The sequence below is a fragment of the Gracilinanus agilis genome, chromosome 1 (genome assembly GCF_016433145.1).
Source record: "Gracilinanus agilis isolate LMUSP501 chromosome 1, AgileGrace, whole genome shotgun sequence".
In the NCBI taxonomy this organism is placed as follows: domain Eukaryota; kingdom Metazoa; phylum Chordata; class Mammalia; order Didelphimorphia; family Didelphidae; genus Gracilinanus; species Gracilinanus agilis.
The window spans coordinates 63,511,269-63,583,122 of record NC_058130.1 but is presented as its reverse complement, the minus strand read 5'-3'; the positions used below and the strand labels follow the sequence as shown (position 1 = coordinate 63,583,122).

General features: G+C 43.4%; 1 protein-coding gene across 1 annotated transcript; it reads left to right on the top strand.

The window, feature by feature from the left end:
- Positions 1-14,736: 14,736 nt before the first annotated feature.
- Positions 14,737-47,068, top strand: RUVBL1 (RuvB like AAA ATPase 1). The gene is made up of 11 exons (XM_044656879.1): positions 14,737-14,975; positions 18,025-18,111; positions 20,148-20,280; positions 28,248-28,399; positions 32,070-32,159; positions 33,214-33,363; positions 34,843-34,906; positions 36,275-36,473; positions 40,890-40,992; positions 44,923-45,014; positions 46,654-47,068. The coding sequence occupies exons 1-11, from the start codon at positions 14,835-14,837 to the stop codon at positions 46,811-46,813; spliced, it is 1,371 nt and encodes a 456-aa protein (XP_044512814.1). The 5' UTR covers positions 14,737-14,834; the 3' UTR covers positions 46,814-47,068.
- The last annotated feature ends 24,786 nt before the right edge of the window (positions 47,069-71,854 follow it).

The window sequence follows — 71,854 nt, the reverse complement described above, 5'->3', positions numbered from 1 at the left end:
AGCAGCATTTTGCTGTATTGAATCAAAAGCTTACCAAAAAAAAAAAAAATGGATATACTTTGTTTTTCTACATCAGTCACTTTCATCCATACAAATCCCATATATTTCTTATAAAAAACACTTAAGCAAAACCAACTAACTGCAAATTTAACTGACAAGGTGTGTAACTTGCTATTTTTGTAGTTTCCTAGTTATTCACAGAAAGGAAGAATGTGTTTTAACTTTAATTGGAACCAACCCTGTGTATTGTAGGTGAGCTGAGTTTTGTTGTCTTTTAGCTTCATTTATAGCACCTAATCATCACATATATTATTCTTTTGTTTTTGCTTTCCTCTCTTTGCATCAGTTCATAACAAGTCTTCCAATATGTAGTGTCCCCTCTAGACTCACTCTTCAAACTCTGGCAGGTTGGATATCTAGAGAGCTAACTGCTACTCCTTTGTTCTTAGGGGTAACCCTATGGATGATTTCTGCTAAAACTGTTATAGGGGTGCAAATTGGTGAACCCCTGGGTTCAGTAAGGAAACCATTCTCAAGAATGAGAGGATTCCAAGCTTAGCTTAATGGCCAGCAAGACAGCATGAGTGGAGCAGCCATGGGAGGCTCCCCCTGAATCCCTCAATCCTGGGGATTATATACTTTTACAATTGTGGGGACCTGATGCTGTGTCATGATGAGGATGTGATTCTAAAGTGGTAAACATTCAGGTATTCGGGGGGGGGGGGGGGGGAAGGGTTGGTCATCTGATCGGGGTCTGCCTGGAGACATAGCGGGTGACCCTCATAGTTTAGGGGACAGATGGATGTATGAGATATACAACTAGATGTTATCGAGGAGGTGTATCTCTTCTTCTATCTCAATTTAAAGGAATTCCAAGGACAATGGTCTTTGCCTCAGGAGTCACAAGGGCAGGAAGGGGGAAGGGAATTCCCCTGTTCACAGCCTGTCTGAGTTAAGGGGTACAGGGTCCCTGCCATTCTGCACAATGCCCATGTCAATACCAGCTCTTGAGCTCCCATTAGTGTGCTTACCATGAACAATCAGCCATTAGACTCAATTCTTAGCCAAGGCATTTTCTCAAGTAGAATATTATTTAATTTTCTGTTGTGTCCTACTCTTCAAGACTCCTTTTGGGGACTCTTTGTGACCTTGTTTGGGGTTTTCTTGGCAAATATACTGGAGTGGTTTACCATTTCCTTCTCCAATTCATTTTTACAGATGAGGAAACTGAAGTAAATAGGGTTGAGTGATTTACTTGTAAGAGTCTGAGGTCAAATTTGAATTCAGATCTTCCTGACTCCAGGATAATCCTCTAACCATTCATTGTACCACCTAGCAGCCTTAGCATAATAGTGAGAACAATGGTTACAAAACATTTCTCCCCAAAAAAGCTAGAGCCCACTTTCTGAGCCCACAAATATACTCAGAGATACATGAGTGAGGAGAGTATTTACAAACCTTAATTCCAGCAGACACCCATTGGAGGGGCACTTGTAGTCAGGGCAATATACAATTCTGAAAATGCAAGCCCTCCTCAAAGACCTTCCTATCTCTAGAGTCCTCCCAATGAGTTACTCTGCCACTTTCACAGTCTTGGGCAATGTGCTAGTAGCCTCAGCTTCTACCACCTCCAGGTTTGGGCAGGCTAAATGTTATTATGGTTTTTCCCTGGAGTAGAGCAGTATTCTTTTCAGTTGGATTGCTATTGTGCTTTCTCAGAAAAGACAAGACCCTAATCCTCGAATTGGCAGGTGCTCCTCCTCTTTTCACTCCTCCAGGGCTTTGCTTCCAAGGTGGGTCACATCTCTGGAAAGAGATGGGAAAAGCCTGGTCTCTCCTCTTTGACAGTTCAGTCTGGTTCAGAGCTGGATTCCCTTAGTAAGAGACTCCACCCTAACATACGGTGCCAGCAAATTCTATTTCCTAGATTCCAGTAGGTCTTATGTAAATGGATGGCTAGAGACAAAGATATGGAGGGATTTTCTGCTCTGGAGCAAAATCTTTCTCTTTCCTAGGCTTTTCAAATGCAATTGAGCTGTGCCTTCCTAGGGAGTGAAGCTTCACTGATACCTTAAAGGACCCCTCTTTTACATTTTATTGTCTCTAATTTTGCTCCTAATGAGCTTCAACTTTACTGGCTTGAATAAACATACCTTCACAAATGTTTCTCTTATTTCTTCATCTTCATTACATTCATGTATGATAATTTGTTCAGCCATTCCTCATTGCACATCATTTGTTTCCTACTTTTTGCTACCATAAATTGGGTTGTTAACAGTATTGTAGGTATACACGGAACCTTCCTATCTTTAATTTCTTCCGACAGAGAGATCAGAAAGTATAAACAATTTAACAATTATCAAATCAAATGCTTTTTGGTCAACAAATAATAAAAAAAAGATTAAACATTTTTATTTTTATTTTCTACATCTTTCGATCAATGTCATTACAATAAAAATGCAGTCTATAGTAACATATAATGTGTAATGGCCTACCTCTTCCCTACTTGTGTTTGTTGATTGTCTCCTGATGATCTTTTTAGGGGTAATCATAACATCTGTGATTCTTTTCATTTGCTTGGTAGCTTCCCTTCTTTCGGTTATTTTGAGAACTGATTCTTCTACGTTTTCAAATGCTTCCAGCATCTCTATATACCCTTGATTTAGCCTGTCTTGTCTTCCTAGTCTTTAATTCTTAGTGAATGTGATGTCAGTGATGGTTCTGTCGACGTGGAATCTTGAAGCTCCAAACTTGTGGCTTAGTGAGATCTGATGAACCCCAAGTTTTAGAAATAGCTTGTAGGTGGGAGACCCCCAAAGCTTGTGCTTAGTGTTCCCCGGAGAATCCACTCTGAAGGGAATCTCAGGCTAGCAGAAGCAGACTGAATAATGGACCCCAGGGTAAATGCTAAATATCCTTTTGTCTTGGATAGTCTTCCTCATTATATCAAAGACTCTTTCCCTGGAAGGCACACCTGGGCAGGGACCATTCTTTAGTATCCACAGTAAGTAGCCCCTTCCCTTACACTCTAGCCTCTGGCTAGGATTCCTTTCCCAAGCCAGATTGTAAATCCCATCCTTACCAGTATAATGTCAGTCATCTTTCCCAGCCCCTGGATCTTCCCAAATGGTACAAAAATCCCCCAATTTCTTTTGTCCCTTGGAGTGGTCCATCTAGCGCGGTGGCACTCCCAGGGCCTCTGGGAGCAGAGAGGAAGCAGAGTTCACTCTGCATAAGGCCTAATCAACCCTGTTCCCCATTGTCCTTGATTAAAGAGTGGCTTTATGACTATTTAATAGTTCTGTGTTTTTCCTGAGTTAACAGTTCCACTGTCACTGAAGCAGAATATGATTTGTATAAAAATCTTAATAGATTTTTTCTAGTTTTCATGTTTGTTGCTCTCTTTGCCCTTAAATCCTTAAAAACTCTTCAGAAGATTTTACTTAACTGAATCTTACACTAAGTTTTCTATAAGCTAACTTTTCCCTTCACTGCTTTTTACTGTTTTATGAAGTGACTGTGACACGGGCATAGTGCAGAGATGCCAGGAACCCTGTACCCCTTAACTCAGGAAGGCAGTGAACAGGGAAATTCCCTTCCCCCTTCCTGTCCCGGAAGGCAAAGACCATTATCCTGGGCCTTCCTTTAAGTGGAGATGGACAAAAGAGATACCCCTCCGGCCATACCTGGATAGCCTAAGCCCTGAGGATCCCAGACAGATCCTCCCCACCCACCTAAGGCCCCAGTGCAAGAAGTCACGTCCACACTTGGGAAGGATACAAAAACCCCTGAACTGGGGCATCTGGGGAGCAACCCCAGACAGTTGCTCCACTCTTGCTGACTTGCCATGTCGTGGAGGGCAACCCCACAGAGTTGTTCCACTCTTGCTGTCTTGCTGGCCATTGATCCTATCTTACTAATGAATTTTTTTTTTTATTTTTAAGCTGAGAGTCCTCTCATTCTAGGGAAAGGTTTCCTTCCCGAACCCAGGGGTCCACCATTTGCACCCCTATAACAGTTGGCGCCCAACATTTTTGGCTCTCCTGGAAGCTGCTCCTGTACCCAGATCGCTCATAAGGAAGGTAGGAAGGACCTTTCTGGGACTCCTGAAACCCCATTTTTTCTGGTGATATCTTTGTGGGTCCTCTCTTCGCTCTCGCCTCCCATAGGGTACGGAATGTAAGGCCATTACCCAGGTTCTCCCCAGTGCATGCTGTGTGTGGCGCTGGGTTGCAGTTTTTTGTGGGTTTGGCCCTTTTCCCACATCAATATGGGACAGAGACAGAGCGTACCCCGGGATTCCCCTTTGGGGTTTATACTTGAAAATTGGGACAAATTGGCTTTAAAAAACTTGAGCAAAAGGAAACTGATTTTTCTTTGTAATGTTAAATGGCCGGGTTACAGCCTAGATAAGCAAGAGGTATGGCCTATCCATGGCACCCTAAATCCTAATACCATCATGCAATTGGATTTGTTTTGTACGAAGACGGGGAAGTGGACAGCATTTCCCTATATAAGAATTTTTGTAAAATTAAACCAAAATCCTGAACTTGGGAGGCTCTGCCTTGCCACGCCTTTGCTTGTCCTTACTGGGAAGAGCAGCCAGGAGGATAATTTGGAGGACTTAACATTCAATGGCACTTTGGCCGCCCTTAGAAACGGGGAGATAACTTCTCCAGCAGAGATACCTCCCCAGCCTCCCCTTCCCCCAACCTCCTCAGAACTTCCATCCACCCCAGATTCCTTTGTTCCCTGGGCTCCAAAACCTCCACCTTACTCTTCGGGCTCCCAAGCCACTCCGGACCATAATATCCTTTTGTACCCACCACTGCCGGGTACCTCCTCCATTCCTCAGTCCAGCCCACCCCACACGGGGAGCGGATTGAGCTATGGTGAGAGGACTCCTCTTCTCCCCGGGAGAGAGGTGCCCTCACCAGAGGGGTCGGCTCGGGTCCAGGTTCCTTTTTCTATGAGAGATTTAGCCCAGGTAAAGGCGAAGTTGGGGCGGTACTCTGAGAACCACACCGAGTTCATCGAAGGCTTTAAATCCCTCACCCTACAGTATGATCTGTCTTGGTCAGACGTGCACATCATTCTTGCTGCCTGCTGCACCCCAGATGAAAAGAAGCGAATCTGGGACGTGGCCATAGCAGTAGGAGATGAGAAAGCCCTCGGTGGCACGTGGGCGGGGGTCCCTGGCGCTACCGCTGTCCCCCTACAAGACCCTGGGTGGGATTATGGAAATGAGAGCCACCGTAGGCGAAGAGACCTCCTGTTAGACTGCATTTTCCAAGCCATGGAGAGAGGCGTTAGGAGGGTACATTACAGCAAACTTAGGGAAGTTACCCAAGGTAAAGAGGAGAATCCTGCTCTCTTCCTGTCCAGACTAGTAGAAGCTATGAAACAATGTACAAATGTCGACCCCGACACTGATGAGGGGGCAACTATCTTACGGGGCCATTTTATAGGACAGTCAGCCCCAGATATCAGGCGAAAACTGCAAAAGCTGGATCTGGGACCCCAGACTCCAACTAACCAATTACTAGATGCTGCTTTGAAGGTGTTTTACAACAGGGGCCAGGAAGGACAAACCCGTGGGCAGAAGCCCAGAGGCTCTTGCCATGCCTGTAGACAGTATGGGCATTGGTCACGGGATTGTCCCTTGAAGGAAAGACCACCCTCCACTCCGTGCCCAGCCTGTGGACAATGGGGACACTGGAAATGCCAGTGTCCCTCCTGGCAGAGACCCCGGCGACCCAAGAGGAATCCCCCTCCCTTCCAGTCTCCTGAAGACTCGGAAAAGGAGTGCCCTAGGGCTGGCTTGCTCCAGGTTTCCATCACACTGGCTTAACCCAGGGTTAATCTTGAGGTGTGGAAGGTAAGCTGACTGCTTCTCATAGATGTGGGTCCTACATTGCCTTTACAGCATCAGGAAAGTGGAGGAGGGGATAAGATACTTAGATGTAGGGAAACCTTATAGGCAGATGTAGGCACCCATAGCCTGTGCCCATGAGGACAAACTATTCCAACATACGTTTCTAGCCATCCCTTCTTCACCATGTCCTTTATTTATTAGGAAGAGACATAATGGAGAAGCTGAGTTCTAAATTTTCCCTTATCCCAACCCAAAGTTGCCTAGACACTCCTTTGCCAAGACCCCCCCCCCCCCATCTCATCAGAAATCTGGGCGAAAGTACCTTCTATTGTCTGGGATCCAGGCTTTGGGGAAGAGCTACTCAGTCATCCGTGAACTCTCCCTCCTGTCAGTGAAAAAACCCAATGGGACTTGGCCTATGGTCCAAGACCTTGGGCATATGAATGAAGCAATAATTTCTGTGCACCCCATTGTCCCTAACCCATATACAATCCTAACTCAGATTCCGAGAAACTCAGTGGTTTTCTGTGATTGACTGGAAAGATGCTTAACTCTGCATACCTCTACACCGGAAGTGTAGATTCCTTTTCTACATTTGAGTGGCTCTTCCCCTCAGACCCCCCACCCCACTCCAACAAGTCACGTGGCGGGTCCTTTCATGGGGCCTCAGAGACAGCCCCCACTATTTTGGGGCTGCCCTCAACAAAGACCTGTTAACTTAAAAAAACACAGAACTATTAAATAGTCATAAAACCACTCTTTAATCAGGGGAAAGGGGGATCAGGGCTACCTGGACTCTTTTGCAGAGCTGAGCCTTGTGCAGAGTCCAAGAATTGAACACTGCTTCACTCTGCTCCCTGATCCCCCTGGGAGGGACAGGCCTTGAAAAGCCTTTTCTTTTTGTTTGTAGATGAGAGAAAGCAATTTGCCCTAGGCGGTTTAGCTCTGTACCTGGGACCTGATCTGAGGCCAGTGGCTCAAACTAACAGTGCTGGAGTGCCCAGACCTCTTCCCCTCCTTAAGCCCATCCAAAGGATAGGGGAATCACCAGGTGAGGATTGGCAGATCGATTTCACCCACCTGCCACCTTGCCAAAGGTACAAGACCCTAAAAAGATCCCTCACCAAACTATGTGAGGAAGCAAAAGTTGATTGGATCCAAGCTCTCCAAATAGCCCTTACTAGAATCAAATTTGTTCCTCAGAGCAGATTTAGGACTAAGCCCATTTGAACTGCTTTATAGGAGACCCTTTCTAAACTCTGATGTTTTTAGATACAGAAATTATTCAGTTTTCTAAATAATTCGGGCAGATCCACCAGCTCCAGAGGGAATATGCTAACAATATCCTTCCCAAACCCTCCAGGGAGGAGAAAGAGGAATCCCTCTACCCAGCCACACCTGGAGATTTGGTATACCTGAAAACCTTGAGTAGATTGAACTAGCTAACACCCCGATGGGATGTGCCCCATCACATAATTTTGTCCACTTCTACAGCAGTAAAATTAGAGGAGCAGAACACATGGATTTATACCCCTCCTATTAAACCTTTAACCAACCACCCCCAGAAACAGGTGGTCAAGGGGGAGCAGATGTCACTCATTCCTGTGAGCCACTGGAGGACCTCAAATTCCTCTTCTAATGGGTAGCCCCCCCCTTTTCCTCCTGGTTCTCTTAAATCTCTTACTCCTTTTCTTACATCTTCTGTTTTTTGTTTTGTCTCCTTAATCTTGCCAGCTGGACAGAAAAACCCCTGATTTAAACCTTGTGATTTTTTGTAACATTGTCACTTCTCTAGTTGCTTTTAGGACGAAAGCTCTCACTGGAGTCACTGAAGATGCCACTTCTAGCCTGGATCTCTGGACATTTTCCTGAAGTCAGCATTTATCTCTCCAACATAGGCAGGGCCAGCTATACATCCATACCCAGCTTTGAAGAAGCTACAGAAGATTGAGACCTTCGTCCCTTTTCCCTTAGATGTTTGGAGAGAGGGGAGATGACATGGGCATTGTGCAGAGATGCCCTGCACCCCTTAACTCAGACAGGCTGTGAACAGGGAAATTCCCTTCCCCCTTCCTGCCCTTGTGACTCCCTAGATAAAGACCATTATCCTTGGCCTTTCTTTAAGTTGAGATAGACAAAGATCCAGGCCAAACCTTTATAGCCTAAGCTCTGAGGATCTCAGACAGACCCCACCCACCCACCCACCCAATGCCTGAGTGCAAGAAGTCACATTCACACTCTTGTAAAGGATACAAAAACCCCTAAACTGGGGCATCTGGGGAGCAACTCCCGATAGTTGATCCACTCATGCTGTCTTGCTGGCCTTTGATCCTATCTTACTAATAAATCTTTTTACTTTTAAGCTAAGTTTGGAGTTCTCATTCTTGAGAAAGGTTTCCTTCCCAACCCAGGGGTCCACCATTTGCACCCCTATAACAATAGATTTAGGACGGGGAAGGGACCTTAGAAGTCATCTAGTCCAGTCCCCTTTAGGCTGAAGGAGACTAAGGGCCTTACCCATGATCACACAGCCAGTAAGTTATCAGAGGTAGAGATGGAAGCTTGGTCTCCCTGACTTGCTAGGCCTACAGTCTTCAAGAATTTAGTCTATTTGCAGAGTCTTCAATAACTCGGTCATCTCCATGTCACAAAGAAAGGTGGCTAAAGGAAGACTTTTGAGGATGAGAGTTACATGTTTTCTGTACAACCATCCCAAACTGAGCAGAGGAATTCAGAAGAACCACTTCTGAATCAAATTTTAATCAACTAATTCATTAAATTAGTTTTTAATTTTATTTTTTTTTTTAAGTAGTGAATCATTAGCCCCGAGATCACTAACATTAACTGATAGCATGCACAGAGGCTCCTACTAAGAGAAGTAGGAGAAGGTCCAAAGGTAAAGGGATTCACACACATTCTCTTACTCTGATAATGATACGCCACTGGACAGCTATAAGTATCAGCAAGCATGTCTCCCTGAAATGTGAAGGCTCACATGAACCCGGGCAATGCCTTATAATAGTAAAAGATTCATCTAAGACAAGCTCCAATCCTCCACTTTAGATATCGAATGACGTCTGCAGGGAGCAGGCTGAGAAAGGCAGAGGAAGCCCTGGTGAAATGAACTGATTAAGCTGGAGGAGTGAACCATTTACAATGGGTGAATGGGACGGATTATTTTTCTGTTTATATCAGAGTTGCCAAATACTGGATTATGCTCCTAGCATCTTCCATTTGAAAACAGAAAATAAAGGCTCAAAGCCACCTTCAGTTCAGTCTAACAATGATGTAATGAGACCTATGTGAATTCTTATTACTTTCTCAAATTGGCTTGTCTTGCTCCTAATGCAAGGGTTCTTAACCTTTTTTGTGTCATGGAAACCAACAGATCTATAATAATAATTAGTAACAGTTATAGTTGGCATGTATATAGAGTTTTTAAATTTTTTTTTTGTATTTTTTTAAACCCTTAACTTTTGTGTATTGGCTCATAGGTGGAAGAGTGGTATGGGTGGGCAATGGGGGTCAAGTGACTTGCCCAGGGTCACACAGCTGGGAAGTATCTAAGGTCTGATTTGAACCGAGGACCTCCTGTCTCTAGGCCTGACTCTCAATCCACTGAGCTACCCAGCCGCCCCTATATAGAGTTTTAAAGCTTGGAGTTTACATATACATTATTTTTTTGGACAGAAAATGCTTTTAAATGCATAAAATATGTATATAAATATATGATATTAATAAAATATAAAATTATAAATTATATGAAAAATACAGGATTACATAGGAAACCAATTATACTGAATGATAGTTATCAAACAATTTTTAAACATAAAGTCCATGGAGGCCAGATAGGTAACACAGTGGATAGAGTGACAGGCTCTGCCAATCAGGAGGACCTGGGTTCAAATTTGACCTCAGTTACTACCTAGCTGTATGACCCCAAGCAAGTCACCTAATCTCCATCTACCTAGCCTTTGCCCTTCTGTTTTAGAGTTGTTCTTAGCTCAGAAGGTAAAGGTTTAAAAAATAATAATAAAGTTCTTGTGTTCCAGGTTTAGAACCTAGAGTTTTGTCAAGCCCAATAAATAGTTTAAAATTCAAATCCAACATGTCTCCAGTAGCCAGCAGGTTTAGGTCCCCATCAGAGCTCTGTTCCTTAAGTGGTATCTGTTACTGGAGGGGTTTCACTTAGTGTGATCGTTTGTGCTGCCCTTTTGGATTGGCAGACATGAGGTATGTGTAGTCTCCCCTGGGCTGGCTGTTTTACTGCATACAATTAAAATGGCAGTTTGGGGGAAATAAAGAATCTCAAGCAGGGGGAGATGGATTGGGAGGAAGAGTTCTGAAGGGCAGCAGTGGTGCTTTGAAAGCGACAGTATAATGGGAGCACATATACTAGTACTTGAAGCCCTAGAGTAGATGACAAGATACAGTTGAACTGGTAACAGCAGGGAATTGATGTTGCACTGTGAAATCTAAAAATAGTTGTAACTAGGGTAGAGCAACTAGAGCTCTTCCCTAGGGTACCAAAATTTAGAGCATGCTAATGGGAGTATTCTGGGGCACACTTCCTCCCTCTCAGTGGCCACACTCCACATGAACCCATCCTCTTTGTGCCCTCTCCTCAGTGATGGCAGTGCCATCCTGGGACATGCTTCTTCCCCCAGCATTCTCCTTTCTCCCCCTGCTCCAAGCCCTGGTTAGTCTGTCTCAGGGTATATTTCTTAAGAAGAGCACCCCTAGCTTTGCTTCCAAATTCTGGCTTCTCCTTACCCCAGAAATAAAAATTCCTAGTTAGTGCTCTTTCAAGAAGTGTATGGGGGCATTGATAGATGGGTCAATGGATTGAGAGCCAGGCCTGGAGATGGGAAGTCCTGGCCTCAGAAGCTTCCTAGGCAAGTCACTTAACCTCAGTTGCCTAGCCCTTATCCCTCTTCTGCCTTGGAATGAATAATACCAATTCTAATATAGAGGGTAAAAGTTTTTTACAAAAGGATATGGAATGATAATTGCCACTGACATTTCTCCTTTCTGCTTAAATCTATCATTTTTAGATCTTTGTAGCAAAGGGCAACTAGGTGGTGAAGAGGATGGAGTGGTTAGAGTCAGCAAGACTCATCTTTAAGAGTTTAAATCTAGCCTCAGACACTTATTAGTGTGTGGCCCTGAGCAAGTCACTTACCCCTTTTTGCCTCAGTTTCCTCATCTGTATAATGAGCTGGAGAAGGAAATGGCAAACCTTTAGTATCTTTGCCAAGAGTTCAAATGGGATTATAAATAGTCAGATCGCAATGACTTCAGTAGTTTTACTGAATAATAAAAATAGTAGAGATGTAAGAAATGCCTCAGCTTAAATCCTACATAATAAATCTATTGTCCCTGACAAAAAACTGTCAAATAGAGCAGGAAGTTTATAACTAGCAAAGCCTCGGAAAGTGCAATAATTCATTTTCGGGGCATATATTTTATATACTCCTATGCTAATCAACCAATAAATATTTATTAGGTACCTATGTACTTCTCCCCTAGCTAGACTAAGCTTTTCCAAAGGGAAGACTATTTCCTTTCCTAGCTGTGTGACCCTGGGCAAGTCATTTAACTTCTCTTGCCTAGTCCTTACCACTCTTCTACCTTGGAGCCAACATACAATATTTGATGCTAAGATAGAAGGTAAGGGCTTTTGAAAATTGTTGATTGCTATAGAGTTCTTGTTAACATAGAATCTAGAAGCCCCCAAACTTGTAGCCTAGTAAGATTCGATGACCCCCAGTTTAGTTAGCTTGAAGGGAACCCCTCAAATTTGACCTAGTGGAGTGACTTTCTCCCTGAGGGAAAGTCCAACTTTACTAGTCTTAGGCTAACAATAGACCTTAAAGTAGTTTAAGTGGGGAGGGCTAGTCCCTTCCGATATTGAGTATCTCTTTTGTCCCAATGGTTTCTTCCCTTAGGCCAAAGTCCTTTATCTAGGTAACCCAGGCCTCCTCTGGATCTTTCCCTTTTGTGTCCCACTCCGTTATTTGGCTGGGACTCCTCATTTTCCTTTGTTACCATTGTAAAGTCAATCAACTATCCTTCTCATCCTCAGTCCCCATGTTCCCCTAGAAAGGTATTTAAGCTTTCCCACTTTAATGGCTCTTTGGAATTGTCATCTATTGTGTTGGCACTCCCAAGGAGTTTGGTGACTACTGGAGCTGCCAGAGTCTGGGACTCTGCATGGGTTAATAGCACACAGCTCTGAGAGGAGGCCTAATTTTAGTGCTTAACTCCTTTCCTTAATTAAAGAGTGGGTTTTCTGACTAATAGTTCTGTGTTTTTTCCCAGTTGACATTCTTTTAGTTCAAATCAACAATTATTTTTTAAGCACTTACCCTGTGCAAGGCCCTATACTGGGTATTCGGATACATAGATTAAAAAATGGCATTTGCCATTGCTAGGATAACACCTGCCCCAAATAAGTCTACTGTGAGGTAGAATGTTATAAGAAGAAACTAAAAAACAACATAAAGTACTTAAGGAAAATTTAAGACGTGATTACTAACAGAGGAAATAAGGAAAGGCTTTATTAAAGAAATAATATCCAAGTAGGGTCTTGAAGGAAAAAAAAGGATTTTGGAGCTGGGAAGTGTGTTCATTTTAGGGATGGAGGCAGGAGAGGGCAGGGACAAGATCAGAGAGTAGCTGGTTGTCCTATGTAGCTGAAATATCGATCCTGTGGAAGGGAGTCCTGTGAAATAAGGACAGTAAGGCAGTTTGTGGCTAGATTGTGGAAAGCATTTGTTAGGCTGATGAATTTGTATTTTACCTTATTCTCAATAACCACTGAAGATTTTTTTCTTTTCTTTTTTTTTTTAACCCTTAACTTCTGTGTATTGGCTCCTAGGTGGAAGAGTGGTAAGGGTGGGCAATGGGGGTCAAGTGACTTGCCCAGGGTCACACAGCTGGGAAGTGTCTGAGGCCAGATTTGAACCTAGGACCTCCTGTCTCTAGGCCTGACTCTCAATCCCCTGAGCTACCCAGGTGCCCCCATCCCACTGAAGATTTTTGAAAAGAAAGTTTATACTGGCATTTCTATAGCACATTAAAGCTTGAAAAGCATCATACATATGTATGTATGTATATATGTTTATAAGTGTATATATAAACATACATATAAAAAATTTTTTTATGTTAATAATTCCTGCAGAATTTACTTCCCAGGATCATTAGACTAAGACTTCTCCCCTTTGAGTCTAATAACCCTGGAAAGTAAAGCTCCAGGTAGTATTATGCCTAATAAAAGTATTATTATCCTTATTTCAGAGGTAAAGAAACTGAGGCTAGATAGGTCAACAAGATCTTACTAGGGCCAGATACTAAGCTAAACTCAGAGGTTACAACAACAAAAGTTAACAGTCCTTGCCCTCAAGGAGTTTACTTTCTAAAGAGGTAGAAATAATACATATTATATGTGCATAAAAAATGCAAGGTCATTATGGGAGGGAAGGCACTAATAGTCTGAAGAGAAGGAAATACTTTACATAGAAGTGGCACTTGAGGGGGCAGCTGGGTAGCTCAGTGGATTGAGAGTCAGGCCCAGAGATGGGAGGTCAAATCTGACCTCAGACACTTTCTAGCTGGGTGACCCTGGGCAAGTCACTTAACCCCCATTGCCTAGTCCTTACTACTCCTCTGTCTTGGAACCAATACAAGGTATTGATTCTAAGACAGAAGGTCAGGGTTCAAAAAAACCAAAACACCTGGCCCCTAACTATCTTTCCAGCCTCACTAAACATGATTCCTTTACCTCAAGTCCAGTCAAACTTTTCTTGCTATTCCCTAACTCACATCTCCATGCTTTTGCCTTGGATTTCCTCCATGCCTCCGGAACTCCTTCTCCAAGAACTCACAGTATCCCTGACTTACTTCAAAACTCACTTAAGCAATACCTGCATGAAGCCTTTCCTCACCCTCCCTCCCTAAACTATCTTGTATTTATGGTGCCTATACACACATAGGTACATACATGTACACACATACACAAATATATTGTTGTCCATCTCTCCAGTCTGACTCTTCATGACCCCATTTGGAGTTTTCTTTTTTTTTTTAATTGAAAACTTTAATTAATTTAGAACATTTTTCCATAGTTACATGATTCATGCTCTTTCCCTCCCCTCCTTTCCCCCTCTCAGCCCACACGCAATTCCACTGGGTTTTACTTGTATCATTGATCAAGACCTATTTCCATATTATTGATAACTACACTAGGGTGATCACTTAAGAGTCTTCATCCCCATTTGGGGTTTTCTTCGGGAGATTCTAGAGTGATTTACCAAGAGGAGGAACCTGAGGCAGCCAGGGGAAGTGACCTGCCCAGGGCCACACAGCTAGGCCACGTCTGGAGTTAGATTCACTTAGGAAGAGGAGTCTTCCTGCCTCCCTGCCCCCTGGCTGGCCCTACATCCGAGCGTACACACTCGCACGGAGCAGCTTCAGGTTCTGTTCCACTTGCAGGCCCCGGCCCCCCCCCTTCCCTACACGTACACACAGATATCGATATCTATATAACTATAGATATATACATGCGCGCTACCTGCATCACACGCATATGTACACAAACACACAGATCGCGGGCCACGTGCAGGCCCTAGTCGCCCCACCCCGATCGCGGGCAGCCGCCAGGAAGCGCGGGCTGCCGGAAGGCCCGGGGGAAAGCTGCCTTAGTAACACACCCGGAAGTGGATGGGCGGGTCCTGACGATGGACGTGGAAGCTGTCCAATAGAAAATCCCTCTAACCTCGCCAAGTCCAATGGTTGGCGGCGGGGGGCGGGCGCCGGCCGGACGCCGTGGTAACGGCCGCATGCTAACGGAGGGAGGAAACTTGGGGTTCGGACCTCTCTTCCTTCTGTAGTTGCTGTCTCGCTCTCGGTTTCCTATCCTGCTTCTTGCCAGTTCCGTGGGCCTGCTCTCGGCGGCACCATGAAGATCGAGGAGGTGAAGAGCACCACGAAGACGCAGCGTATTGCCTCGCACAGCCACGTGAAGGGGCTGGGGCTGGATGAGAGCGGCCTGGCCAAGCAGGCGGCCTCCGGGCTGGTGGGGCAGGAGAACGCCCGCGAGGTAGGGGCCACGGCGGGGACCCGGAATGGGGTCTGCAGCCCGCCCGCGCGCTGTCTTCCGGCCCCCGAGGGCGGCAGCGGGCGGGCCCTGTACCCATCCTCCGGATGAGGAACATGGAAGCAGCAATGGCGCGCTGTTCTGTAACCCCTTCAGAGTGGCCAGTCATCCCATAACCCCCGGGGCAGAGATAGGTAGATAGGGCCTATAGCGTCCCGTTTTACTGTAGAAGAAACTGAGGCAGGCAGGGAGCCTACGGTAGGATTGAAATTCAGGTCTTCCTTAAGCCCAGCGATAACCACTGGGTCACCAGCTGCCTATAGAGCAGAGAAGACAGTGGCCAGACGTTGAATAATAAACACGATGTCGCTAATTAATAAGAATAGGAGGGGGGTAGCTGGGTAGTTAGGTGGCTTAGTGGATTGGGATACAGGTCTAGGGATGGGAGGTTCTAGGGTCAAATCTGGCCTCAGACACTTCCTAGCTGTATGACCTTGGGCAAGTCACTTAACCCCCAATTCTGAGCACAGTATGGATTCTAAAACAAGGTATCGGTTTAAAAAAAAAAAAAAGGGCTACTAGTCGGCTCTGGAGATTGAGAGCCAGGCCTCAGGGCAGGAGGGCCTGGGTTCAAATCTCAGTTAAGACACTTCCTAAGTGTATGACCCTGGGCAAGTCACCCACAATTGCCGAAGCCTTTCTACTCTTGTGCCTTGGAACCAATAGACATAATTGATTACAAAATGGAAGGGAAGGGTTTTAAAAAAAATAACCAAAACTTATATAGCCAAGCCTATTATATACCAAATACTGTCCTAAGCACAATAATGAAAATAATAATAGCAGCTAACATTTATATAGAGCTCATTCTGCTCCTGGCACTGTGCTAAGCATTTATTCTTATTTGATTGTCACAACCACCCTAGGAGTAGGTGCTGCTATTATCCCCATTTTATAGATGGGGAAACTGAGGCAAAAAGGGAGCTTTAAAAATATGTACACACACACATATACACACATACATTTTCTAAGTGACTCACCCAAGTAGTGTCTGAGGCTCATTTTGATATCAGTTCTTACTGACTTAAGATCTAGTGCTACCTTGCTGCCTATGGAGGATAAAGATAGTTATTCCAATATATTAGGTAATAAGTACAATAATAATAGCTAACATTTATATAATGAGCATCTTCAGGTACAGTGCTAAATACTTTATAATGATCTCATTTGTTTCTCATAACCACTAAGTCACAATAACATTTGAACAATTTAGATTCACAAAATAGATTTGAATGACGAATTATAATTTTCACAAATTAAGTAGATCTTTAAAAAAAAAAAAAAGTATTGTAGCTGAATAGAACCTAACCCCTCATTTTCCAGATGAGAAAACAGGATCAGAGAGAAGTTGTCCAGAGGGAGTGAATGTCAGATCCTTAAAGTTTCAGGTTTCTAATTAAGTGGGTTTCTTCCCCTACTCCCCCCACTAAGGAAATCTGTGTAAATCAAAAAGGGCTTTAGTCACTTATCAAAAGCTACATTGGGGGAACTATGTGGCTCAGGGGATAGAGAACCAGACCTGGAGACAGAAAGTCCTGAGTTCAAATGCAGCCTTAGGCACATCCTACCTGTGTAACCCTAGGCTAGTCACTTAACCCCCATTGCCTAGCCCTTGCCTTTCTTCTGCCTTGGAATGGATACTCACTGTTAATTCTAAGCCAGGAGGTAAGGGTTTTTTAAAAAGTTTAAAAAACTAAACAAAACATTTTTTAAAGTTGCATTGCTTTGAGAAGATGGCATGGCCTGGTTCATCAAATATGTTAAGTAATAGGTTTATGGTATATTCCATACATGGGCTACTAAGATATAGTAAAATGCCCTTGAATATTTGATTTCACCTCTGTTTCCTCCTCTCTTAAATGGGTGACCTCCCTCACAGAATTCTTCAGCTAAATAAAAATGTAGAATCTAGGGGCTGGGACTAGTGATTTAATTTTTCCTTTGTGCCCTCATTCCTGTCACAGTGCCTACTGGAGTAAGTGCTTTTGTCCATGCTTCCTAAGTTGAAATAAACTGTGGTTTGTAATTATAAGAATACTGTATTATTCCCTTCTTGGCCCTGTGCTTCAGCTGGGCTTGAATTTCATCCATATGGGCACTTTTCTAACTTCTCCATGCCTCAACAGGGAAACAGTCCCCCCAATTTCATCACCTGTTTCTTCTGTTAATGAAACTTCTCTGAACTGAGGCTGGCTTTTGGAATTCAAACATGAACCCTCTGTGGCTGGGTGTTTTTCTAGACACATCTGGCAGTTGGAGTAGGACAAGGTAGTGAGGCATAGTGAGAGAAGGGCTCCATTAGGAGCTAGAGGGCCTGGTTTGGATTCCCAAGTCTACCAGTTACTGCCTTTGTGACCCTCAGGCTCATGACCTAACCTCTCTGGCCCAGCAGTAAAATGAGGTGACCAGGTAATCCCCTCTGCAGGTTCATTTTATCTCTTGAGCCTGTGGTCCTGTGACCTGTCAGGTCTAAGGTTCCCTGAAGATGGCTTTTGGGATCCTAAGATGACCTTAATGCCCCAAAGAGGACTGTCTTTGCGTAGCAAAAGACTTCATCTTGATTCAAAGAGCAGTTCAGCATGTTTTGGTAGCTTAACTTTATTTATCTTGGTGACTTGTGGATTAGGGCAGTGTTGGCAAAGACATGGCATGCATGCACAGCTGGCTGCACTTGGGGACCTGCTCATCCCCCCCCCTTTCCTAGTGCCCAAGGACATTTTTTTATGTCCAGCCACCCAGAGTGTGTACTTCCTCCCTCCACTTTCTAGGTTAATGCTGGGGGGCTCATGGGCTGCTTGAAGTTGCAGTTTGGGAACCTGAACTTGAAAATCTTACCCAGCACTGGATTAGGGCATTGTTGAAATTCAACTACACATAAGATTACTGCTTGATAGAATGTCTGTACATCTCCTATTCTTGATCTACAGTCTGAACTTCTGGTGAAATGTTTTAATATTAATTTCATTATTTCTTTTCCATTTGTGGTGTGTAGGCATGTGGTGTGATAGTTGAATTAATCAAAAGCAAGAAAATGGCTGGGAGAGCTGTTTTGTTGGCAGGACCTCCTGGAACTGGCAAGGTATATTTTTTCTCAGTTTCTCTAATCTATCCAGAGAATGGTCCTAATGTCTAAGCCAAACTAAACTTATGTCTTAACTATTCTTTATTTCTCCAGATTGGTTGAGTTTCTTTCTTTAAAAGGACCAAAGCAAAGTAATATAGTTGAGTATCTAACATTGACTCTCCTGGCATACTTCCAGGAAAGAGGGATCAAGGTCCTTGGAGGAGTCTCATTGTCTCTGAAATTTGTCTTCTATATCTTATTCCTTCCCCTTGTGGGAAAAATGTTTTGGTCTATTGTTTCTGAGAACTTAAAAAAGTAATATCTCATTTGGAGGATAAAAAGTTAATTCAACAAGTACTGATTGAGAACTTCTACATTCTTGGCAATGTGAGCTGTGTGGGAGAGAGCACTGATTTGTGATATGGGCCCTTCCATTAAGTACCTTTAAAACCTAGTTGAAAGACTGGGAGAAATCCATAAGAAAGCTTAAGAAAGCTATTTTTAAAAATAGCACATAATTATTAATTTTAGGGCATTGGCCATCAAATGAAGTTGAAGAGTTCTGAAGTGGGTGAAATGTTATAAGGGCATTTGCTGCCATCTAAAATCCACTAACCACTATACGTTGCTTATTTTAAAAGATGTGGAAAGGAGACTTGGGGTGCTCTTCTGAAAGAACAATAACTGTCAATCCCTTCTTGAATATGGAGTTACAAGGTTTCCACCAACTAAATGAGTGGCTGGATTCTAATCTCCTTGAATATAGTTTTGCAGTCCTCACAGTTTCTAATACAAATACCTTGCACATAATAGGTGCACAGATTTGTCAATGAGTACTTGAACTTATTTGTGCTTCTTTTGTCTTAGAATCAAAGAGTGACCAGACTAATGATTTGGGAGTCAGCTCCCATATATATCTATGTTGCTGCTTGGGTTTGCCCAGTAGCCCAGTTTTACCCATGTCCTATTCGAATTTAGGACCCAAATCTCCCTTTGCTTAGATTGTTACTGCTGCTTTCTTCTTGGTCTCCCTTTTCAGCCTCTCCCTTCTCCAGTTCATTTTCCACAGAGCCACAAAACAAATCTTTCTAATTTGTAAACCTAACAGGCCACTCCCTTGCTCCAAAATATCTGGTCCCTATTGTCTCTGGAATAAAATGTAAAAATCCTTTTTCTTATAGCGCCCTCTCTGATCTGGCTCCCACTAGGCTTATTAATATCGCCTCCCTATTCTGGTCAGGGTTGCCTGTTGGCTCTCACCCTGCCCATTGGCTGTGTCTGGCCCTTTGCACCTATACTCACTCATGTCAAAAAAATGTAATTCTTCTTTATCTCCACCTCTTAGAATCTCTGGCTCCCTGCAAAGTACAACTCGGGTGCTACCTCTTCTATCAAGCCTTTTCTGATTCTTTCTTGATCCTGAAATAACTATGCCACTTTCTATCTACTTGTTTTTGATGTTGCATTTGCAGCTCTATCTAGTTTGTATTTGTTTGCAAGTATCACCCCAGAAGAACTTATGCTCCTGTGTCTTGCACATAGTATAAATTTAATAATTATTTGTGGAATTGAATCAAATGCTCATTAAAGTGTTTCTAAGGTCATGCTTCAGCTTTTATTTACTTGGTAAGGTAGAATCAGCTTTAAAATCATATAGCTATCTTGGTACATTCAGTGCTGACCAAGTATTTTCAGATTTTTTTCCTCAGGATGATTTCCTAAAAGATACAGGTGGTTGTTCCCCTCCCCCTTCTGTATTTGAAAACTTCTAAAAAATGTACCAAATGCATACAGTAATAATGCTTTCCATAGCTGTTAAAACATGATCTTCACTTTTAGAAGTAAGGGGAAATTTTTGGATGATACTACTACTCTCCTTTCTGTGATAAAAGATGCTTCTAAGTTGTAGATTGACTCTATTAAGTAAAGTCATCTAGGATGTCTCCTGTGAACTTATCAAATGATATGAAAATAAGAGAGTAGAACTTTACTGAAAATTTATTATTATTATCATTTATTTATTTGTTTGTTTGTTTTTTTGGCATTTGTAGACAGCCCTAGCTCTGGCAATTGCTCAAGAGTTGGGTAGTAAGGTCCCCTTCTGTCCCATGGTGGGAAGTGAAGTCTACTCTACAGAAATTAAGAAGACAGAAGTGCTGATGGAAAACTTCAGAAGGGCAATTGGTGAGTATTCAGATTGAATAATGAAGTTGTTTATTCTCTCATCAGGGTAGGGGAATCTACTTAATTGGTAAAATACTGCTTTTCAGATTTGGATTTGTTGACTAATGACCTTGGTTTTCTCATTTAGCTCTGTAGGCAGAGAATCTAGGTATAAATTCTGTATGACTTTGAGCAAATCAGGTGACTTCCATCTGGGTTTCTGTTATCTCATTTATAAAAAGTGAAGGAGTTGGATAAGATGACATTTAAGCTCTGAAGCATATATGGTCCTATGACTTGTTACATTTGCAAAATACTTTTATAATTGACATATTACTTTAATAAAGTGCTCCAAAAATACTTCATTTCCAAAGAAATCATAGCAAAATGCTTGCTAGAGTTATAGGATAAGTATACTTCACTGAACAGAATAGATGAGTTCAAGTAATTTGTTAAATAAATTTTTATAAAACAAATTTTATTGATTACTTTGTATTTTAATTTTTTTAAATTTTTTCAAGTTATGACTTAAAAATTAACTTGTCCCTTACTATGCTTGTCCCTCTGTGTTGTGGAAGTATCCTAGATGGATATCAGATGTTACAATCCACCTAGGAACTCCTCAGGGCCATTTAAGCACCAAACCCTTTATCTTGGGAACAAAGTTTATTTAACAGAAAAGGAATAAAGGTAACTGGACAAGTATGACCCTAATTCTATTCACACTACTTCCACGCGACTTCTACATTGTCTGCTTAGGGAAGCCTTCTGTTTCTTCTCTGGGCCCTACTTAATCTTCCCTATGCTATCTAAACCCTTTCCCAAGCTATTTAACTTAATCTAAACTTACTACCAATAATTAATAAGAAAGAGGAAAAACCTGGGTTTGGCTGCTGTACTAAGTAACCAAAGTTATAGAGTGAAAGCTTTGGATTACTTTAACCAACAGGAATTCTGGCAGATGAATACTGGATTCAGGGAAAATTGGTTTCCTCCAAGTAAATCCTCTACCTGGATGCCAAATCCTGACCTTCCAGGGAGAATCTCTCAGAGGAAAAACCCTCCTTCAGCTTGATGGGAATTATAGACAAGAGAGACAAAACCCACTCCCAGCTCAGATAAAATCCAAGAAGGAAGTGAAGTTCAGTTATAGACCCATAATTCCTTTCTTACCTAGAATCCTTTCCCAGGACTTATCTCAAAATTCCTTTCTTTCAACTAACCCTAGAAAACCAGACTATTCTTAACTTATTCCTACACCACCTCCTAGCTGCCAATTGAATAGATTTTTTAAAATTCCTGAAAAATAAAGTCCACAGGACAGTGCTATCATTGAATGGCAAAAGAATTAACCCTGTCTGAAAATGGATGTGTCTCTGCGTTTTTAAGTTTATCACTTGTTGACTAGTGTGGAACAGCTAGGTGGCACAGTGGAGATAGAGTGCTGGGTTTGGAGTCTTAAGGATCTTGAGTTCAAATTGAGACTCAGCCACGAGCTGTGTGATATTGGGCAGGTCCCTTAACCTTGTTTGCCTCAGTTTCCTCTTCTGAAGAATAAGCTGGAAAAGGAAATTGTAAATCACTAGTATTTTTATCACATGAAAAGTCAGAGACACTGAAATGACTGGAAAACAAACAAGTGTGTTTCATTTTCATTCATTTGAACTGCTAGTATATCTTTTAAAGTTGTTTTTCTCTCATTTTATTATTGTGTAAGTTGTTTTCCTAATTCTCATTACTCTATCAAATCATGGAAGTCTTCCATTTTCTTCTAAAATGGTTTCATCATTTCTTATGGCTGTGATGGTGAACCTATGGCACATGTGCCAAAGATGGGACACAGAAATCTCTCTGTGGGCACATGAGTCATTTTCTGCCTAGGTTTTGTTCTCTCTCTGCACCACTCCTCCCCGTCCCTCTGCCCAGCAGCCCAATGGAAGTGCTTACTTCCTCCTCTGAGTGAAGTGCCAGGGCCAATCCTCTCCCTTTTACCATCCCCCCTGTGGGGTAAGTTGGGGTGGGGGTGGGAGAGACTCAGGGAGGGTAGCCACAGCATGCAGTGTCTAAAAGGTTCACCATCACTGCCTTATGGTATAGGATAGTCCTTTGCATTTCTATACCATAATTTGTTTAGCTATTCCCCAACAGGATATATCCATAGTTTTCAATTTGGGATTACCAGGAAAAGAACTGCTATAAATATTTTTGTATGTATAGATCCTTTTTGTCTTTCTTCGATGTATTGGATTAGTAGTACTATAGTTGGGTCAGATGGTAGGTATGGTTTGGTGACTTTTGGGTACAGTCTTAAATTGCTTTCCAGAATAGTTGGAGCAGTGCACTAATGTGCCTGTTTCCCCACACCACCAACATTTGTCCTTTTACTCTTTTGTCATCTTTGCCAGACTGATAGATGGGAAGTAGAACCTCAAAGTTGCTTTAATTTGCATTTCTCTGATTATTAATGATTTAAAGCACTTTTTGGTGATTGTTAATAACTTGGATTTGTTCCTTTGAAAACTGCCAATTCCTATCTTCTGATTTTTTTTCTTTTGGGAGATCACTTGTAAAAATTTTGATGACACTTTCATAATATCTCCTGGTTTCTGGTCATGGGCTTAAAGATATTAGGAAAATATTCACTTTTTAGCAGTTATCAGACTGTTGCTATCCATGAAGCATCCCAGGTGAGCTTCCAGGGCTTTATTCATCATGGACATTTGCACATTGTGCAGGGAGAGGGACTATATTTTGCCTTAGCTTAACCTATCATGTGCCTGGCACGATGCTGCCCTAAGTGATGGGGATACAGATATGAAAATGAAGGTCTTTCCCCTCCCAGAAGATTGAGGTATGTGTTAGGAACTGCGGGCTCTCTTAGGGAGTTTGGGTCTAAGGCTGGGCAGTCACAGGATTCTGGAAGGGACCACAAGGGAGGGATTTCCAGACACTTTTCAGGAGCAGTGCTCACACAGGTTTGGTTGTTGCTATCAGAGTCTGGGTGTGGAGTAACAGTGCAAATAGCAAGCTGTCAATGCTGGCTAGGCTTTGGTGTCCTCATGGCATAAAGCTTGGTTTGGGGCTGGCTGATTCTAGAAGGCTTAAAGGATGATAGATTAGGGCAGTTCCACTCCAGACCTAGTTCTCAAACTAAATGAATCAAGTTCCCAAGCCTCTAGGAAGGAGGAAGAGATCTTGGCTAGGATTGGGAAGGTCAGTTTTTGGTGGGGAAGAGTCAGGCATTGACAGGGTGGGTGGCAGCTTATTCGGATCATCAACTAAAGAATCTATTTGCTAATCTTTGTAGAGTGCTTCTTAGGATTCACCTGTTTGACATTTTATCACCTGAAAGGGCTCTGAGAGCATCTCATCCAACCACCTTGAAGGTCAAACAACTTCCTTGAGGTTTCACAGTAGTATAGGGAAACCCCAAGTGAAAGTTTCCTCAATTCCAAGTTCAGTGTTCTTCTCAGAATGAGCCATATCGCTTGAACTGAAGTTTTAGTAGGAAGACTGGCCTACACCTCAGCTGAACAAGATCGATCACTTTTCCTGGGGAAAGTTTCAGGCTAAGTGAAAAGTGAAAAAGTTGCAAGTGGCGACAAGCTTGGTAAAGAGCAGCATTAATATTTTTTCCCTCTTTAAAAGAATTAAATTGTACTTAACTTGGTCTCCTCTTTACAAGGAAAGGGTTTCCTTGTTTTTAGCCAACCTTTTGGGAGCCAGTCTTTTTCAGGGTTATGGTCAGCTTAGGGACTTAATTATCATTATTATAACATAAATGGCTTTAAGAAAGCCTTTGTGATAAGACATAACTTCTTCACCCAGGGTCAGGGTGGGTCAGGTGGAAAGACCAAAGAAATATCCCATAGATCTCTTTGAACCTGAGAATCTTTGCAGTCAGAGACAGAATATCTTCTTAATGGCCATTGGTCTGGGACCCAAATTGTGACTGCTTTAAGTTAGATTTATCTTGACTCCCTTTACTTCTATCCAACCAAGATAGTGTCCTAAACCAATTACTGACATCTTAATTGTGATAATTGGTGCTTTAGAGCCCATTCCTTGGAACTTGGTTTAATTTTCTCTAGAATAAAGTTTAATTTACAAGTGGTACCTCAACAAATGTTGAAAATCTTTCTATTTTTAAAAATGTGATTCTTGCTGATGACTGATAAAGTCTTGTCAAAACTAGCTTTTTTTTATGCTTCTGGTTTCCTTAAAGATAACTAAATTGCCTTTAGCCCTGAAGACATTGGTGATAAATTTCTCTGGCTTCCATTTTTGTGATTTGCCATGGCTCTTTTCTTGGTCCTTGCTGTTGCAGCAAGGTGAGAAAAAAGTCTTAATCCTGCTACAGCGCAAAAGAGAAGCCCATTGAATGTCATCAAAGAGAGCCTCAGTCTTGGGCAGCCTTTGAATTCCTGCTAAGGGGGCGGGGGAGGGGAAGAGCCCGTACCTGAACTGAAATAAAGAGTGAAGAGTCGGGGCTGTTTCCTTGATGTGATGAAGTTCCCTGTCAGGGATTTGGAAACTCGAACCCACAGATGAAACCCGTGTCATCTGCGTTGTCATTCTCAGAGACAGCAACAATTCTCCTCCTTTGTGGCTACCGGCTGTCCACATTCCCTGCATGTCAGCACCGCCACTTCTAAACAAATACAGGCACCAGTGAAAGATGGGAATTCTTTGTCCCCCTTTTGAGGAATTTCATGTCATATTCACCTAACACAAAATATGGTTAAGCATTCCATCTAGAGGATTTATTTCTTTTTGATATAAAATATTTCCTTTTTTAAACATATTCAAAGCTGCCTTAAAATGCTATTCAAGGTCCTTTTCATCTTGCTCTTAGTTATCCCTGTCCTCTGGAAGGTTGGCAGTTGGCTTAATGTTCATGAACCCTGAGGTATTTTGTAGAGGCACAAATGAAGCCCATCCTGGCTTACCATTATTCTAAATCCTTAATTTAATTTGGGTTAATGAAGATATAAGATTCAATAAGGAAAGGAACCTTAGAGATCTTATCCAGCCCTCTTCATTTTACAGATGGAGAAACAGGCCCAGAGAAGTAAAAGGCCTCTTCTAGGGTCACACTGTTTATGAGGGAAGAGAACCTCCGTTCAAAGCCCTGTGTTCCTACTCTGGGCTCTTTGCTCTGCACTTTGCTGTTTCCTTTTTCCTAGGATTTAAAACCAGAAGGGACCTTGAAATTCACTGAGTCTGATGCTTTCCTTGTTTTTTTTTTTTTTTAAACCCTTAACTTCTGTGTATTGGCTCCTAGGCGGAAGAGTGGTAAGGGTGAGCAATGGGGCTTGCCCAGGATCACACAGCTGGGAAGTGTCTGAGGCCGGTTTTGAACCTAGGACCTCCCGTCTCTAGGCCTGACTCTCAATCCACTGAGCTACCCCGCTACCCCTGATGCCTTCCTTTTGATGAGGAACCTGGAGGTCCAGGACAGGAAATGATTTGCCCACTATTGCATTGTAATTAAGCATAAGACAGTGATGGTGAACCTTTTAGACACGGCATGCTGTGGCTACCCTCCCTGAGTCTCTCTCACCCCCACCCCAACCTTACCCCACTTCTTGAGGCTTCTCACCATTCCTCTTCTCTGGCCCCTTCTTTCCAACTATTGCCTCAGCCAGGCCCCAGTTGTCTCCTGAGTGACCTCCTTGCCTCAAGCCTCTCCTTCCTCTGGTCCATCCTACACATCGATGGCAAAGTAATTTTCCTGAAGTGCACATTTGGCTATATGACTTTCATACTCAATAAATTCCAGGGCCTTCTGTGCCTCTAGGATAAAATATAAGCCCCCCTTTTTAGCTTTTAAATCTCTATACAACCTCACCCTAATCCATCTTTCCAACCTCAAAGGTCGGTCCCCTTCCCAGCCTTTGTGATCCAGTCTCTGTTCTCTGTTGTTTCTAGGCCTTTTGCCCTTCCCATGAGCCTGCCATATCTCTTCTTACCTCCATCAGGTAGAACCTCTCTTTTCCTTTAAAGTAGAGCCCAGGCACCATCTTATGCAAGAATGCTTTTCCTGAGTTCCCCCTGCCACCCAGACTACCTTGTATTAGGAACTTTGGACATGTTCATATTGATTCATTTTGTATTTCTGCTGTAGATTTTTGAACCTATTTGTTATCTCTCCCATTAGAATGGAAGCTCACTACAGGTCGGGTTTGTTTCATTCCCTTGTGTGTGTCTCCTCAGTGCTTGGCACCTAGGCTTAATAATAAGTTCTTGTGGATTCATTGATTGACTAGGAGAGGAAGAGGGGTTACACAGTGGATACTGGCATGGGGTAGAAGAAGAGAAACTATCACTGGCAGAATTATAATCAGTGAGAGGAGAGAAGCAGGAGAGGCCAGTGAAGAAGAAATAATTCCTGGATGAGAGTCTTCGTTTATTTCTACAGCTTGATCCCGTCTGATTTCCAATATATTTATGAACTGGCATTATTTAAGGGGACTGTTTCCAAACATTATGGCCTGAGAATGTTTCCCTCTTCACCTTAAAATTTTGGATATTCTTACCAGGTGCTCTGACTTAGTTGCATTTTATTAGTATTTCTAGCCCCTCTAAAAATAAATTTAATAAAGTAATTGTTAAGTTTAGTGTGGTGCCTGTTGTTGAAAGCCTTTCCGTATTTACTCCTACAGACTTGAAGCATCACAGTGTTAAGAGTACTTAATGGTTTGCATTCAGTGACTCCTGTCTATTGTTTCATGTTGCTTTCTGGCCCTCAAGTCCTTCACTTTTGTTTTAAAAACCAGTCTTCAGTCCCAGTCCAGCAGGGGGAGACATTTCTGAGTTATTACATTCAAAGGAAAATAAATTGGTTTGAAAAAGAAAAATTTTTGGATTGTTTTTTCAATATAGAGGATAAGATTAAATTCTTTAGAGCCCAGCACTTAAATATTTGAATGGGTATTATAGATGAAGCATGTCTCCTAAACTGACTTATGTTATATGGGGGCTAGAGGAAGGTATTCCTTGCATCATGGGATAACCCACATATTAATTTCTTGACTCTTACCTTTATTTCTAAAAGAATCTGCTGTGGTTTTTGGAGTTCGTATATGTAGGATAGTCTTCCTTTGTGAGGTGTGGTATCCCTGTTCCCTTAATCCATCCCCAGTTTGAGAGACCAGCCTTACCAGCCTATATTTCCATCTTCTTGTGTAGGTTTCTGATCTAGATATGTTCAAGTTCAGTAAAACAAGTAGTTTTCTATATCAACCTGTTAGTGTTTGCCATCTTTTATAGAAGATGACATGCTTTTCCAAAAGAGAGGGAAGGGACTAACTTCAAAGCTGGCCGAGAGAGTCACAATTGTTTTCTTTTTGCTTCCATCCTTGGAAAAGATTTTTTATGCTTCAAAGTAAATCGCAGAAGTACTGTTTACTTGTTTTGAAAGTACATATCAGAACCCGTCGATGACATCAGTGCTACCAACTGTTTGTACCACAAGGTATGCATACCTGCTTTCATAGTTAAAGCTGCTGCTCAGACCTGGAGTTGGGGCTGGTATGGTGGGCTTCTGGTTGTTTTGTCTCTTTCCTTTACGGAGAGTCTGAAAATGTAACTTTCAGTTTATGTCATGCACAGCTCCAAAATAGGTTGGAATAGTAGAAATAATGCCTCCATCTTAAGGAGCTGTGTGGAAACAACTATTACTGTGTCTTAAGAGAGTCGCCTGGAGACTTGGAGGAGGTAAAAGCTTCGCCTGTGATCTCACAGCTACAGAGGCTAAATTAGAGCCGAGGTCTAGGGCTTCCTGATTCGAAGTATGTCCTTTATGCTGTACTTCCTCAGAAACACCCATGGGGAAGAAATGTGTAAATTAATGTGTGCATTCTTGTTATCTTGATGTTACAGTGTTCAAGATGTTCTGATGGTTAGAACAGGTAGAGGTGGAGAAACTAAGGGACGTCCTGAAGACATATAGTCTCTCATAGTGTCTTGCCTCCATTCTCTTTCAGGTCTGAGAATAAAGGAGACCAAGGAAGTCTATGAAGGTGAAGTCACAGAGTTAACTCCATGTGAGACCGAAAACCCTATGGGTGGATATGGCAAAACCATAAGCCATGTAATTATAGGACTTAAAACAGCAAAAGGAACCAAACAGTTGAAAGTATGTGAGTTTTGTCCATCTCTCCTTCCTAATGTCATGCAGGCTTTCGGTCTGATATTGTTTGATGTTACCTAATACATTTCATAAGTTAGAAAATGTGAGAACTGGGAGAAGGAGATGGTCTATATGACCCCTCATGAAGGCTCCCAGCACCAGAGTTCTCACTAGCCAGGTCTCTTTTTTCCATATACACTTGGCTGATTGAGAGCTCAGTGCTTTATGTTTCTGACATATGTCTTTTAAGCTGGTAAGATGCCTTTTCTTTTATTCTTTCATTCATTCATTCATTTATTTGTTTGTTCATTCATTCATTCATTTATTTTTATTTAAATTTTATTTGATTAATTAAAAATTTTTCTCCATGGTTACAAGATGCATGTTCTTTCCCCTTTTCCCACCATCCTCCCATAGCCAACATGCAATTCCACTGGGTTTTACATGTATCATTGATCTATTTCCATATTATTGATATTTGTACTAGGGTGATCGCTTAGAGTCTACATCCCAAATCATATCCTCATTGACCCATGTGATTAAGCAGTTGTTTTTCTTCTGTGTTTCTACTCCCACAGCTCTTTCTCTGGAGGTGGATAGCTTTCTTTCTCATAAGTCCCTCAGAATTGTCCTGGATCATTGTAGTGCTGCTAGTAGAGAAGTTCGTTACAAATTGATTATGCCACAGTGTATCCATCTCTGTGTATAAGGTTCTCCTGGTTCTGCTTCTTTCTCTCTGCATAAGATGCCTTTTCTAAGGAGCAGCAGGGGCAGGAATCTGGGCATAGCTAGGAGACCCTCCTAAGGAAGAAAGGGAGAGGAGGCAGGTAGACTTGTAAGACCTCATGGTATGAGGGAGGAGGTGGTGGCAGCAGGGGTGGCAGTGCATTTCCCCTCCCAGGGTGCTTGCCAACACTGACCTTGAGCTTGCCTCACTTGCCTGCTCTGCTACTGACTTTCCTCATTTACCTAATGAAGAGGTTAGGCTTGCAACGCTTTAGGTCCTGAGCTTTTATGATTCTGTGATGTCTGGGTCACTAGTTTATAGAGATCACATATAGATTATTGATTGAAATGGGCATTTTTCTTTCTCTTAAAGGATCCACATTTTGTAGCTTTCTCATTTATATCTGCTACTCATCTCTAGTCAGTGCGCCTGTGTTAATGAGATTTATAGTGGAGTCTTCCATTTCTTTAGTAATTACTGTCTTTTTAGTTCATTGTAAAATTAAATAGCAAAAATTGAGAGGGGGCAGCTTGGTAGCTCAGTGGATTGAGAGCCAGGCCTAGAGACAGGAGGTCCTAGGTTCAAATACGGCCTCAGACACTTCCCAGCTGTGTGACCCTGGGCAAGTCACTTGACCCCCATTGCCTACCCTTACCAATCTTACACCTATAAGTCAATACACAGAAGTTAAGGGTTTAAAATTAAAAAACAAAAACAAAAAACAAAAATTGAGGAAAAAAAGACAATTCATAGGAAATCTGAAATGAAGTGATATAATACAGCTAAGATTTCCACTGTACCCTGTCATGGGGGGAAAGACTTTTCTTTTGGAAAACTACCATGATTTAAGTTTCCAAAATTGTCCTTCCTTTTCCATGTCAGATTGGCATGCTGGCTTAGTATTTATACAGTCACAACTTGGTACCTAGAGCACCCCTGATTTTACAGTGCTCTCTTGATGTGCACAGTTCATGCAGTCCTACCCAGCCCCTTGTAGCTGCCAGTGCCGACATCATCTTTGTTTGAAAAATCAGGAGACTTGGAGAAGCAGGGCCATTTTTTATTGGCTCTGTGACTTTGAACTAGTGCCAGGGTTCTGTTCCCACATCTAGGCCTCTTTCTGCATTTCCACATCTTCCTCTCAGTGTAGGTTACATACCAGGGGTAAACTGTTTGATATTTAAGATTATGAAACATACACACATACAACATGATTTAGCAAAGAGAAACCATTTTTGAAGTTTAATTGACAATCAGCAGGCATTTATTGAACACCTATGTTATTCCAGGCAATATGGTAGGTACTGAGTGTCAGAATCAATTGAAGTATTCTAGCTTGTGTTCTATTGAGGGAGATGGCAAAGCTGTATGAGTAGCAACACTACATTCCAGAGAAGGGATGGCATTAGCAGTTGGGTGTATTAGGAAAGACTCCATGTAGAAGGCACTGCTTAAACTGAATCTTGAAGGAAATAAGGAGTTCTCCAAGACATTAGGAGGAAGTGCATTTCATGACAGAGACAGGGAGTGCTGTGTGTGAGAACAGCAAACCCTGTTGGTTTGATCTTGAGTGTAGGAAGAGGAAGAATGAATAATGAGATTGGAAAGGTAGTTTGGGGCTAGGTTTTAAAGGGTTTTACTAGCCAAAGGATCAACTTTTTAGTCAGTTTTTAAATATATTTTCTAAAAATTTACTGCATACTACTTGATATTTGAAATAGGTTATCCAGACATTAAAACATTAGAGACATCCTCTGCTGGAACATTAAGATATTCACTTATCCCAGTAAAAGATTTAATTGAGACTTCAGCAGCCATTTTGTTTAGCTTGTACCTGTGTTCAACACTCTTCCTGAAGACGCCCAATCAAGGAGAAACTTCTATTTACCAAGGCAAGGTACTCTACTTCAGAGAACCTTTAAGTAGGGAGGAAGAATTTCTTGGTATCAGCCTTAAATTTGTCTTTCCTCAACTTCTAGGCTCTGAAACTAAACAGAACAAGTCAAGCCCTCACCCATATCACCATTGTGATTGCCTTCCTCTAGATCAGGGCTTCTTAATCCTTTAAAGATGTAATTTATCCCACTTCCCCCCCAATCCCTCTGAAATCCATCCATCAAGTCTAGGATAAGAACCCTTGCCCTAAATCCTCTCCAGCTTACAATTTCCTTCCTACCTTGCACGTTTCTTTAAACGTTCAGAAAATAACTAAGGAGAAAAAAGTAGATATACTATAATACTGTGGAAAGAACACTGGTAATGAGAATATGTGGGAGTTAACCATAACTGCCGGTTTTTTTCCCCCCTCTCTTTGGGCCTCAGTTTATTTCTGTGTCCAGTGAAGAAGTGGATTTAATATTATTTTATATCTCTTCAAGCTTTAATAGTCTGTAGATTGTATAGTGAGTCACATTCAATCAACTCCTCTGACGTAGTTTGTCATTGTTTGACAAAATCTGGAAGTTTTATTTTTGTCTTCTGAAGAAAGCCTGTCCTTAAGAAGCCCTCACTGACCCCCAGAATAGCCAGGTGCAAGAGAGTAGAGAGATTGGATGAAGGATTGGGCCCTGGTGAGACCCCTGCCTGCCCTACAACTGCCATGCTGGTTAGCTACCCAGACTGGGCTTGGCTTCCTGGCCAGAGAGCATTAGCCTAACTTTAGATTATACATGAGCTTTTACATCCCAGCCTGATGGGATGTAAGAAAGAGAGTTCTCTTCTGAATAGATCCCCAGGGAAACTGTTGTTTTCTGCCAGCTTGTAAATCACCCTCTCAATAATTTTCTCAAATTCAAAGTAAGACAGTGTTTTGCTATAAGGAGACATCTGTATCCAGCTCTAAAAATAGACACGACTTTCTTTTTGCTCTTGTAAGAAAATCTCTAGTTACTGAATTTCTAGTTTGGCACTATAATCATTTCATGCTAATAGCCTGGCTTTTGATTTCAGCTGGACCCCAGCATCTTTGAAAGTTTGCAGAAAGAGCGAGTGGAGGCCGGAGACGTGATATACATAGAAGCCAACAGTGGTGCAGTGAAGGTAACCATTGCAGACGGTTCTGACTTCTTCTTGTGAGGAGATAATTCCTCCAACACCCCATTTCCTTTTATTGAAACTAGCTCGTTTGTTTGCCATAGGTGGCTATAGGAACAAGGAGGGGAGAGGTTTTCTCCCTAGAAAAGAAAAAAATTGCTGCTTAAATCCTGAGTTCAAATCCTGACTATTATCTTTGAAGATTTGGGTAAAGCCATCTCATATGGGCCTTGGATTACTCTCCATTTATAAAATGAAGAGGTTGACCAGCAGGATCTTTGAAGTCTTTTCCCTTGGAACAATAAATCATAGCTCTGACCCAAAGAAGTACCTGCAGTGCTGATACCAAGAGGGCAAGAAAGCTGAGTGGCTGTTCTGTTGGCACTCACAAATTGGATGAAAGTTATTTTCCTGTAATCCTCTGACCTCATCAGGACTAAAACTTCTCTTTAAAAATAAATAAATAAGATGTAAAACATGTTTAGAGGAGAGTTGAGGGTGGGAAACCAAAACAACTTTAGTCATCCCAGAATTGAAATGTGCAGTGTATTTAATCTTCTTTTTATCTCTTTGGTATTTTCTTCCCAAGATATATGCCTGGGGAAGGGAATACTGCATTAGTTGGCATTCTTTTCCTATCTGATTGTAAATGTACTGTACAGTGTTACTTGCTGTTTAATGGATGAGCATAATATTTTGTATCATACAATAAATCGTCCACCTACAAAAGAGTCTGAACAGTTCCCTCCGTCTCCAGGTAATCTGCTGGATTTGTCCTTTATCAGGAATTGCATACAGTTAAAAGAAAAGGAGGAAAAAAGATTCTAAGTAGAGAAAATATCAGGTGTTTTTCAACAGGGTTTTTGAGCCTGGTGATCAGTAGATAGGGTGCTTCTCTTGCCAACAGGGGAGTGGGGCATATTCTGGGTTGTCAACCAAAGCTTGTCAGGACTGTAATTGTGAACCAAGGCCTTTATCTCTGTCAGCTGTGTGTCATTCAGGGACTTGGCAGTGAAACTCACCAGATACTTCTGTTCTCCTCCATCTTCCTTTTCTGCAGAGGCAAGGCAGGTGTGATACCTATGCTACTGAATTCGACCTTGAAGCTGAAGAATATGTTCCCTTGCCAAAGGGCGACGTGCACAAAAAAAAGGAGATTATTCAGGATGTGACCCTGCATGACTTGGATGTGGCCAATGCTAGGCCCCAGGTACTGACCATAACCTTTAGCAAGACATCAGGGTGTCTGGAAATGGATTGTCATCTCTCCTCTCCCTGTCTTGGAAAAGACCAGACCTTTTCTGTCTCTGGTGTGTTCAGCAATTAACATTGACAGTAGCCAGCAGGAATTCCTTTGTTCTTATTCAAATGCTGTAGTAACAAATGAGTTTTTACTTCTAGCTTGAGCTAGAAGAATCATACATTTCCAAACTAGCCAGTGTCTTCTCTGTACCTTCTTCTCTAGATGTACTGTTGTATTTGGAGGTCATGTGATTCTTTATAGCTAGGCTCCTGATCAATAGCATTTCAGGGTCGATTCTGTTAGTACGGTGATCTCCTGACTCCTGAAGGTCCCCTATGCTCTAGTTAGATGGAACTCATGGTTCAGATAGGGTATGAACTTAATGACTTATAAGAATCTTCTCAATTCCAAAATTCTTTAACTTTCTGATTACTGCTTAAGATTAGACCTGTGTTGTCTCTAAGCCTTTGTGTCTAAACCTAAGTAACAACTTTTTTTTTTTTCAGCCCATAACCTTTTATCTTAGAATTGATACCAAGTATCAATTCCAAGGCATAAGTTTAGTAAGGGGTAGGCATTTGGGGTAAGGAGGTGTCTGAGGTTAGATTTGAACCTAGGACCTCCCATCTCCAGGCCTGGTTCTTTACTAGGCCACCTAGCTGTCCCCACTCCTAAATAACTTCTAGCAATTATGATAGCAGTAATGTCTAGTACTCTCTCCTTTGAAGCTTTACCTTAAAGCTCTTTTCTCCCAGTCGCATTGTGAGGCGGATGGCCCAAGTATTATCCTGATTTTTCTCATGAGTAAACTGAAATTAGAGAGATTTAAGTGGTTTTCCCCAGGTCACAAAGCTCATTGGAAGTGGCAGAGCTAGATTTCTCCCTGCAATATCCCTGTCTGGCTACGAGGAGCTGAGTCTTGTGTTGATCTCTTAACAACCATAGTAGTGGCACTCCATGGGATCCCTGTGTAGTTTAAAAATAAGTTTACTATAGTGGAAAGAGTACTGAATCAGAACCAGAGTTCTGGCTTCTGGCTCATTTTGTGTCCCTTTCAAGGCCTCGAATTTCTCTGTCAAATAAGGGTGCCACTAGGAGTGCCTGGTGCATTTCCACCCTCTGTTATGCCAGCACAGATTTGGGCCCTGCCCTGCAAAATTCCCTGTCCCTTCAGAGTAGATTGAGCTGCCTTTTCCTCACCAATTTACAATAATACATGTGGCAGGAGAACAGAAGGATCAAATTTAAGGTTGTAAATATGCTTCTCATATTTAGACTTACTGAACAGCAGTCATGTTAAGTTACAGGATTTGAGGGTCAACATAACTCTAAGGCCAGGCTATTCAGGTAAATTCTGGAGAACAAAGTCCAGTTTGGGAGTCTGAGGATCCCCAGGGCTACCAGTGTCAGCTGTTCACTGCTGTGTGCCTTTGTCATCTTGTGCAGGGTGGGCAGGATATCCTCTCCATGATGGGCCAGTTAATGAAGCCGAAGAAGACCGAGATTACAGGTACAAAATGCTGAAGTTCTCAGCTTTATCTCTTTTCCATTCCCTTTTTTAGGCCATAATAGGAATTGGAGGGAAAAGGGGGCAAATTACTTATGGTTGAACTTTCTAAGTTTTACAAAGTGCCATCTTATACTTTATCTTGTTTTGTCCTTCCAACATACCTGTTGCCTTCCCTCAGATGCTGCAGATCCAGTTCTGCACAAGGCTCTTTCTGTTTGCCATTGGCTTCAGTTAATTTCTTGACAACTAAAAATGTTGCTTAAATAGTTATTTTCTTAAATATTTGCCACTTTTTATGTTAAATCCATTTTGCCAGAGAGAGGCAATGGTTGAGTTAGGGAGAATCTGAGACCTATCAGAGGTACATTATGGATCCTTTAGTATATGCCAGTGATGGCAAACCTGTGGCATGTGTGCCAGAGATGGTACATATAGCACTCTCTGTGGGCACATGCGCTTCTTCCCTGCACGGTTACCAGAAAGGCAGAGGGACTCGGGCGGAGCTACTCCCCTTCTTCTCTCCACTGCACCTGACAACAGTTTTTCACATTCCCCACCCCTCTGCCCAGCATCCCAATGGGAGTTCTTCCTTCCTCCCCTGTAGGGGGTGGGGGGAGTTGCAAAGGGAGTGGGAATGGTGTGGCACTTGATCACTGGTATATGCTGAGTATTGTTTTCTATATCTTTATCTTTTTTTGCTGTACAACGATGGAGTTATTGGCATTCTGGGATGCAGAATAGTTCTCACTGTTATTAATTGGTTGGAAAATAAAGCTGAGTTGTGACCTTGGGCAACTTACTTAGCTTTTCTGGGCCTTTCTTCATGTAGTCCCTGAACTTGGGACCTGCCTTCCAGAATGTAGAGTTATTGGTTTTAATTTCAAAGAGAGGGTAAATCTGCCTTATTTTATAGAACACCCAGCCTAGAGTTGGGAGGACCTGGGTTCAAATGTGGCCTCAGACACTTCTTAGTTGTGTGACTCTGGGTAAGTTACTTAACCCTGTTTGCCTAGTCCTTGCCCTTTTGTCTTACAGTTGTTACCAAGAAAGAAAGTAAGTTTGAGAAAAAAAGAAAGGTGATCTGGGTTAGAACAAGCTTGGTCATGTGATATGTTTCTCTAGTTCTGCAATCAAAGGAAATGGTGGGTGACTAGGACAATAATAACCAGTAGAGGGTTTGGAGTCAGAACCCTGGGTTCCAATTCTACCTCTTCTGCTTATGGCTCGTGTGGCTTTGGGCCAGTCATTTAACCTCTCTAACCTCAGTTTCTTCAACTGTGAACTATGAGGAGTGACCTGAGCTGATTGTGCCTCCTCCACACTTCAGACAAGTGATGTATCTCAGTCTCTGTTTTTTCCCCTCCCCAGATAAACTCCGAGGGGAGATTAACAAGGTGGTGAACAAGTACATTGACCAGGGCATAGCTGAGTTGGTTCCTGGTGTGCTCTTTGTTGATGAGGTGCACATGCTGGACATAGAATGCTTCACCTACCTACACCGTGCCTTGGAGTCTTCCATTGCCCCCATCGTCATCTTTGCCTCTAATCGGGGCAACTGTGTCATCAGGTACGGCACCTTCCCTGAGCTGTATAAGGGTCAAGCACTGTTGAGGAGGGATGTTTTGTCTTCTTTCATGAATGCAGGGTGTGATTTTTATAACTATAAAATATTCTTTGACAGATATACCAGAACCTCTTCCTTCCAGAGCCTGCTCTCCCTTCCTTGCCCTGCACACACACCCCATCCCCCCAAATTTAGCTCTTTTACTTTACGGTTATCTTATTTTGGACCCAAAATGGGATTCCCCAGCTCATTTCCTCCACTTTATTCACTAGACTTGGCTCCAAAAGACTCTTGGCTTTATCCAAAAACCAAACATGAAGCTTTTCTCCCAGTGAGGAGATTCAAAAGGACATATTGGCTCTGAAGACAGTTTCTAAGATGGGATTCCCATAATACTCAGAGAATTGGCAGCATCTTTGAACTTAGTGTGTAGCCTCTCCAGGGGCCACTTTTAGATGCGGAAAATACACATTCGAAGGTACAAGGTCTGATGTTCCTTTAAAATAAAAAATCAGTGATGTTACTTTATAGCACACTACAGATCCTGGTGGTGCTTTGTCGCGACAGGGCCAGACTCACTACAAGTGTCAGATTGAAGGGTTTCCTCCAAAACCAGTGCATTGTGGATAGACAACAGCCTTTCCTGGCTCCAGGAATAGAGGCAGATTCTTGCCAGCTTGGCGATAAAAGAGTCTTGGACAGAAAACACGCCTTCCAGCTTTGCAGCATTTGGAAACCTGGGAGATTATCCTTGTAGCCTAGTGACTGTGTGTGTGTGTGTGTGTGTGTATGTTTGTGTTCTCTCTCCCTCTCTTTTCCTCCTCCCCTTCATCTCTCCCTTTCTCTGTTCCTTTCTTTCTTTCTCCTTCCCTTTTCCTCTTCTCTCCCTTCCTCTCCTCCCCATCTCTCTTACTTGCTCTTCCTCCCTCTTTCCTTCCCTCCTTCTGTCACTCTCCTCTTTCTTGTTTTCTTTCTCTCCCTACTTCCCTCTCCCCATGCCTTTACATGTGCGCGTACACACACACACACACACACACACACACACACACACACACACACACAGAGGTATGCTATCAATGTCTACTAGCTGCAATACGGAACTGTCCAGTTAAAATGTTCATTTCACAGGATGAATGGAGAGTGCCATCTACTGGAGAATATGATGGATGAAGCTTTTTGAAGCATCTCACTGCTTTATTTAGAATTTCCTTTGCTGTTCTGTGTTCAGAGCCTGCTGGTTCCACATACTGTATATGAATGTCTGGTCCTGATTACTTGGAATGGAGTGTTTCTATTAGGATTTGGTTATATCTTACCTGGGAAGAAAAGTGTTGGAGATCTTAGTGCCTTACTCTGTCTTGTCCCTAGTATGCAGAACCCTTGTGTCAACTCCGGGAGGTTTTACGTTGAGAAATGCTGAAAGCCAAGTTGAGGTGGTTAGTTGGGATGAATCACATGCTATAAGTGCCTGAAGGAGTCTTCAGGTTCATCTAGGTTAAGCCCTTCTTTTACAGATGAGAAAACTGAAGCCTGAAAAGTGACTGACCCACCCCCAGTCACATGGCAGACAGATTCTGGCAGAACTCTGGAGCTGCCATGGAAAAGGGACAGAATCACTGCTGGAGGGGATATTTAGCCAGTAGAGACTTTGAGCAGTGTTGATGGATTGGGAGTCATGAGAAGCACAGTGATTCCTGGGGTACCATCCACAGCTAATCAATGAACATTAATCTCCTATACCCTCCTTAAATCAGTATCTTAATCCAAACTGTCAGAAGTCAACTGCCAGTTCCTTTTGACAGAGAGACCGACACAGAACCCCTGCTCTCTAGGAATCCAGAGAAAAGAAATCTTCTCTCCTAACTTTCTTTCTCTTAAATACTGTTCCCATCTCCTAGGTAATGGAATCTTGAACTCCTGGCCAATTCTGACTTAAAAATGTTTCTGTTCCTGCCTCGCCTCTGCCTCTTAAAGAGACAGAGGGAGAGATAAAGAAACTCCCTTTAATAAGGCACTTTGTAAGCATTTAAAGCATTGTAGAAATGGAAACTGTTTATAAAGTTTTAATAATTCCCTTTTCCCTAAAATGAGATGTTTCGCAACTAAAGATCTTTATAGTTCCTGTTGCCTCTAATATGAAAGATTTTATGTTTCTGGTTTCCCACTAAAGTAGATCCTCCAAGGGCCCATTCAGCTGGTTTTTTTAGGACCAAGTTGTGGTAGCTTAACCCAAAGTGGTGGGTTGATCATAAAGACTTTAAAACAAGGGCTGGCAACTTTCTCTCGGATGGTGGAAGGTAGATGTCCAGGGGAAAGTCCTGAAGTTAGGCAGACTCATCTTCCTGAATTAAAAACAGGTCTCAGATACTTTTTAGCTATACGACCCAGAATAGGTCACTTAACTCTTGTTTGCTTCAGTTTCCTCATTTATAAAAATGAGCTCGAGAAGGAAATGGCAAACTACTTCAGTGTCTTTGCCTAGAAAACCCCAAATGAGGCCACAAAAGTCAGACACACCTGAAACAACTGAACAACAGAATATGCTATCTAGATATCTGTATATATCTAGGTTTCTTGATAAAAAATGCCAGTAATATCTCCCTATTATTAGTGTTACTGAAAGGGTTAGGTGCCATTTACTGAACTTCATGTTACTGGAGTGGAAATTAGCTGAAACTTAAAATTCATCCTCTAATTTATGGCCGTCTGTTATGAAGGACATTAGGTATTAGTAGACCTTATTGTTTTAATTGGCGAATAATAGCTGACACACATGAGGTTAGGAGAAGAAACAGTTCAGTAAATTATGATCCCACTAATTTTTTCCAAATGACATCAGAAACAATGACACTTTTTATATATATACTATAGCCTATTCTCTATTCAGAATAAGTAAATTTCAGATTTGATTTTAGGCAGAACATTAGACATCAACCCCTCTTGTATATCTGAATTTCATATTTCAAGGTGACTTAGTTTGGCTACCAGCTTGTTAGGCGATACCGAGTGTTACTTCATTCTTTGGTCTCTTGAGTTTCCTCCTCTAATATAAGGAGGTTGAATTATAGCCCAAGATCCTTTCCCCTTCAGTAATTCTTGGACATTCAGTGACTAGAATGATATACTTCAAATACAGTTTTTTTTACATTTTTTTCTGTGATGGCACTGAGAGCTTCTTTTGGTATCACAAGTCCAACCCCTTATGACATTTATTTCATAGTATGAGGCTTTGCTATGACATTATTGAATCGCTTCCTGTCAACTGACCTGAGCTTTAGGGAAACAGACTAGTAGGTGACTAGGTGAGGAAAGTTTCTGGGAATAGACCCAGGGCTTGGGTCCCCAATTGGGAGGGTAGGATCTATGAAGGTTCCATAGAGAGCTGACCAGAGGAGTTGGGCCTCCTTTTCGGGCCCAGAACTGCTGGATATTTGTTGGGAAGTCTGGGTGTATTAGGCAGTCATTTTGTTAAAATGAGCCTTCGTTGAGCTCTGTCTTTTAGCTACAACCATTTAAACTATTAATCAGCCAGTTAGTCGAGTGGTGTCAGTTGTGTAGTGTAATAATGTAAGGAGCACTTGCCTTTGAGTTGGAGGGTCTGACTTTGAGTCTTAACTCTGACATATAATAGCTGTATGCCCCCCTGAGCAAGACTTGCAACTTATTTTGTCATCTTATTTCCTCCCTCATCTCTTCTTAATCTCCTCGCATTTATTTGTATTTATTCTTTATCTACTAATCTATATGCATGTCGTCTCCTACTTAGAATGTCAGTTCTCAAGTGCAGTGACTTTAATTTTTTTGTTTTTGTGTCCCTAACACCTTCCTGACACACAGTAGGGACTTGGTAAATATACAACTGATTGAGCTATCTGTCAAATGGAGATAACAGTATTTTGCCAGGGTCATTGTGAGGAAAGTATTTTGTAAATCTGAGGGTGCTACATTTATGTAAATTGTTCTTAGTGATAAAATCAAAATGAGTATTTGAGGGCCTGTTATAGAGAAAGCTCTGTTTTAAACATTGTGGGACACAGAAATGTGTTATTAGTTCTTCACCTTAAAGAAGTTAAATCTTTTATTTGTAGAACGTCAGCTTTAAAACAGTGATCCTTTCCCTTTTGTGCCTGGCACAAATTAAGCCCTGAATAAGGATTTGTAGATTAGTTGATGTTGACTCAAAAGACCCAAAACAGCAAGTAATAAAAGAGAATATACATATCCCTGTGAAGAAATGAGATGGGTTCCACAAATGTACACATAGAGAATGAGTCTTGTTACTTTGTTTTTATCCTGAAAGAACAGATGATATATGGTTAGTGTAAACACTCTAGCTTGGGTTTGCCCCATCTAAAATTTTCTGAAGAGACTTAAATAATGTGACTATTTAACACTTGCTGAATGAAATTACTTTTCCAGGGGTACTGAGGATGTGATCTCTCCTCATGGAATTCCCCTGGACCTTCTGGATAGAGTGATGATCATCCGCACCATGCTGTACACTCCACAGGAAATGAAACAGGTGATGTGCTTCCCTGGGGGCTGGAGAGGCAACCCTGCCCGCAGCCTCTAGGTGTAACCTTGCAGGTCATCTGTCGTCTCCCCACTCCTTTCCTTGTCTGTAAAATGAGAGGCTTGTACTAGATCATCTCTGAGGTTCCTTGTAGCTCTCAGCATTCCATTACTACTTCTTTTTTTTTTTTTAAACCCTTACCTTCTGTCTTGGAGTCAACATGTGTATTGGCTCCAAGGCAGAAGAGTGGTAAAGGTAGGCAATGGGGGTCAAGTGACTTGCCTAGGGTCACACAGCTGGGAAGTGTCTGAGTCCAGATTTGAACCTAGGACTTCCAGTCTCTAGGCCTGTTTCTCAATCTACTGAGCTACCCAGCTGCCTCTCCCCCTCCCCCAATTCCATCACTTCGAAAGAAAAGGATACTCCAAATTTCACAAACCAGAGCTTCGTACAGATAGGTTTTGAAGACAAACTAGGAATCTTTTTCAGATCAAATCATATGAATTAAGGCCTACCTGTGCAGTTCTGTATTGCAGCCATCAAGTTAGTCCATTTGTCCCAGACCCGAGGTTTATTGCACAGAATGCTGTAATCTGGATGTCTCTCTCTGAATATGGAGGATGTCAATTAAGCCTCTCAGGACCATTACTTCCTCTGTAAAATGCAGGGGCCAGACCAAGTTGTTGTTCAGTTATTGGTATGATAATGTCTCTATATGCTTATTTCAATAAAAAGACCTTCCCCTGGTCCCTTGTTCAGCCCAAGCTTCGATTCTAATCCTGAGTTGCCGTTATGCTCTATCTTGTCAAAGCATCTTTGTTAACATCTCAGTGCTGTGTGAGAGAGACAGAAAAAGGGAGGGATGGGGGAGAGGGGGAGAGAGGGAGAGAGAGAGAGAGAGAGAGAGAGAGAGAGAGAGAGAGAGAGAGAGAGAGAGAGAGAAAGAGAGAGAGAGAGAGTGAGCGTGCGCGTTATCATAGTCTGTGTTGTTTGTGGTACTTAGGACACAAAATTAAGGGTGGAGAGGCTGTCACTGGAGAAATGCCAAGGTGAGACCAAGGAATTCTGGGAGAAAAGGCTCTCTCCTTGGTGCTATGTAATTTTGGGAAAATTTGGTCCTGCTCTTTGCTATAGAAGCCCAAGATGCTTTGGTAGCATGTTCTAAAATCAGAGACCTTGAAAGATTAGATCAATATATTCATTAACAGAACAGATAGTTCCCAAAAAGTGGATATTCCTGCCATGCTTTGAAAATAGGGAATTTAGACAGTTTTGCCACTTTGGCTTGTGCCCTTTGCTCTGTGGTCAGTCTGGATGGCAGCTGTAGCTGGGCCTGGTGTACCTATCGGTTCAGACTTTCTCCCTTTGTTCAAAAAGGTGAGCTAAGGACAACATAGCAGCTTGTACTTGGAATTGCTTTTCTGCTTTTGGTTAAAGCTATAACCTTAATGCTATTTTAACATAGGAGTTTTTTGTTATTAAATATAACTTGTGTACTGTGCTATCAAGTTGGACACCCTCATAAACTATCCCTGTAGGTTATTAAATGATTAAAGATCTAATTTATGAACTGTCCATTTTTGAACAGTCTGGAACAAGAGCTCTCGTGATTGCTGTGACCTGCTCATGAGAAGGAGGTGGCGAAGGGAGCGTTAGTGACATTTCTGTATCTGTACCTCAGGTTTAGCATATTTCCCAGAAGGCAAGTTACTCAGTTCTGAACATTGCCTTAATTAGGCTTGTGGATTAAATAAAGTCACACCATCTTTAAAGAAAGCCCTAATGGGACTTCTCTTTGGCAGAGAACCTGAAAGAATTTGAGTTCAGTTTTGACACCTTGTAAAAGATTATTTGGATCATGAGCCAAAAATTCCAGCTTCCTTTCATTGAATTCTATTTCACCCTAGGCTAAATATGTATATGCACACACACCTCAGTCTGAACCGAAGGACTCTCTAGGGCCTGCTTGACACCATGTCCATCATTTACCTTTCCCATCACTATGCTGGAGGAAAATGCCACTATCAATTGATCGAACAAAAAGATAGTGATCTGATACATTCTACAACTTCAATTCTGGCCAGATAGAGTTCCAAATGTGTGAATCAGATGATATGAATGTTTTCTTCTATTTTTAAGATGAATATTTCATGGCAAACTCATAACCCAACGGTTTGAATCCAGGACTTGAGTGAATCTTATGTGAATGAGGTCTTGATTTGCCAGACATAACCTGATGCCAAGCTTTGGTTTTCACTCAAGATGGGATGTCCTTTGGGCTTTGGTTTTGTTTTTAAGTATATAAGTTCCAGGCTAACTTTTTTTTGCTTGCCATCCTTTTCCTTCAGAGATGTGAGCCCCTAAATGACATCACATAATAATTTACTAGGCTTCTTCTAGGTCATATTTTCCCCACATGTGATTGATAAAATTCAGTTTATAATTGGATAGAGAAATATGACCTAATAGAAAGAACACTTGAGTAAGAACTGAAGGCCTGGGTTCAAAAATTATATAGAAGTGGGAGTTCCTCCTGCTATTAATGTACTTTTTCAGAGAGAGAGTAAGTGAGTGTGTGTATGTGTGCATATGCCTGTGTGAATTGGGCTATAACTTGTTTTCAGACTAATACAGTGATATCATTTTATGGTTTTAGATAGCAGGCTGAGTAAGTAGTGTCATTATCCACATTGGACAGATGAAGAAACTAAGGCTCAGTGACTCACGGGTAGTAAGGACAGTTGAGATTTGAACACAGGGCTTATTTCAAGGCCAGTTCTTTTCCTCCAACTACAATGAATAATACTTATTGGTGGAAGTGTGATCCATCACAGTCAACCTCAAACACTTCCTTTCATGTCCTCTTGTAAAAGTTTTTCACGCTTGACCATCTTCAGATGGCCACCTTTCTTAGGCTCATTCTTTTCCTCTTTCCTCGCCTGTAGCCCTGGGTGTGTTTTTATGGCTTTAATTTAAACAAGTGCTTCTTGATATCTTGTTTACGAAGCTGCCAAAGTGAAAAATACCTGTATTATATGAGGCTGGAAGTTCCAGAGTTATCTCCACAGTCCAACACACACCATCATTATCCAGGCTGCCCCTTATCACTCAGCTGGTAATGCCGACGACGTCGGGCTGGCTCCTGGTGCCACTGTTGTAACTGCTTCTTACTCTCCAGCTTGTTGGAGATATCGTCAGCTCCAACTTCACAAAGATCTTCAGCCTGAAACAAGTTAAGGCTCTGCTTGATAGATTAGATTTCTCAGGGTGATGTTAAAACAGTAGGTGAAGCTTTGAAAGTAACTTTTTGATTTATTTTACCATCTTATTTATCAAGCAACTAAAAATGTGTGCTGTGCTAAGCATGCGGAGAGGCTGTGGCACTTGTAATTTAGAGTAGGCAGCGTGGTGGGGTTCAGACTATGGGGCAGTCCTGAAAAAGGAGTTTAAAGCATCCGAGTCTCTGAATTGAGGCATGTCTTGCCCTTGAACACTTAAAAAAAAAATCAGATTTTTAATCAAGTGTATGCACAGATTGAAGTCCTTCTGAACCCTCAATGTGGAGTCACGAGTTGTGGCTGAAAGAATCTACGGCTGAGTGACCACTTTTGTGTTGAAAAAAACTTCCCAAGTTTGTGGCCCTTACCCAGTACTTTGTCACTAGCCTTCTAGATCTTCCACAGTTCTAGCACTACTTTGGAGGACCAACAAGGGATTTCCTACTGTTTTGGTGGAGAAATGTGATGGCACAAACTGCAAACAGGCATAAAAGAGACAGAAGGTCCCTTTTCCACTTCCTCTGAATTTGGGAAAACCAAGTCCTTGAACTTCCTTTTATAAATTAAAAACAACTTTTTATTGTAAGAAATATTCAATGAGAATTATTTGAAAGCATAGAAGACAAACTAGACATTGTTGACTTCTCTTCTTTTCTAATAGATAATAAAAATTAGAGCCCAGACAGAAGGAATTAACATCAGTGAGGAAGCATTGAACCATTTGGGTGAAATTGGTACCAAGACAACATTAAGGTGAGCCAAGTCCTGTGCTATCAGCCTAAAGTTGGGTTTGTTCTAGATGTTCAGTACCTAGTAAACTTGTTTTGACAAGGTAGGTATTTGTTCTTACCATTTTCAAAGGGAAGAAAATCAAATGGTGTTTCTGTCGCTTGGTACCTGGATGGTCACTTGCTACCTAAGAAGAAGCCCTGGAGGTGGTCAGGGCAGCCTCATTTATATAGTCCAACATGTTGACATTCTTTGTGTGATTTTCATCCTTTGCCTCAAGCTACCCAGTGACCCTGCTGTCCTTGATGAATCAAGGCTTGACTTTACTCTGGATCTGCCTGACCAAGGCCTCCTAATTTGATATGGTAATGATAGGAATCCATCCAAGCAAGGAAATAGCTTTGTCCTGGTGACCTCAGGCTTTGCTCTGGTCATTACCTTTTATTTGAGAATTTACATTTTTGTTTCCCAATTAGAACCTTCAGACTTTCTCTGAACATGGCTTCAGACACTGTGTTTCCTTTTGGGGCATTTTTGTGTGGGTTGTTTTTCAGGAAATGAGTAGATCTCATTACTTTGTGAAAGAAGTAATTCCTGATGTTCTACTTTTGTCTTGCTTGAGTGCAAGACTTAAGAAATTATGCCATTCACTATTTTCCAAACAGCTCCAAGAGGCTCAGGGTCCTTTGCTTTTCTGCCCTTGTCACTGATTTATTCATTTATTTATTTATCCGCTCGCTCATCCATTTATTTATTTGTTTATTTGTTCATTTGTTCATTCATTCACTCATTTTTTTTAACAGCAGTGGGTGGTAGGTACTATGTGGTATACAGTGAAGTGGAAGAGAGGAACTAGATGGGGGGGGCAGTATGCTGGGATTGGGATTGTACAGGCAATTGCTTTATTTATTTATTAACAGCAGTCATTAGTGGTTTTAAACGCATACAGATGGGAACAGCTGACATATAGTAATATCTAATATTGATATGATGCCTGCTGGGTGCCAAGAGCTGTGCTAAGCACTTTACAGTCATTATTTCATTGAATTCCCACAAAGACCCTAGGAACTAACACGTCTGTCTCTTGTGTGCTGAGTAGATTCCACTTTTACGTTTGGGGAACAAAATACCTCCCCAGAGGATGATAGTTAAGTATTATCAATCCCTCGAATGAAAACAAGGTTAGTGGGCTCTCCTCACAGTTGCTGAATGAGTGACGTTGGTCTCTCGTCCCTTCTCTCTTCCCATAGAATCTTCATCTCCCCCCAATTCCCAGGAAAGGTTGCCCCCCACTAAGGTGTTGTAGCGTGTGCTTAGGATGCTCCTTGCCCAAGAGTTTTAGGGTTTTCATAGGAGACATTTAGAAATCAAAAATACTTGAAGAGCTAACAAAAAGCACCTCATTGTGGAATATCAGGCTCTCAGTAAGGAGTGGCGGAGGGCAGGGAGCGGGTTGCTGGGAAGAGAAGGCAGCTGTTGAGTTGTTGATCGGGGCCTATTGCTGACCTCAGCCTATTCCTCTGTACTTCAGAAAAGTTACATCTATAGGAAAGATCTCCGTTGTGGTTTGTTAAAAATGAGTTCCAGCGTTGTCTGGTTTGATTGGGAGTGGGGGAGGGGAGTCCTCTGATTTCAGTCTTCTGCTTTGCCCTGTTGGCTGCAGGTACTCCGTGCAGCTCCTGACCCCAGCCAACCTGCTGGCCAAGATCAATGGGAAAGACAGTATTGAGAAGGAGCATGTTGAAGAAATTAATGAACTCTTCTATGATGCCAAGTCTTCAGCCAAAATCCTAGCTGACCAACAGGATAAATATATGAAGTGAAACGATGGTGGCATTTTAACCCTTTGGGGATGAAATGGAAAGACACCGAGAATGTGCCCTGGCCTGCTGAAACAGCAAACGTGTGAGAGTGGCTATTTCTGGCGCAGAGAAACCTCTGAACTTAATGTCTGTGTTCCAAGTTAGGAGCAGTTAGTTTTGTGTGAAACAATTAATTTAAAACTATCATATCTTCTGCCATAGTTGCTGTGTTTCAAATCTCACCTGGAATATCATCTAATAAATCTTTTTAGTTTATTTTGGTTTAATTGCTTTTCTATGTGCAGAAAAAGGTCTCTGGGCTTTTCATCCCTGAATTAGAAATGACAGAAAAAAGAAACTTCTTTTTAGAAGTAGTAACATGGACCGTGATCCAGCTTATCCAAAAACGGATCCTCCTGAGTTCTTTGGTTTGACTTCAGTTTATTCTAGCTCCCTGTGACGATGGGCTCTGTTTGTCTTCTGCTCTCCTATCTCCAGTACTCTCACTGAGCCAAATGTTTTCCTTTTAGAAACTGGGCTCCTTCCTTCCTTTCTTTTCCCAGATCTGATATCATATACTCTTTTTTTTTTTTAACACTATCACAAGGATCATTCACAATGACCATGTGAGATTTATTTATTATTTTTTAAACCCCTTACCTTCCATCTTGGAGTCAATACTGTGTATTGGCTCCAAGGGAGACGAGTGGTAAGGGCTAGGCAATGGGGGTCAAGTGACTTGCCCAGGGTCACACAGCTAGGAAGTATCTGAGGCCGGATTTGAACCTAAGACCTCCCGTCTCCAGGCCTGGCTCTCAATCCACTGAGCCATCCAGCTGCCCTCATATACTCTTAACAGTGCTAGTGCCCAGCTCTGACATGTGTGTCTAGGCATGTATTTGGCACACAAGAAATACTTGGTTGGTTTTTATTTTCCAGATGTCCTTATTGACTTGACCAGATGGTCATTAGCCTCATTTCCAAACTCAGGCACAAATGGGTTTATGAATTTCCTTAATCCTAATTGGACTTATAATTTTCAGATCATTATAGACTGACAAGACCTCCCCCCCCCCCCCACCAACCATGGAGGACATTTATTTATGGGTTATCTTGGGGTTGAGCATGCTGTGTGCTATGGGATGGGAGTCAATATCTGCTCCCTCAGGATTTCTGACGAGGGCTGTTTTCATTTAGATTGTGGGGGAGCCTGTTTTCTCAGCAGAGGGGGACAGCGCCATGGGCTTTGGAGACAGATAGCCTGGGTCTGTCTGCTGCATGCCTTGAATTAGTGATCCTGTCACCTCTGAGTTTTGGAGATTCTCACATGGGAACTGGTGTGTTGTGATTCCTACCTCAGGTTAGTGAAAAAAGGTGACCTTTAAGACAAAAATACTGCTGTGTGTAAAAATCTGAGTGTTTTCTAAGAGGAAAGCATGTTGCTTCATTGCCAAGAGAAATTGTCCTTAAAAATGGGTGAAACTTACCCAAGGAGCTCTGAGAAAATATTCCCAAAGGCCATCAGAGAGGCTCTGCTTGGCCACGGTCACAGTTTGGGAAGACAATGTCCTGCCTCTGTCTTTCGTGTATCTGTAAGGAGAACTGCTCCTCTTGGGGCTTAAAAAAAAAGTGTCATCCAAGTGTAGAATCTTAATGCTGAAAGGAATCTGAGACAGCCCCTTCCTTTCACAGATAGAAGGTGACAAGACTTGGCCCAAGGTCCTGCCCATTGTTGGGCTGCAGGAATAGGACTAGAACTCAGACCTCCTGATTTTTTTTTTTAAACCCTCACCTTCTGTCTTAGAGCCAATACACAGTATTGGTAAGGTAAGTGGTAAGGTCTAGGCAATGGGGGTTAAGTGACTTGCCCAGGGTCACACGGCTAGGATGTGTCTGAGGTCAGATTTGAACCCAGGACCTCCCATCTCTGGGCCTGTCTCTCAATCCACTGAGCTACCCAGCTGCCCCCAGACCTCCTCTTTTTGAGGCCCAAATTCCTTCTGTTGCCCCAATGCTTTCCAAAGAATTAGCCCTCCGTAATCACGGCTCAGATCTTGCCTCATGCCTTGCAAAGAATCATCTGTAGCCAAACCCCAAAATATCAAACGTCTCCCTTGACCTGAAATGTTTTTCCAACCAATGGAGTGATGTCCCACAGAGTTATTTGGTGTCAAAAGCAATAGCCATCATCCTCCTGACAAAAGGCAGCAGGGGCGCTCAGAGCCGTTCCCGAAACTCTGGTTATTTCCAATCATCAATAAGGCTGACAGCAGGTGCACCCCGCCGAGTGGCCACACACACTTAGCCTCGGGGCTTGTTGGTTTTGGACGTGGAAGAAGGTTGTATTATTTTAATTTTGTTCTCTCTGTTTCCCAGGAGGGCCTGTGATTATTACATTAATCTTCCAGGAGAAGTTTTTACGACCGATTCCTTGCAGACTATGAGAAGTTTCTCCATCCATTACCAGGAGGGAAACAGACCCTGGTGGGGAGGAAAATATTTGTTACATCTTATCAGGATGACACGTAATCTAACAACAATTACAGCAGACCCATATTTTGTACTATTTCAGCTCCCATGTGAAAAATCGTTCTAATATTAAAGCTGGACCAAACAGGGGGAGGCAGGAGGTGGGGGGGTAGAGGAAGTGGCTGAATGTTCGAAGCTCTGGGGCCCGAGATCTCCTTTCAGGCATCGCCAAAAGTCGTTTGGGGAGCTGATGTAGGCAGGCGTGGGCACATAAATCCCAGCTGCGGGTCTCCTATGCAAATGTGACACAATATAGATGTGTGCTGGGAAAGGAACATGAAAGATGATTGCCTCCTAGGCCATATCTCTTTAGTGAAATTGCCTTGTATCCTGTCTTCCATTTTCTTAAGGTAAATGCCCCATCCCCTTACTAGCTGGGGCTGGTCTCATCAGATTTAGTTGCACTGATTTTTTTTCCCCCCTTTTTTAATGACAAAATATATTGTGATCTATAATTTTACCTTTTAAAATTGCCCTGTGAAACTTATCCTAGATAGGTGTTACATCCAGAAATGACATCTTGTTCATAAAAACAGTTTCAGATATCATTAAATTCTACTCTTAATCTTCTATTTTCTTTGGAAGCCAGGGTCATAGTTTTAGAGATGGAAGGAACCTTTAAAAGTTATCTAGTCCAACTCCTTCAGCTTGTAGATTTAAGGACAGGCCTTCCTCCACTTTCTCTTCTCTCACTCTCTTCTTAACCCCTTCTGACATCCCCCCCAAACTCTGCATTTCCCAGTGATCTCTTAGTTGCCAAGACCAGGAACCCTTTCTTTCATTCCTCCTCCTCATCCTCTAGCCTTTGACGCTTGATCACACCTTCCTTGTCACTGTCTTCTGGCCAGGTTTTGTGGAGCATCACTCTCCCACTCAGGCTCCTTTGCTGAATCCTTAGCCAGCTCCTGCCTGTGTCCTTCAGGATTCTGGCATGGACCTTTTTCTCTGCTCCCTCAGCACTACTTTTCTTGATCTCTCCCCTCCCAGGGATTTAATTACCATCTCTGTGTTGATAATTCTCAAGTCTACCTGTTCTGCTGACCTCCAGTCTCCCATTTCCAACTGTCTTTCAAACATCTCCAAAACCTTTCTTAAAGGGGCAGCTAGGTAGCACAGTGGATAGAGTGCCAGGCCTCGAGTCAGGAGGTCCTGGGTTCAAATATGGCCTCAGACACTTCCCAGCTGTGTGTTCCCAGGCAAGTCACTTAACTCCCGTTGTCTAACCCTTACCTCTTCTGTCTTAAAATTTATACCAAGACAGAAGGTAGGAGTTTTAAAAAACAAAGCACTTTATTAAGATCCTCTAAGCTCTTCACCCCTCCTGCCCTCCTTATTACTACAGACATTAACACCACCCTCTCAGTCCCAGGCTCACAACCTAGTGGCCATCCTGGATCTTCCCCGCCTCTCACTCCCCATATCCAGGCTGCTGCCACAGCCTGCCCACTTCACCTTGGCATCGTCTCCCCAAACGACACTGCCAGCATTCTTCCACAGGCTCTCATCACCTCATACCTGGACGACTTTCCTACAGGTGGATATGCCAACCCCAAGCCTTTCTGACTCCAGTCTGTCCTCCATTTGGCTACTAAGTGCTTTTCTGAAAGCCCAGGCCTGAATAAAGCTCCTTAGTCCACACCTGTACTCCTCAAACTCGGGTCACTGGCCCCCTGGATTGTCTAGGAACAAGACTCTCCAGCCCTTGGCTCCAGGCATTTTCTACGCTTTGCCCCCCCATGCCTGGAATGCTTTTCCTCCTCATTTCCACAGACTGACTTCCTTTAAGTCCCAACTAAAATCTCATCTACAGGAAGCATTTCCCAACCAACCCCTCCTTATTCTAATGCCTGTTACATGTTAACTGTTTTCTATTTGTTTTGTATATAGCTTTTTTGTATATATTTGCTTTCATGTGGCTCCCTCATTAGATTGTAAGCTCCTTGAAGGCAAGGACTATCTTTTGTCCCCTTTTGTATCCCCAGCTATTAGTCTGGTGCCTGGCACTTAGTTGAGTGTTGAGTCATTAGTTGTCCAAAGGGAAGAGGTAGTAAGTGACAAAGGTGGGATTGGAATTCAGGTCCTCAGATTCCAGATTCATTGTTCTTCCCATTCCAACTCTGCCACTTTCAGTGAAAACTAGATTTAGGGTTGGTTTTCTTTTGGCCATCATAAGTAAGGTGACTTAAGGGATGGGGTAAGGCAGGTGACCACTGCACTGTGAGAAGCATAATGGCTACTAGATTGACTTTACTTAATCTAGTCAACACAACTCTTAAGCTGTAATTTGTGCTTTTGCATTGGCTAAAAAAAAAAAAAAAAGAACCCCTTCCTGGGCACCTTGCTTTGCAGATGAAATCAAGGATTCAGTTAAAAAAAACTTCTACTCTGCCCTGGTCAGAACAAATCTGGAATATTGTGTTCAGTTCTAGGCCTCATTTATTAGGAGGAAAGTAGACAAAATGGTGAAGGGCTTGAAGAGTGCTCTAGGAGAGGCTAGGGTGAAAGGACTGCTAGGCAGGTTGTAGGCACTAGGTAATGCAATTGCTGTCTTAAAAGTACTTAAATTTCTGTGGGAGGGAGAGTTGGACAACTGTTTGCCCAGAGGGCAAAGCCAAAAAAAAAAAAAAAAAAAAACCAAAACAAAAATCAATTGGATAGCCTTTGGCAAGAGGTAAATTTGACTTGTTGACTTCAAGTTGACTTCAACTTTTGTGTGTTGTTGGTAGCCCATCAAGTTGTAAGATGGGATACACAGTCCTCAAAGTGTGGTCCCCAAAACTCTTTGTGGGGTAGTATCCAGACAGCCTTTGGGGGGGGGGGGTCTAGGAGGTCAAAACTATTTTAATAACAATACTAACACATTATTTGCCTATTAAAATACTCATCCCTTTCCAATATATGAATGTGAGGCCTCTACTTCAGCCGCAGCATCTCAACAGACTGCAGAAATAAGGGAATCCAACTGTCTATGAAATGAAATATAAAAGAGCTTTGCAAAAATAGGTAAAATGATGTCACTTCTCATTAATATTTTTAAATAAACATAATGAGTTTATTGTTATATTAATGAATTCAATGTTTTTAAAACTTTGTTTTAATGTCTAATAAGCTCATATAAACTAAAACTCTTTAAGAGGGTCCTCAATAATTTTTTTTACCCATACCTTCCTACAGTCAATACAGAGTATTAGTTCTAAGGCAGAAGAGCTATAGGGGCTAGGCAGTGGGGGTAAGTGATTTGCTCAGGGTCACACAGTAGCTGAGGCCAGATTTGAACCTCCTGTCTCTAGGCCTGGCTTTCATTCCACTGCGCCACCTAGCTGCTCCAGTCTCAATTTTTGAGTGTTAAATGGGTTCTGAGATGAAAAAGTTTGAGAACTGATCATCTAAATTATCCCTGAGATCCCCATCTGAAATTCTGTGGTCTGGGACATTAGAGCTGTCAGGGTCAAGTTCAAATGGAAAACAGGGACCACTGATCCATACTTGGAGATTCTTGTTGCTGTACATTGACTTAATTTTAAAATTTGATCTTACTCCATTTGGGGGGTATTTTTTATTTATCTTGTTAAATATTTCCCAATTATATTTTAATCTGTTCCCAAGGCACTTTGGAGTGTTACGACCACAAAAGCTTGACACCACTGCTCTAAGGGACTCCAAATGGCCTTACCAATCTAGCCATCAATCACCACAGTACAGTGGATAATGTCCTGAGATGCCAGTTCCTCTCTGGACCATTCCCTTTATTAGTTGTGTGACTTTGAGCAAGTCCCTGAACTTAAAATTCAGCTTCCTCACCTAGAATATGTAGGGATTAGCCTGGATGATCTCCTGGTCATTCCCACTCTAAATCTAATATCTGATGACCCTCTCCTACGTGTGATGATCTGGCTTCTATTTAACACCTACAGGGATGGATTTTCCTTATTGTGCTAACATTATTTACCTCTTTGCAACTTCCGTCCATTGCTTCTTTTCTGCCCTCTAGAACCAAGCAGATTAAGTGATGGTAACCCTTCAGATACTTAGGAACAACTGACCCCCCTTCCCTCCCATCCCATCCTCAGTCTGTTCTCCAAAAGAAACATCTCTGGGCTTTTCCATGGATTCTTTTGTTATAGTCATTTAGTCCCTCCTCCGGCTTGGATACATACCTCAGTTTTGGAACTGAGATTGAGCTGAGGGGACTTATTGCTTCTAGACCCAGCCTCCAATGGCTTTCTTCGCCGTGTCCCACCGGCAAGAACTACCAGATCACCTTATCTGGTCCTTGTTCATTTGGGGGTTGTTTTGTTTTGTTTTTAGAACTAAATGAGGATGAGAGAAAGAGTATTGGGGTTGGGGTCAGATGGACCTGGGTTCTAACACTGGCTTTGACCCTGGACTCTTTGTAACCTTGCCACTTCCCCCCAGGACTAAATCTGCAGACCTTCCAGCTGTAAATCCTGTTAATTTTACTGTTAGGCTTGGCCTTTTGGTCTTTTGTTATCTTTCTGGACCTTGAATCACAACATTGATAGTTACTCCACACATCCATCCTAACACGAGTTCTATTTAATCCATTGTCTGTTGCCCTGTTTTAATTCCGACTCATCACTCTCCTTGATTTTTTTAGAAGTCAAAAAATATGAAACATTTTTAGTTTAAATGGTAGAGTTATAACCATTCTACCCTATATATGTACGTCCCTGTGCTTAGAATGTTTTCCCTTCTCACCTCCACCTCCTAGAATGCCTGGCTTTTTTTGAGACTCAGCTTACCCTATGTGGGTGTTTTTTCACCTACTAGTGTCTTCTCCCTAAAGCTATTTCCTATTCACTCTATTTATTTTGTAGGCATTAGTTTATGTATGTGTTGCTCCTCTCGTTGGAAAACACGTTCTTTAAGTGTAGGTTAAGATTCTCGACAGAAATTACAGATCAAAAGTAGCTAAGCTAGTAGTCAAACCCAGCACTTCTAGCTCCAAGTCCAGTATTCTTTCCATTATAACACGGGGCCTCTCTTTGGGGAGTCTGGAGAAGGGAATAATGCACACTGCCTTTGGCTAGACCGTGCCCCAAAGATATCAGAGAGAGGAAAAGAACCCATCTTACAACCTACAAAAAACGTGCCCTTTTTGTTGCAGCAAGGAAATGGAAATAAAAGAGGCATTTGTCAAATTATAGTGGATGACTCGCATTTACTTGGTCCCATTCTTCCCCCCCAACTTCTTAGCAGATTGACCCCACTATCATCTCTCCTCTTTCTTTTATCTTGAATCTCTCTATCGCCCAATTCCTTTGCTGCCTGCAAACATGCCCATGTTTTCTCCATCCTTAAAAAAAATCCCTCAGTTGATCCTACCATCCCCATAATGATTGTCCTATTTGTCTCCTCTCCTCTGTGGCTAAATTGCTTGAGGAAGGCATACTTGGTACCTCCACTAATGGCCCTTCTACTCTCTCCTAACCCTATGCAGCCTGCTTCTTGACCTCCTCTTTCAACTGAAATGGCCCTCCACAAAGTTACCAGATCTCTTCACTGCCGAATTTCATGGCCTCTCCACGTCTCGAGCTCTCTCCAGCATCAGACACCGTTGACCCCATTCTCCATATATTCTCTTCTCACTCAGTTTTTTGACATCATCCCCTGCTGGTTCTGCTGTTGGTGACTTATGGATTCGTCATCCATGTCACCCCCCCAAAGCTCTGACCTCCACCTTCTCCCTCTATAATATCTTGTTTGGTGAACTTCTCTATGACACTTTCTAGCTTTTCGGGGTTTTTATATTTGAATTTCCTCTCTGTTTCCCCCTGTATGCCTTCGTATGAGCCGGAGGTGCTCTCTCCCATCCCTGCACCTCAGCCTCTTGGGTTCTCTTCTCTTCCTTCCAGACGTCCCTTCCATCCCAGGTGCTTCAGGAGGTCTCCCCCAGCTTCCAATGCCTTCTCCTTCCATCTGCCCCCTTTATCTCAGAGCTACCTCGCTGTGGTGGCTCGTGATTTCTGGGTCTGGAATGAGAACCTAAGCTCCTGGAAGGCAGGGACTCTGCTCTGGTACGTCGAAAGTGCTCAATAAAGGTTTCTTCACTGGATTCACATAATGGGATACTGTCATACTGTCAGAAATGACGAAAGGGACCGTTTCAGAGAAATGGGGCGGACTCGCAGGAATGAATGTCTAGTGATAGATGCAGAACAAGGGGAGCAATCTCTATAATAACAATAACATTGTGAAGAAAAACAGATGGACCGCCTGAGCGTTACATGGATCTACGCAAAATATGAAGTGAAATGCGGGAAGGGCTAAGTTAATCATTTGATCCACACCATGATCCCCTTTTAATAGATGAAGAAACTGAGGCTGAGAGGCGAAGGGGGCTCGCCCAGGAAAACACCCCGAGGGAATGTGTGAAGCAGGACTTGAACTGGAAGATTCTTGAGGAGGATTTCTGGGAAGACACAAAGATAGTACAGAATGAAGAGATACGGGTTTTGCCATCCATCCATAGGGAGACCCACTCTGCTGATGAGAACCTATCTCTGATGGTCTAGCTTGGACTGAGATCATGGGAAAGGATGCCTATGTTAGCAATTGGGCACATTTTTGGTTTTTTTTCCCCACACAGAATGGAGAGAAGCCCTCCAAGATTTTCTGTGGGGGGATGAGAATGCTGGGCAACTAAAAGAGTCAGAAATGATCCCATCCCACTCTTCATTTACAGAGGAAAAAATTGAGGCCCAGGAAGGGAAAATGATTTGCCTAGGCTAAGGGAGGAGAGGGATGGAGTGGTGGGGGCCGAGGGAAAGGGAGAGACATCTCTGATGCTGTACCCTTGAGATTCCTGGGATTCTTGCAGTGACTCACTTTTAAATCATTTACTTTCTTCCTTCCACCAGGAAATCAGAACTTGAGAAACTCTCCAGGAAGCAGTGGGTATATTTTTATCCAACTTTGCCAGGCAATCCCCTTCTGAGATCCCGGAGAAACCAAGGCATGAGGATGTGAGATGCAGATGTGGGAGGAGAGGAGACGGCTCAGGGCCCTGAGCAGAGCCGGGCCAGCCAGGGAGCAGGAATATGGATTGTGCATCATTTCCAGGGGGGGAGATAAGCTTTAGAAATAGGAAGTCGGGGCTGTCGAGGGCTGTGGTTTGTGACCGCAGGCCCATTAAGGATAACAGAGGAGGCATCAGGAGCTGAGAGGAGAAGCTGATGCTAATTTATAAGCTCTGAGCGCCCCAGTCCGGCTGGAGACAGATGGGTGGGGGCCCCCCCCCCCGAGCCCAGCAACGGGGCTGAAATGAGCATCTCCAAGTAGGAAGGAAACTGAAGCTCACCAGGCTCGCCTCGTAGAAGGAAGAGAAAGGATGGGACCCCTCACCGGGAGGGTGCCGACAGGTCTTCTGCGCCTCCCCTCTGGGTTTCTTTCCCCCTTTCCCCTGCCAACCAGCTCTGAACAGAGGGTAAAACCTCTTTCCTCTCTCTGGGCCCATTTCTTCTTCTGTAAAATGTGAGTTTAAAATCTCTCCTGCCTTTCTATCTTGGGGGATAGAAGCTCTGCCACCCTCCTAGAGGAGTAACCTTGGGAAAGTGACTTTGTCTCTGTGCCTTCTATTTCCACATCTGTAAAATGGGGCTAACGATTCTCTGCCTTGAAGGAGTGTTGTGAAGAAAGCACTCTGGAAACTCAACCACTACAGGAATGTGACTCTAGTCAATGCCCTTATTATTATAATTATTATTTTTTAACCCTTCCCCTTCTGACTTGGAATCAATGCTAAGTATCGATTTCAAGGCACAAGAGCCGTAAGGGCTAGGCAGTGGGAGTTGAGTGACTTGCCCAGGGTCACACAGCTAGTAAAGCCAGATTAGAACTCCTGACTCTAAACCAGGCATTCTGTCCACAGGGCCCAACAGAAGTGACTGCTTAGTTCAAGGTCTGGTACTAGGAACTGAGGGGGATGCGAAGAGGAAGAATGATTGTGTTTCTATCCTGCTTTAAGGTTTGCAATGCCTTTATGTTATCTATGTTCTTCACTACAACCTTCTGAGTTAATCCCATTTAATAGAGGAGGAAACTGAGGCTGCCCCAGGGCATAGCCTTTGCTTTGGGGAGCTCACACTCCAAGTAATGACCATCTGATCTCCCCTAAAGCAGAGCTGATAAGATGACTCTGTTCCCAGGCTTTTCTGTAGCTATCTGGGGACTGAAAGACAACAGAGATTTCAAACCCAAAGGAACGAGTCCCTAATGGTGAGATTTGGGGTTGGGTTTCAGAGGGAAGGGAACATATTTTTGGAGATTCCACAGTATCCCTCTGATCTCGCCACTTAAGTAGTCATGGCTAATTGAATGAAAAAGCTTCTAAGCATTTGCTGGGTGCAAAGCCCTAGACTAGGTACTACTGGTGGGAAATGTAAAATTTAAGTACGACAAGAACTCTGCTCTCATGTCTTCTAGAGGGAGATTTTTCCAACTTCTTGTAGGTGGCTTCATGGACCCCAAAATGCTTTCTCTAAAGGATCTCTTGATGGTAAACTCCAATGGCCTTTTCTTAGTTGTCATCCTTCTCAGCCTCTCTGCTGCCTTGGACCCTGTTGGTCACCCTCTTCTCCTCGATCATCTCTTCTAGGTGTTTGCATCACTGATGGATTTCTCTAATAAGTCTGACCATTTTATCTCCATCTCTTTTGCTGGATCTTCATCTAAGTCATACCTACTAACTATAGGCAAAGCCCTGCCCTGGGCCCTCTTCTCTTTTCTCTCCATACACTCTTGTTGGTGTTCCTCATCAGCGTTCATGAGTTCAAGGATCATCTCTGTGAAGATGGTTCTCAGCTCTAGAAATCTAGCTCTAATCTCTCTTCTGAGTTCCAGTCCTGTATCACCAAAGCACATTTCGAAGTGGATGTCTTGGGCATCTCCAACTCCACGTGCTCAAAGCACAACTGGGTCTCTTTCTCCCTGAAATCTCACCTTTTTCACAACTTTCCTATTGCTGTGGAGGACATCACCATCTCCTCAGTCACTCAAGCTGGCCACCATGGTGTTGCTCAATACTTCCTGTTGGCTTCCCTCTGCCTCAAATCTCCTCACGCCAACCTTCCTCTGCTCAGGCTCCAAAGGGATTTTTCTAAATTCAAAGATTCTGAATGAAAGTTTCACCTTGGCTCCCTCCTCCCTCCCTACTCAACAAGCTCCAAAGGACCTCTGTTATCACCAGAATCAAATATAAAATATCCTCTATCTGTCCTGGCATTTAAAGCCCTTCTCAACAGGATCCCTTCCTACCTTTCCAATTTTCTTAAATTTTACTCCCCCTACCCCAGCCATTCTACAATCCATTTACACTAGTCTTCTGATAGTTACACACACGCAAGATTTGCCATTTCCCATCTCTCTACCTTTGTACTAAGTGCCTGGAATGTGCTCCCTCCACCCCTCTGCCTTAGTTTTCCTGTCTTCCTTCAAGACTCAGCTCAGATCTCACCTTCTGCAGAAGACCTTTCCTTGAGGCAATCCCCCTTCTCTCCTTAAGGCCCATCCTGGTTCAAATGCCACTTTCCTGGATCCCACACTACAGCTCCTCCCCAAGATCTCAGCACACTTTATTTGGATGTCTTCTACACTTACGTGTGATATTTTACATTATACTTGTTCATGTGACAACCTAGAGAGCTCATCCTTCAGAAGAGGAGGGTGAACTAAGGTTTATATCTCCACCCCAGGTTGGGGTCTTCTTTTTCAGCCTCCTTCCGTTCCCATCACCCTGACTTCTCCTGTTAGATGCAGAGGTCAAAAGTGGGTGACGGGGCAAATAGGGCCCTTCCTCCAAAGAATAAGAAATAGGAATTTCCCCATCCCAGTCAAACCAGGACAGTGATTTTATCCACCATGATCTGACTCCAAGGAGTGCAATATCCCTTGATCTTGTGAACCCTGATTTTGCCACCCTGTCCAGAGCTCTGACATCCTAGAACCAACTGCCTGGACAGAAATGACTTTCTGCCCTTCTGAAATATACCCATGCTGGGGCAAGATATAATCCATATGATACAAATCAATAGGAAGGAAAAGGCAGTGGGGCTTTCAGTGACTTGCCCAGGGTCACATAAACCAGGAAATGTCTGAGGCAGTCACCCTTGTTTTACAGAGGAAGAAACTAAGGCCTGTAAAGGCCTTGCTGCCACAAAGTCACACTGCTAGTTGGCATCAGTGCCAGGACAAATGAACAGTGACCACAACTCTCTAGGATCACATTCCAGGCGGCTCTGGGGTTCCCAATCTTAGACACTGAGAAAAGAGCCTCGGGGTAAATCATTGGACTAAAGTGCTTAATGTAGGACAGGGGTGGAATGTAGGGTAGATAGGGTTGAGTCAGAAAAGCTGAGAGGAGACAGCATCTCTGCCTTTAACCCATTTCTCAGGTTGAGCACCTAAGGCAGCCTGGAGTCCCCAAGGGCGTGAAAGAATCCTTCTCTGAGCCAGTTCCTTAAATCTAGAAAAGGGGGTCTGTTCTCCAAGCTGTAGATTTGGGGATACTAAGAGTAACTTTGGGAATGATGAGCCACCAACGTAGCTTAGATATCCACACAGCATCTTTAAGGAATTTCCAGTTTGTTCATAGTTCAGTGGGACTTTCCTTCCAGACTCCAGAAACGAGACGTTTTCTAAACAAAATGAGGCTTCTGCCACTAGCAGCATCCTTCCCCCCCCACACACACACACATCTTTCACACACCTGCATCTCTTTTCCTTGACTAATGGTGGCATGGAACGAGCGCTGTGCTAGGAGTGGGAAGACTTTAGGTCTTAGCTCTGGTTGTGGAAATATGGACAATTCATTTCCCCTCTCTTGCCCATGTTTCCTCATCGGTAACCTGAGCTGGCCCTGGAAGAACTAACCTCACTGGGTTGTGAGGAAGGTGCTTTCGAAGCTGTAAATGAATGTAGGAATGCCAAGGAAGGCTGCATCCAAGAGCAAAGCTAGTGATGGGTGTGGGGGAAAGGGTACCGGAAGAAGAGTCAGAAGACCCACATTCTACAGCCAATGGCAGACCACGGGTCTTCTCTCAATATTGGTTTCATCATCTCTAAAGTGGGGTTTAAAATCCCTGTCCTGTCTGCCTCATGGGGGTGGGAGAGGGAGGTGACCCGGGACCTAGAAAGGACAGTTTCCCAGAGATGAAGACAAGAACCCACTTTTCTCAGCCCACTAATCTCAGATCTCTAAGTACAGTATGGTCCAATTTGGGGATCCCAACAACAAAAAAGAACCTTGGGGCATGAGCATTGACATGGGACCTTTATGTTCTGGCATAAATTCTGATGACACTCCTTGGTCCCCAGAGCCAGTGCTTCCTTGGTTTCCAGCCTCTTCCTTGCAGAGATGGACAGGTTTCTCCAAGGAAGAAGGACCAAGCACAGAAGCAACAACCGAGTATAAATTGTTTCAAGATTCGCAAATGGTTTTACATATATATTGTTTAACTCCACAGTTCTGGGAGGGAATGTCACCTCCATTTTAGAAATGAGGAGGCTTAGATGAAGTGATTTGTCCATGGGCACTCTAGGTAAGTTCCAGAAATGAGGTTCTGATGCTGGTCTCTCCTGGATCCAAATCTCACATTCTTTCTGTCAAGAAACCAGCAGATCAGGAAATATTGAAGACAGGGTTGGGAGAGAGGAAGAGATGAGAGGGGAGATTAATTCAGGAAGTCCCATGGTAGAAGTGAGTGGGTGGCCTTGGCAAGGAAAAAGTCCACTTTTCCCTCAGTAATTGGAGCTGGGCAGGAGAGAATGTGGGGTCAGCAAGGGGGGTTTTGGGGTGGAAATGGGGCACGGAAGAATGACAAGGTCATGCCAGATGACGTCACCTCTCCCCTCAGTCTTGGGACAATTTAGATCAGCAAATGCCAGAAGTGAAGGGTCTTCTAATCCGATGTGCCCACCTGGGAGACAAGGAATCAGATCCAAGAGAAGTGGATCACTCACCCAAAGTCTCATAGGTGCTTGGTGGTAGAAGAGGGGCTCAGGGGGTCAGCATTACCCGACTCTGCTGCCCCATAGACTGCGCCAGGATAACGCCATCATAACCCCAGAGCTGGAAGGGATCTCAGAATCTAGCTATTCCAAACTCCTTATATTAACCGCTGTGGACACTGAGGCCAGGGAGGTTGAACAACTTGCCCAAGGTCACGGGAGTAGAGAGGACCCAGGGGGAGAGGACTAGACCCAGGACGAGGTGCCCAGAGGCCAACAAGAGGAGAGGCAGAGAAGAGAGGGATGCCCTGGCCCCAGAACCATGTTACCCGCTGCCCAGGGAAGCAGGTGTCCAAACTTTCCCCCAAACCCCGGCCTCGTCCTATTCGGGCCAGTTAATAAAACGGGAAGTTGTCTCGCCCACATTCCCTTGACAGGGCATTAAAAACCCCCGGCTCGGGCCCTCGCTGCCGGCCCCGGTATTGATGGTGCTGTCTCCCCAGCCTGCCCGCGTCACCTCTGGCTTCACTGGGTGATTAATGGGCTTCCGAACTTTCCCTGGCTGCCCGCGCTCCCCCTCTCTGTCACCCTTCTCATTACCGATGTATCTCTGCATCGCGGGAAGCGGGAGGAGAAATCGTGCTGCCGGGTGACAGCTGAGGGAGCGCTCTATTATTAAAGGTACCCATCATCGATGGCCAGCCATCATCTCAGGATGAATGCGGCTGTCAGGTGGACGCCTGCCGGGCCGGGTCGGGCCGGGCTGCAGACGGGAGGGGAGGGGGGAGGAGAGAAGAAGGGAGCCGGGGACAGAGGCGAGGAGGGGGGGATCTGCGAGGATGGAAGAAAGGAGGAGGAGAGAGGAGGGGCGCGCAGTGCGCCCGAGCTGAGCGCAGGGCGCAGCGCAGCGCAGAGAGCCTGAGGCACCAGCTGAACTGTCCCCTTCTTCCTCTTCCTCCTCCTCTTCCTCCTCCTCCTCCCCTCTAGTCCTTCTTCCGTGCGCGCCTCAGCAGCTCCTCACTCGCGGCCCCCGCCCCTCCCGGGCCCCCTCCCATGGTGACCACCTCGGCTCGCTTGAACTCGGACCTTCCACAGCGCCAGCCTCTCTGGCCTCGACAGCACGATTAATTTCTGCTGCCCTCGCCGGGGCCTCTCCCCGGCCGGGGAGTCCAGCTGGCCCACTGCTGATAAGATGTCCCTTTCGATTCGTTTTGTTTTTGATTGGCTCCTCTGTCACCTACAATGGCTGTCCGCCTGGCGGCCTGCACCGCGGCTGACTGACGGATCTATTTATCTGCAGGCCGCCTCCTCCTCCTCCCCCGCCTGGCGCTGCCCCCTCTCCCCCAGCACCCCCGGTAGCTCCCCAGCACCCCCCTCGCGCCGCAGCCAGGCAGCCGAACAGAGCCGGCGAGCATCAACCCCATAAAGCAGGCCTGCCAGCCCCCGCTCCCCAGATAAAGCCTGTCACGGGCGCCTTCCAATTCCCGGCAGCTTGATTAATGGAGAAAAGCCACGGCGGATCGACTCCTGGTTTCTACACACGGCTGTCAGGGGGCCTGGGTTGTGGGAGCCTCAGGCTCACCCAAGACACCCCCCTTCCCAAGTCTTCTCATACCAAACAGGACCCCCCCACCTCTGAGTTGGCCCCCAAGAACCTTAGAGTTGGAGGGGGTTACCCTAAGGTCAACTTAGCCCAAACTGTACCCCAAATCAGGATCCCCCATCCTCCACCCCAACAAGTGGCCACTCAGGCTCCACTTGAAGATTTCCGGTGATGGAAGATTGGTTGCCCACCTGAAGCACCTCGTTCTCTGTTCGGACTTCTCCTCGTTGAGCAGTTTCCCCAGATATTTAGAGGGAATATGCTCCTCTACAACACAGTCCATTTAGGCCCAGGATTTCTCTTTCCAAAATCAAGCAGAACAAATGGACTCTGTGCCCCTCCTCCTCCCCAGAGGACCCTCCAAATTAGCTCTCCTCTCCCCAGCCTCCCTCTTTCCCGTCTTCCCTCCTCCCCTGAAGCATTCCCAGTTCCTTCAACTTCTCCGTCCCCAACATGTTAGGCTTTGAGGACACACATACAGAAGAGAGATGGGCAGAGCCCGTGGGGACCTGAACTGGGAACACTGAGGCTATTATTTATTCTCCATCAACCCGCCCGCTGTAAAATGGGGTCCTCGTGGGAGGTGCCTGCCTTTTCCTTGCAGGAAAAGTTCCTGAAATAGCCAACAACAGAGACAAGGAGAATATAGTCCCAGAGGGTCTAGGAAGGAGGGGAAAAGTATGAGGAGAAGGAGGAGGACGGTGAAGAGAAAGGAAGCCCATCTCAGCAGATGACAATACAAGACTCTTCAGATGCTCCAGGAATCCAAGTATCTATTGAAAACTTTGTTAGAAAGCCTCCCTTCATTCCTCTCTTTCCCCCCTTCTCCTCTTCTCCTTTTTCAGTCTGAAAATGAAAAAAAAAAATGAAGACCTTTTGCCTCAGATCCCCAAGATCCCTCCACTCTTTTTGCTGGCCAGCTCCTTAATTTCCTTCCTCTAAGCCTAGCAGGTAGAGAGCAGCTGGAGCTTAAGGATGTAGCCATGGGGTGTCCTCCCCTGTTCTGAGGCCACCACTATCCTTGACACCATGATTCCAAGTGGAAGAAATGTCGAGGAAGGACTAAAAAGGGAAACTGAGGCGCATTTGTTTGGGGCAGTTGTTTGGGGGTCTCACCATCTTGGGAGTCAGCTTATTCCATTGTCAGATAATGGGTACTTTGGTCTTCCTAATTTTGATTTGAAATCGCCCTCTTTGTAATTTTCACCCAGGATTCCTGGCTCTGCCCTCTGGGAAAGATACTAAATAAGCCGAATTCATCTGTCCCAACCTAGGCCTTCAGGCATTTGCAGAGTCACAGTTTCTCTTTAATTCTTCTCTATTCCAAGCAAACCCTTCCCAATTCTTTCAACCTTTTTTTGTTTTTGTTTCTGTTTTTTAATGGCATGAAGACAGTGTAGAGAAGGCACTGGGCTCAGACCAACAAGAAGACCTGGGGCTGAATCCTCTCTCTCACTCCTTCCTTGGCCAGACTACCTCTCTGAGCCTCAGTCTGTAGAATGAGGGAAACCCTTGCCTTGCCTATGCCACACACTTGTTTTGAGGGGACCGTTTTACAAAGGACCCAGAAACTAGGGCTCCCATGGGGACTCCCAGCCTCCTCCCTCTCCCGGATCTCTGGGCCTCTCTGGCATGTCAGCATCTCTCCTGGGCTCCCTGTCCTCTTTGCCCCCTAAATCTCCACTTGATCTCCCCAGGCAGGAAGGAAGGTCTTCTATATTTGATGTTCTTCCAGGTTGGTATCAACTCCATTCAAAACAAGCATTTATTAAGCTCCAACTCTATGCCAAGCCTAGATTAGCTGCTGGGGACCCTGTGATATTGGAAATTCGGGAGTCCTTGAACTAATTTTGAGGTGTGGGTAATGTAGTTTCAGGGGGTACAAGATCTTCAAACTTTACAACCTCAAGACAAAAATGTAAAAACCTTTCTGTCCTCAAGGAGCTTTGATTTTATTGTAGCGAAATAACATATACATAAATAAGTACATGTAAAAATATATGTATGTATACTTGTATATAATTTATCTGCATATACAATCACATACACACATGCATAAATATATAGAGTAAGTGGATCAGAGTGGAAAATGGCAATTGAGTGGACACAGGAAAGGCCTTCTGTCAGGAAGGGGCTCTTACGCTAACCCTGAAGGACTTAGAAGTTCCAAGAAGCCGAGGGGAGGAAGGAGGACATTTCAGACATGAGAGGCAGCTTGTACAACAGCACAAAGGTGGGAGCCTGAGGAAACTGAGGCAAACAGAGTTAAGAGACTTGTCCTGGGTCACACATTTCCTTTTCCATTTCCTTTTACAGATGAAGAAACTGAGGCAAACAGGATTAAGTGATTCGACCAGGATCACACAGCTAGTGTCTAAGGCTGAAATTGAATTTGGGAAGATGAGTCTTCTGACTTGAGGTCTGGTGCTCTATGTCCACTGAGCCACCCAGCTGCTTCACCAATCCTTTTACTCTTCCCTTTTGGACCAACTCATTCTCCATAATTTGTTTCAAATGTTCTCTTCGGTTTAGTGGCCTTCCCCACTCAGTCTAAGTAGAAGATCTAGACACAACTAAAAAAACTTTACAGTATTGTGTAAATACTATGACTGTGATGATGATGATGATTGGTGATGGTAGTATAGGGGCAGGAGTCTCTGAGTTCTAATAACACTCCTTAAAGGAAGCTTATTCTGATTCTCCCAGTGTTCTTTCTCTGGAAATAACCTTGTATTTGTATTGAATTTTCTATGTTCGTGTTGTTTGTCTTCAATGGTACTTCCTGCAGTGCTACAGAGCTCCACTCTTTGCCCATTACTAGGTCCTCCAACTCCTGCCAGATTATTTTTTCTGAGAGAATTCAGCATCTCTAGCTGCCCCAGACCTCATCACACCACATACTCCTCCCACAACCTCTGCTTATCACCTCTTGCTCCAGGAATAGGGATCCACGACATTATCATTCCTTGAAAGGATGTACCAGTCATTAAGAACCTATGACTATGGTCACTTTACCCACTATGGCTTTCCTAAACCATTCATGGTTACTACACCTTTGTATGTACTGAATTTCCTTAACAGAATGCAAGTTCCCCAGCAACATCACTAGTAGACATGCACCCCAAAAAGATTAAAGGCAGAAAAAATGATCAAATAGGTAAAAATAATTTAGCAGTGCTTTATGCTGTAGCAAAGAACTAGAATCATGAGTGCCCTCGCTTAGCCAAACACATTATATTAATCAATGTAATCAAATATATGACTGTATCATAAGAAATGACAAAAGGGACAGATTCGGAAAAAATTGGGAAGACCTGTATGAACTGATTCAGAGTAAAGTGAGCAGAACCAGGAGAACTATTTGTCTCAAGTCCACAGAACTGCAAATGAAAAAAAAAATGGGACAACTCTCACAGATGCAATGAACAATCATGACTCCAGAAGATGATGAAGCATTCCTCCCATCTCTTGGTGGAAAGATGATAGATGGCAGAAATATAGAGAATAGTACATACTTTTCTGATATGTTCATTACAACATAATTATTTTTTCTGTTTGATTCTATTTGTTCCAAGAGATAACTTTTATCTGGGGTGGAGAGAATTAGAGGAAATAATGGTTATGCAAAAATAAAGAAGAAGAAGAAAAAAAATGTCAATGAAACTCTTAAAAACTGTACTGCAGAGAGCAGAAGGAAGTTCAAAAGTAGACATAAATAAACAGGGCAATGTTGTTATTGTCCCATTAAATGACATATAAATATATTTGAAAGATATATATGTACATATATACATTACAGTTATGATTTCATATGTATTACTCTTTTTCCGGCCTTCTTGGTATATAGAAATGTTCATGTTTATTGATGTTTTTCTAGTTCATAACATAATTTAAAAAAAAACTGAGCTCATTGAGGGCAGTGACTTTTATTTTTGTCTTTGCATCCCAAGCACCTAACACCACAGTTCCTGTCATACAGTAGGTCAAGTGAATGAATGAATGAATGAATATATTAACCTACTTCTAAACCTTCAATGACTTCTCATCACCTACACAATAAAGTCCAGGCTCCTTAGCAAAGCATTTAGGGCTCCCTTCCTAATCTGGTCCCATACTACCCTTTTTGTTTTATTTCTTACTCTTCCTATTTGAACTTTGTACTCCAGATAAATTAGCCTACTTATTGATCCTTGGGTGAGCCATACTTCCATCTTTTCTGATGCCTACAATGTCCTCCTCTACCAGTCCATCAAACTCTTAGCCACCCATCAAGGACTAGGTGGATATTCAGTGAAGACTTCCCTGACCTTAGATAAGCCAGAAATTTTATCTTTGTCTCTTTTCACTTTCCACACCAACGAATCAAATTCCACACCAATCAAATACCCTTTCCATCATCTGCCTTGTTTTGCATTTTCCTCCTTTCTCTGCTTCCACTCACATTTTCAGATCCATTTCATATTGTTGTTCTTTCATATACTTTATCTTCCAACCAAACTGCCCCCATCAGATGTCCCATTGCTCATTTCCGGGTTTTTTATAGGCTATCTGATCTCTGTCTGGAATGCTGTCCCTCCTCTCCTGTCCTCCTCTCTTCTACTAGAATCCTCAGCTTCTTTAAAGACTACTTCTACTGAGAAGCCTTTCTGCATTCTCTGTTAGTGCTTCTGTCCTCCTCAAATGATCTAATATTTACTTACCTTTGAAAATGGATGCCTAGATCTGGAGCTGGAAAAGATCTTTGGGGCCATCAAGATTGACCCTCTCATTTTACATGTGAGGAAACCAACCCATGGAGGTTACAGGACAAGTTTACACAGGTAGGAAACATCAATAGGAAGCTTTCAAGCATTTGAACCTAGGACCTTTTCTCCAATGTGTGTGATATTCTTCTGGTAGAACATAAGTTCATAAGCTCCTTGAAGATAGGGATCCTTCCTCCCTCCCCTTCCTTCCTTCCTTCCTTCCTTCCTTCCTTCCTTCCTTCCTTCCTTCCTTCCTTCCTTCCTTCTTTCCTTCCTCCTTCCCTTCTTCCTTCCTTTTTTCCTTTCTTTTTCCCTCCTCTTCTTCCTACCCTTCTTTCCTTCCTCCTTCCCTCCTTCCTTCCTTCCCTTCTTCCTTCTTTCCCTCCTTGCTCCCTTCCTCCCTTCCCAGGTTTTTTGGGGAGACATAGTAGAGGAGTCCACTATGAAGCTTGGATAGAAATAAGAGGGAACATTGGTTGAAAGAATTAGGGATGTTAAGGTTGGAGAAGAAGAGTCAGGGAGATGTATTGCCTTCAGACACCTAAAGGCTTGCCATGTGGAAAAGGGTTTAAATTTGTTCTGTTTGGCCCCAGGGAGTGGAAATTACAATTTATAACTGATGTCAGAGAAAACTTCCTGGCAATTGGAGCTCTCCAGAAGTGGAAAGTGCTGCTTCCTAGAGGTGATGGGCTCTCTCTCCTTCATAGGAGAGCTTCGGCATGGGTTGTAGGACCACATGTTGCGTAGTTATAATGCGGATTTTTTTCAGGCAAAGGCAGCCTCTAAGACTTGTTCCTTCTCTAAATTCCATGATTCTGTGAATTAGGAGTCAGCGAGGGGAAAGGACTCCTGCTCAAAGGTTCAGGTTAATATTGAGGAATCCCATTTAGCCAGAGTGTGAAGTATGTGAGAGGCCTGATGTGAGATAGGACTGGAGAGATATATTCGTAGGGGTGGAGGGCTTTGCATGTAATCTCTGGGCATTAGAGTGCTCAGCAAGTCCTCACCTTTGCTGCTGCTGCAGCAGACAAGCTGTATTTGGCCATTGAACTCAGAGAGTCCAATTCCAAGTAAACAGAAGCTCTTCTATTCTCGATTTAAATTCTGCCCTCAATTATAAGCTGGGACATTAGAGTCCATCCAGTTCAATGCCTGGAATTTGAGGTTCTACGTTAGGAGGGATGTCAGGCTTGGAATTATATATAGATCCTGTGATAAAATGAAAACTGGAAGGTACCTCCAGGTCCACCTAGTTCAACATCTGGAATCACAGATTCTAAGTTAGGAGGGATAAGTCTTGTCTGACACTTGGAATTATAGATTCTGCTGTGGATTTGAGCTAGAAGGGATCTTAAATTATATCTCATCCCACACTTGGAATTATAAATCCTGTTAAAGAATTAAAACTGGAAGGGACCCTTTCAGTCCATCTAGCCCAGCACCTGGAATTATAGATTCTGTTATGGACTTAAAACTGGAAGGGAGCTTAGGGTCCATTATTTTTAGCAGCGAGATCTGAAGCCCCAGAGAGGTGAGTTAACTCACCCAAGATCACACAGTGGCGGAAGTGGGATTCGAATCAGGTCTTGGGACTCAAAATCCTGCCTTCAGGCCACCTTTTCTGTTTACTGGCTGTAGACCCTAACTCTGTGGCAGAGAGGAAAGAGGACTCTGGATCTGAAAGGCCCCTTAATACCACTGTGACCTTAAACGAGTGCTTCTACTCTTCTTGGTCTCAGTTTCCTCATCTGTAAAATGAGCGAGTCAGATGACAAGATCTCTAAGGTTCTGTCCAGCTCTAAATCCTGTGACTGACCCTTTAACCCCACCATAGACCCTAATTTCCTGTTTTGTTTTGTTTTTTAAATGTCTGCCCTCAACCACATTTAATTGCATGTGGAAGGAATGCTGGATTTGGGGTGTGGGAATGGCCAAAGACAGGGATCTGGGCTCAGGCTCCCCTGGAATGGCATCCTCAGGGTTCTGCTCCCCTAAAGGGCAGGCTGAGTGCCAGCAGAATGGGAACGCTTGTCTGAAGGGCGGTTGGGGCTCCCTCTCCAATGCCCTGGGCTTGGAGACCCTCCACAAAGCCCTCTATACATTTCCTCGGGCATCTACCGAATGCTCAGCCTGAATCAGGTCTGACTCCTGTTGTGGGGGACCCTTTAAACTCGTTTCACCAAAGCCAGCTTCTTCTCACCTGCAAGCCTGGGAGCTCAGGTTTCCCTGGGCAAGGCTGACTTGGCACTGACAGAGCCAGAGCTCCCCCTGGCGGGAAGTGAGAGCCAAGAGGGTCCCAAGGGCTCTAAATCCCAGTCCTGGGCAGGCAGGGTCAGGCTGGAGACTAGCCGGCCTTCTGGACTTCCTGGCCTCTCTCCTGAGCTCCCCTCCCCTCCCTTTGCCCCGGATCCCTTCTCTCTGGGGAGGATGGATATCATCCGACTCCAGGTGTATTAATTAGACATTTTGTACCTCCCAGAGTTCTTTGCCGTTTCAAAATTGCTTTTCTCTTTTCGTTTATGTGCATCTTGACGTTATTGTTTATGTAGTTCTGGAAACTCCTCCCTCTCCCTCTCCTCCCTGCGTGCACGGTCTGGGAAAGCCTCTCTTTGCTGAAGGTTATTTTCTTTCCTCTACTTTTCAAGTGATATTTTAATAAATCTTATAAAATATATTACTTGGAGTCTTGGATATTAATTTTAATCTTTACAAGGGATACAGAAGGGAAGGGAAAGCCTCTGGGACCAAAGTGGGCTGTCAGAAAGGCAAAGAGGCGAACGCACTATAGAATCATTAAAGTAAAGTGAAAGGAGAGCTGGCTTTGGGTTCAGACAACCTGGGTTCGAATCCCTTCTTTTCTAAATACCACCTGTGACCACTGGCAACCAGGTCCTTTGATCCTCTGGTCCTCACTGGGACAGTGAAGGTTGGAACCAGACCTCTCCAAGGTCTTTACAACTCAAAACTCTATGATTGCTTTTCTTCGTCTCCTATTTCCAAATTGGAGTCCCTGGCAAGCCGCAGGACAGTCCTGAAATTCCCTGGAGTCCTTTGGGCTGTTCAATGAAATACTTTTGGTTTCTTCTCTCTCACTGAATTACCGTCAGTCCTTAAACTTCCTACATTCCTATACACAGTCACCCCCAAACCCTCACCCCAATCCCATAGAATCCTCTAGGTCTCTCTGGCTCCCTTTCAGACATCCCTTTGAGAAATCCAACCCAGCGAAAGTATCTCTGATTTGTAAGTCCTGTAGCCCACCCGTGTTCCCCTTGGTTTGGTGGTCCAGGGAAGCCCAGCATCCTTCCCGTTGGCCTTGTCAGGCTCTCCTCCCAGTCCTCTTCTTCAGGACCTTCTCAGGCAGGGGGCTTAGAAATGCCAAAGGCTGGAGCCTGTCAACCGTCTCCACCAGAAGTGGGAACCGTGATGAATTGTGAGCTCCTTGAAAGGGCGAAGACTGGTTTTTTTGTTTTTTTATTTTTGTTTTTTTTTTTTTTTTTGCCTCTCTTTGTACCCAGAGCTTTAGCACAGTGCCTGGCACCCAGTGTAGGAGCTTAATAAATTCTAGTTGACTGACCCTTAGAGGACTGGACACAGCATCTATCACTACCACTCAAAACTGGGGAATTTGTTTTACCTGGGAATGGGGGAAAGTGTGGGCATATCGTGTGTGTGTGTGTGTGTGTGTGTGTGTGTGTGTGTGTGTGTGAAGTCGGCATGAGAATCCATAGCATGTTAGAGCTCAAAGGGACTCTAAGAACCATCTAATTTAATAATCTCTTTATTTTATAGATGAGAAAACCAGAGTCCCAGGAGATGGTCAGGGTTACAGAGCTGCTGAATGATAGATAGAGTTGGGACTGAGCCTCCTGACTCCCAGCTGGCCCTTTCCCCACAATATCTCTATTAGGGTCAAGAGGTTCTAAAGCTTTTTGTGTCTCCTGTGATCCTGGGTAGTCTGGCGAAGCCTATGGACCCTTCTCAGAATCATGTTTTTATTTTAAATTTACTCTTTTTAATTTGAAAAAATGTAATTAATTAATTAATTAAGAATATTTTCCCATGGTTACATGATTTATGTTCTTTCCCTCCCCTCCTCCCACCCTCCTACCGTAGCCAACAAGCATTTCCACTGGGTTTTACATGTCATTGATCAGGACCTACTTCCATATTAAATTTACTTTTGATATTATTTTCATTGTCATGCAAAGCATACTT

Coding starts and splice junctions, on each gene's coding strand:
- RUVBL1 (XM_044656879.1), top strand. CDS start 14,835: ATGAAGATCGAGGAGGTGAAGAGCACCACGAAGACGCAGCGTATTGCC. Junction 34,907..36,274: donor GAAGAAGACCGAGATTACAG/GTACAAAATGCT, acceptor TCCCCTCCCCAG/ATAAACTCCGAGGGGAGATT. Junction 45,015..46,653: donor GGTACCAAGACAACATTAAG/GTGAGCCAAGTC, acceptor TGTTGGCTGCAG/GTACTCCGTGCAGCTCCTGA.